This window comes from Pinus tabuliformis, chromosome 6 (genome assembly GCF_031772625.1).
Source record: "Pinus tabuliformis cultivar Carrire ecotype Pingquan chromosome 6, CPIR1, whole genome shotgun sequence".
In the NCBI taxonomy this organism is placed as follows: Eukaryota; Viridiplantae; Streptophyta; class Pinopsida; order Pinales; family Pinaceae; genus Pinus; species Pinus tabuliformis.
Genome location: NC_142292.1, coordinates 601,528,818 through 601,600,906, shown reverse-complemented (window position 1 = coordinate 601,600,906; position 72,089 = coordinate 601,528,818). Strand labels below are relative to the sequence as shown.

Genomic DNA, 72,089 nt, shown 5'->3' with positions numbered 1-72,089 from the left:
GTGCAACAAACTCAAGAAATAGTAGAGAGTAGTTGACTAATAAAGAGTGTATACATATAAGATATTTGTAACACCCCACCCCACATTTACCCACTTTCACAAACCTACCAAGGTAAATATGAGCTGAGAGTTACTATGCATGACCCAACTTCCAAGATTCAGTTATGGAAATGGGGTCTAACTTACCAAACTTGACTGAAAATATGTAGGGACACATGATCACACAATTACCAGCTTAATTCCACTTGTGACCCTTTTCCTTGAGTTGGAACCTCTCTATGACCTAATTCACTTCCAAACCACATGCATGTAGGCCTGCCAGTGCAACCAAAGGGCTCGAGTCGCATGCATAACCCATAGTCCATGCGGCTGTGGCCGATATTTCCTCAACTTATGCATGCGAATACAAACTTAGTTCCATAATTTTAGGGCTAGCCTATAGTCCAACTGCCCAGAATTATCCATAACTTTGTAAACAATGTCTATGTGTCTATATGCTCTCTTCTAGGATCTATTCTTGTTCAAAATTTTCCAACACATATGAATGATTTGTCCAAAAACTTTTTGACTATGGTACCTCTGAGGCATGAATGCATAATTGTTCATTGTTTCATTAATTTCATCAAATGTTCATCAAGAAGGCTCGCTTCCCTCTCATACTCAACTAAAATAACATAGGTTAGCACATGCAACGATATAATTCCTCCAAGAGCCTATCAACCATGAGTAAGATCATAACAAGAGCATCTCATATAATAAGAATTATACAACGCATGTAACATACACTTTGTTGGGTGTGGAGCCTAATTATCTTCGTGATTGTTCAGAGGTTTTTTGTTTCAGTCGCATTGGATCACTATTCCTAATGGGGTGGGAACATTGCCCATTTAATCATCATCAGGGGGGTCTAAGGAGGGACAATGATGACTTTTATAAGCCCCCCCCCCCCCCCCCCCCAAGCGGGGGTTTGGGGGAAATGTACCCAAAGCTAAAAATAGATGGAAAATTGTCTTGTCAAATATTCTAATTTCGTAGTCAATCCAGGCGATTAATTAGGTAGATGATCTCACAATAGAAGTTATGTTAATTTATGGTTTTTTCCCTAGAAATAAAACCTCAGTTTATATAAGAGAATTGTATTGCGAATGTGTATGATTATTTTGAGTGACAAAGAGAGAGGAGGTTTTGTGACAGAGAAAAGGAAATTACAATAGATTTGTTGTAGGTTACATCTCTTCATTTTCCTGGATAATATAAAAGGAAGGACTAACTATTTATCTGTGGACGTATCCCAAACTTGGTGAACCACATATATCTATGTCTCTCATGTTTTATGCATTTTTTTTAATTGTGTTTCCATAATATAGGGTTCATAGTTCGAGTGGGAGCAATGGCGAAAGATGGTAGGTGTAAGGTCGAGAAATTTAATGACCAAAACTACCAGCTGTGGAAGATGGAAATGGAAGATTTTATGTATTATAAAGTTTTTTTCCTACCTTTGAGCGGAAAAACAAAGAATCCGATGAGTATGACAAATGTAGAATGGGAGATTCTTGACATAAAGGAACTAGGAACAATATGATTATGTCTGGCAGCATTAGTGGTCGTCAACATTTCAAAGGAAATCACAACAGGAGGTTTAATGATGGCATTTTCAAAACTATATGAAAAACCTTCAGCCTCAAATAAGGTATTTAATATGAAGATGTTAGAAGCTGGATCTATTGCTGATCATTTAAATGAATTTAACAAGGTTACCAATCAGTTAATTGCTATAGTGGTAAATTTTGATGATGAAGTTAGGGTTCTGTTCTTTTTTTGTTCGTTGATAGAAAGTTGGAATGGCTTAGTTATGGCTATCAATAACTCTATCTCTGGATCTAGTACTTTAAATTTTGATGATGGTTTTGGTGCTATCCTTAGTGAGGAAATGTGATGGAAAATCTCAGGCGAGACATCAGGTAATCATAGTAAGTCAAGAAAAGGTAGATCCAAATTTAAATAAGGGATAGTGTGATGGAAATGTGGGAAGAAAAAACACTTGAAGAAAGATTACAAATCTCATAAAGGAAAAGAAGGATATGGGCAACAAGAGAACAATCATGAAGCGAATGTGACATGTGATATGTTGCAATATGATTTGATTCTTTCATTAGAGAATATTATTAATGCATGGGTAGTATATTCAGGGGCCTCATTCCATGCCACACCTGGTAGGAAACATTTTCATGACTACGTTCAAGGAGATTGTGGACACGTTCATTTGGGTGATGATAAACCATGTATAATCATTGTTATGGGTAAGGTTTTTATAAATAAACAAAATGGAAACCAATGGCCTTTGAAGGAGGTAAGGGATGTTCCATGTCTCAAGAAAATTCTAATTTCAACAGGGTGGTGAAGGTTGTGTAACTACATTCACTGACAAAACCTAGAAGGCCACTAAAGGAGCCATGGTAATAGAAAAAGGAGAAAAGGTTGGTATGTTGTCTTTATGAAATGGTATTTCTAATTTTGTTAATGCTTTAACCTCTACAAGAGTAGGTATCGCATTGTGGAATCATAGGCTTAGGGAAATGAGTTAGAAAGGGATGTAGATTCTTCACCAAAGGAATTTGTTGCCAGGTTTGAAGCATGTTGATTTGGATTTCTGTGAGAATTGTGTTTACAGAAAGAAAAAAGGGAGTCATATTTATTAGATTTGGGAAGGAAAATGAGAGATAAAAATTAGATCTTGTGCATATAGATGTATGGGGACCAACTCAGGTATCATCTCTTGGTGGATTTCACTATTATGTTACTTTTATTGATGATGCAACTAGAAAAACATGGATTTATTGTATTCAAAATAAAATTGATGTATTTGATACTTTCAAGAAATGAAAAACTTTGGTTGATAATGACATAGGAAAGAAGTTGAAGTGTCTCAGATTAGACAATGGAAGTGAATACTGCAAAAAAGAGTTTGATAACTACTATTCATAACATGGAATTCACAGAGAGAAGACAGTTCCAGGAATGCCACAAGAAAATGGTGTGTCAGAAAGGATGAACAAGACAATCATGGAGCATACAAGGTACATGAGATTGCATGTAGGATTTCCCTTACACTTTTGAGCATATGTTGTAGATATGGTTGTTTATCTCATAAACAGAGTGCCTTCAAGTTCCTTGGATGGCAGTATTCCAAACGAGGCATGGAAAGGTAAAAAGGTAAACTACTCATTTTTAAAGACTTCTAGTTATGAATCCTTTTTCCACATTAACAAAGAAAATAGAACAAAGCTTGAGGAAAAATCAAAGAAATGTACCTTAAATGGATATGGTGTTAATGATTTTGGTTATCACTTATTGATTATGAAAATCAAAATATCATTAGCAGCAGAGATGTCATATTCAATGACAAGGTCTTGTATAAGGATCAGATGGAGGAAAAGAAACGTGAAAAGGAAAAAAAAGAATATGCAGTGCTTGATGAGATCACAAAAAAAGTAAAGGTTCCTGAAAATCATAATGATAAGCAACCACCACCACCACAACAACAATCACCTTAAACAATGTAAACTTTAAAACGGGAACTAATGCAATTACCCATTTCGTTGAGGTAGCAAAAAAGTCAACCGATTTTGAAAACTGTTGATGCAGAATACACTCTTTTTTTTTCGGAGCATATTTTTGACACTTCAAATTTTCTTATGTATCAAATATAAATATTTGTTTTTAAATGTTAGTGATTTTCATGCTAATTTTGAAACGTGTTGATGCAACATTACCTGTTTTTTATAGGGCTTATTTTTTACACTTTAATTTTTTATGATGCATTAAGTATGGATTTTTTTTTAAATGTTACATTTTTTTTACATTTTAAAATTTTTTATGTCCAACTTTTTTTTTAAATCATGATTACTTAACAAATTTTCTAGTTGTCTTATTTTTTTTTACATGTTGATTACTTAAAAAAGAAAATATAAAAATATATATAAAGAAGACAAAAAAAACATAAAAAATGTTAAAAAAAATTATCTCATAAACCATAAAAAATATTGGGAAGAAAAACAAAAATACAAAATAAAAATTAAAAAAAATTGTAAAATTAAGTGAGTAAAAATAGATTTTTTTAAAAAGAATTATATATATATATATATATATATATATATATATATATATATATATATATATATATATATATATATATATATATATATATATATATATATATATATATATATATATATATATATATATATTTGCTAAAGGGTCGGTGCTTCTATTATCTTGTCACTCAAAATATGATACATAAAATACATCGCACCCAAAGAGGAAGAGGGCTAAAGACTTAGCAATCACTTCAATCTTTGGGGAAAGAGTCAACTACTCGTGAACAAAACAGTCTGCCACCACCACCCGAACCTTGGACCAAGGTCAAGCAGTCAAGGGCAAAACAGAACAAAAACAACTTAACCCAACAAACTTTGCGCGGATCCGAGGAGGTGAATAGTGACTATAAAATAAAGATTTCGGGTCTGTGAGGGAGTACCCAGACCCACTGACCAGCTTGACAAATCAGAGCCCTTAATCTACATCTGCAAGATCCAACGGCCGAGGGAAATATCGGGTGGAGAAGAAGCCAGAGGAATACCCACCCGATGAAGGCAGTATTCTCTCTCCTCTAGAAGCCATGTGTTGATCATTGAGTGGCATCGAAGACATTTCTAATAAACCACTTCAAGTTTTGAGGATGCTCGATAACCCGGAAACTGCTTGATGCCTGATAACCTGAAAACCACTTGACACCTAATAACCACTCGACGCCAGATAACCGCTTGACGCTAGATAACCACTTGACGCCTGAGAACTATTTGACACCTGATAACTGCTTGATGCCTGATAACTCTGCACTACTGCCATCCATTCGACTGAGCCACCCAATTGAACCTGTGCCTCACAGTTTAGAGCAGATCATCACCATTTTTCTGACTGCCTGCTCGCCTGTAGAACCCACGAGTAGGCAACCTGAGGTATCCCACTGCGAGGCCCGACTGTGCCAAAGCTCAGGTTGACTAACAATCAAACCCTTATCGTCCATTGTTTATAGGTCAACTGGCGGATTCCCCTGCATGTGCTGATAATGCTCCTTGTCTGTGAGGGCCAGAGTGTGGCAGCTCTCACGCAATTGTCCTGCGGGTACCGACTCCCATAAGCAGCACTTGTTGTCTTTTGTGCATCTCACCCCTTCATTAGCGAGCCAGTCTGCTACTTTATTGGCATCTCTACGCACATGCACAAAACTAAGAGTTCTGAGAATTCTTAGGTGCGATTGAATTCGGTAATAGACCTGCAAAAGTCTCCAGTGTCTCGAGACTTTGTCAGGTGCAGTACCCGTGCCTAGCCACTTAACTGACTTAATTATTAATTCTGAGTTAGCCTCGATGATTGTATTATGTAAATTGAACTCTATCAGAATCTCTAAGCATTGTTCAATGGCCATGAGTTCAGCCATATTATTAGTGGCCCTCCCCAGATGACTATGAAAGATGACTTTTATGTTGCCCTCTTCATCTCTTATGACTCCTCCATAGCCAGCATCCCCAGGGTTACCTTTTGAGGCTCCATCAATATTGAATTTTAAAAAGCCTTTGGGAGGGGGTTGCCAGAAAGCCTTTCCAGCTGATATTCTCTTTGTTGTCTTGCTTGTTCCCTGAGGGATGAGAGACTGGAGTCCCAACAGTTCCAGGATGTGAGCGTCCCGATGACCCGGGGGTTTCTCAGGAGGTTGCTTCCGATGGACATTGACAGTTTCTTTGAGCTGTTTTAGGATTTGAGCTATGATGCTTTGAGTTGAGCTAGATTTATCTTTGAAGATCCTATTGTTACATTCTTTCCAAACATCCCAGATCAAGAATCCTAGAATCAGAGCCCAGGCTGTGTTTACTGTCTCATTGTCTGAGAAGTCCTTCCTCCAATTCTTTAAAGTGTCAGTGATGTCACTTTCGTTCCTGTCTGTCTGCTTGAAGATACCGGCTACCCAATTCCATAAGGTGGAGGTGAAAGAGTAGAGGTTGAGAAGGTGATCTATAGTTTCTTCCTGCTATCCACATAATTGGCATCTTGATGGTTGAGAAAAACCTCTCTTTCTAAGATTTTCCCAAGTTAAAATCCTTTTGTGCTGGACCAGCCACTTGAACAGTTTGATCTTCATCCAGTGTGGGTTGTTCCATAGGTCTTTCCATGTCTTATCAGGGCTTGGGTAGTTAAGCCCCATGGCTATTCTTTTGGCTTCTTTGAGGTTGAAGATGCCCTCATTGTTTTTACCCCATCTTAGAAGATCATTCAAGGTAGAGGTCAAAATTTGTCTTTTCTCCAGAATAGTTTTCAGCACTTTAGCTTGGGTCTTCAAGGGGGTTTCTTCATTGTAGTCTAGTACCTTCCAAATCCTCCATTTACCAGTGTCCCTTGACTGATCCCAGTAGTCACTTACTTTTTCAGTCCTTTGTTAATGGTATCAATTTTGATAATATCCAGTCCTTCTCTACTGAGGTTATGTTCCTGCTACCAGTTGTCCTCCCAAAACCATGCAAGCTTCCCATTTCTGATCTCCCAGAAACTGTGTTTCTAAACTAAGGCTCTATTTTCCCACGCCTTGTTCCAAATGTGGGAACCTCTGATGTGGCCTGTCATTCTGATGTGGTCTATTTCTTGCCAATCCCTTGCATATTTTTGTTTCCAGAGTTTAGCCCAGGGGTTTCTTATTTCCTTTAGCCATCTCCACCAAAGTTTTGCCCCCAAAACTTTGTTTAAAATGTCCGGGTCATGGAGACCCAAACCACCATGGGTTTTGGGTTTACAGAGCTTGTCCCATGCTACCAGAGCCCATTTCTTTTTCTCTTCCCCTTTACCCCAAAGAAAATCTCTTTGAATGTTCCTGATTTGCTGTAATACTCCTGTTGGTGCCAAAAGGGCTGATAACATGAAGATTGGAATGGTTTGTAGCACAACTTTTGTGAGAACTAACCTCCCAGCTAAATTCAAGGATCTGTTTGTCCATTTGCTAACTTTATCCTTCAATTTATTGATTACAGACTCCCATATTTCCTTGCTCAATGGTTTGTCAGTGAGGGGTATTCCGAGATATTTCGAGGGAAGATGATCTCTTTGAAATCCTAGAATTCTGGAGAGATTTCTTTGTATTGAAATATCAGTATTGAAAAAGAAAACTTTAGATTTTGTGAGGCTTACCTCAGTACCCACGGCCATTGTGAACTCATGCAGGATTTGTTTGAAAGCTTTGGCTTCCTTGACTGTTGGTGTGCCCTGTAGCATAGTGTCATCCACAAATTGTTGATGGGTCAATGTGTCCCCATTCGGAGTGAGTCTAAGTCCCTGGATTCTTCCTTCCTCCTTGGCTGAAATGATCACTCTGCCCAATCCTTCCATCATGAGTATGAAGAGGAAGGGGGAGAGAGGATCTCCTTGTCTGAGGCCTCTTGATGGCTTGAAGGTTCTGGAAGGAGAGCCATTAAGAAGAATTGAACAACTGGCAGTGGTGACGAGAGCCATGACCCATCTTATCCAGTTGTGGTCGAAGCCATATGCTTTAAGAACTTCCCTTATATAAGACTAGCTTAGCTTATCATAAGCTTTCACTATGTCCAGTTGTATTATCATACCTACTTGCTTATTAGTCCTGAGGGAATGCATCGCTTTGTGAGCTTTAAATATGTTATTGAGAATTTGTCTACCTTCCACATAACCAGTCTACTCTTCTGACACAAGTGTTGGAAGAAGGGGTTTGAATCTGTTAGCAATTACTTTGGAAATGATTTTGTACACCACATTGCATAAAGCTATGGGTCTAAATCTATCTGGAGTCATGGCTTTTTCCTGTTTGGGGATTAAGGCTATGAAGGATTCATTAAGCGCTCTCAGAACTGATTTTGATTTTCTCGAGTCCTCCACCACCTCCAGGATGTCGTTTTTTACTATTTCCCAACAAGTTTTGAAGAAGTCTACATTGAAACCATTAGGGCTTGGAGCTTTCCCATTGTGCATCTCTTTGATTGCTTCATTGACCTCTTCCTCCATTACTGGCCTGTTAAGATTATAATTGTCTTCTCTGGTTACCAGTTTTGGAATGTGTTGAGTAAAAATTTTAGTAAATAGAGATCTGTCTTCCATGGTCTCCTCTGCTATACTTTGGAAATGTTGGACCAGAACCGCTTCCATTTCCTTGTGGGTGTTTTGCTTTGTACCCTGAGGATCTATAAGTTTTGTGATTCTATTATGAGCTCTGTGTTCCATGGTAGACTTGTGAAAGAATCTAGTGTTTCTCTCCCCTTCCTTAATCCATTGCACTCTGGATTTCTGTCTCCAAAAGATTTCCTCCTGCTGGCATCTTTTGTCCCATTCTTGTTGAAGTGAGTCCGCTTGCATTTTCTTTTCCTCTGTGAAGCCTTCTGTGATGAGAATTTGATTAATTTCCTGTAGTTTTCTTTCCACTTCTCCCTTGGCTTTGAATATATTTCCAAACTCATTGTTATTCCATTCTTTGAGCTTTCTCTTGATGTGTTTGAGTCTCTGATGTAGGAGGAACATTTTTGTGCCTTGGGTGGGTATTTCTTCAGCCCACCACTTTCCAATGTTAGTGATGAAATTAGGGTGAGTAAGCCAGACATTTTCGAACCTGAAAGGTCTATTCCCTAGGGTTCCAATAAAGGGCACTTCTAGCTGGATGGTCCAATGGTCCGAACCTCTGAAAGGGAGGATGAAAGCAGTCATGCTACAGCCGGTGAGAAGGAGATCCTCTGAGATTATGAATCTGTCTAATCTCGAGGCTACTTGGGAAGTTCCTCCTCTCTTGTTGTTCCATGTGAAGATGCCATTTATTGTGTCCATATCCACCAGTCTCATATTGTTAAGGAAGTTCTGGAAGGCTATTGAGTCTCTACCAAGTGATCTGGTTCCTCCTTTTTTCTCTGTGAGAGATCTGATCATATTGAAGTCCCCTCCTAGAATCCAGGGCACTACTGGATGTCTCTCTCTTAGCTCTTCCAGAGAGGTGAGGAGCCTGAGTTTGTCTTCCAGAAGTTGAGGACCATAGACATTTGTGATCAAGTAGCTATCCTTGTCCCCCAACGGTTGGATAACCATTGAAAGGTGGTTTCTTGATGCCTCAGCATCCAAGATTCCAAATTTCTGAGGATTCCATAGAGTAAGAATTCCTCCAGCTGAATTATTTGCTTTGACTTCTAGATAATCGTACTTAATAAGCCATTTGCTATGTAGTTCTCTTATTTTGTCTACTGAGCATTTTGTTTCCTGAATAAACACCATATCTGGTTTTTCTTCTTTTATTCTGTTACTGAGATTTCTTTGTTTCCTTTTACTCCCTAGTCCTCTAATGTTCTAGGTTGTAAGCTTCATAATGATGGGTTTGTAAAAGAGTAACTGGTGAGATCTTTCATCTTACCTGAATTAATCATGAGTTTTCCACACTTTGTCAGTAGTTCATTCTATCTCTTACATCCTCTTTTCTTGCCTGGGTTCTTGGTGGAGTGTCCTATTATTTTCTCCTTTGATTTAACCCCCTGATTTTCTTGGCTATCATGGTTCCTTTTAACTCCTGTTGCCTTTGTGTGAGTCCTCCGGAGGAATAGTTGTTGTACTCTATCAAACTCCTCTTGTGGTAGAGAGTCTATTCCTGTGTTGATTCCCTACTCCAGAAACTTTTCTAGTTCTAGGTTCTCCCTCTCTAAGATCTCTTGTAGGTCTTGGTCCTCTGTACCACCGTTGCTTGGGGTCATCTCAAGGTCCTTTCCAGGTTCCATGATGCTTGGTATGTCCTCCTTTTGTCCATTGTGCTCCTGTATGATTTCCATGTTATCCTCTGTTTCCTTTTCTATTTGATAGTCTTCAGTTTTCTTGTGCATTCCATTTTCTCCTCCTTCTTCTTCTAAGATCTCGAAACTGTTATAACTTGGTATCTTGCTTTCACTAGATTTATTTTGGGACTTTTTCCCCCTCCTTTTCCTTTGCCTCCCACTTTGGTGTAGCCTACAGGGTCTTTTCATTTATTGGTTTTTAAGAATTCCTCCCTTTTGTTGAGTGAAGAGATGCCCATGTTCATGACATTTACAACATCTGAATGGGATGTCTTCATAGTTGACTACCTGGATCCATTCCTCATCATAAACTTCTAGGATGACCTCATCTGGGAGTGCTTCTGATAAGTTCATCTCGACACATATGTAGGCAAAGGAGGTATATTTCCTCTGTAGAGTCGCCTCTGATATCTTTATGAAATGGCCTATTTTTTTACCTATAGCTTTTAAAGATTCTGACAGCCAGTAGTCTAAAGGTAAGGAGTATAATCTAATCCATACCAGGACTGATGTGAACATTTCTCGCTCCAGAACAAAGTTCATCACCCAAGGTCACATGTAAAGTCTTGCAGCAGCATAGAAGTAGGGTCCTCCTTCGAAAACTTTGTCTTTGTCTTCTAGGTTAGTGAAAACCACTATGAAGAAACCCTTGGATCCAAGATGTAGATTTATTTCTCCCTTCCATTTCCAGTTATTTCTTATCCAAGTATACAACACTTTTTCTGTCAGCCATATGCCATATGCCCATGAACTTGCAAATAACCGCATAAGTCGCCATATGTTCTTTGTGCACCTGTAGGGCCAGATCATTTAAGACCACCCGGGGTTTAATGTTAGCCTTGGGCTTACATGGTCCCGTTGCAGACATTTTCTCAGTTCTCTGACTGGTGTCACCAGGAATCTTTTCCCGCCTAGCTTCCTTGTGGGTCCCTTCCTTTTCTTGGGAAATGTTGCTTCCCGGCTTGTGAGTGTCAGTTGTCTTTGTTTCTGCCTCAGGTGGATTCCAGAAATTGTTCAGACTCGCCTCTTTGCTTCTGTTCGAAACCACATTACTGTAGGAGGGAGTGGAGCTCCCTCCTCCAAGCCCTTCCATCGTTACCTGCTCGCGCTTGTCACCCCCTGTTCAAAACCCTAGTTCCTCAGAGCTCTCCACCTATGTTCACAATCAATCCACATATATATATATATATATATATATATATATATATATATATATATATATATATATATATATATATATATATAAACAAATGAATTAAAAAAAATAGAAACTTAACAAAAATAAACCAAAAAATAAAAATAAAAAATTACTAAAATTAAGATTAAAAACATTTAAAAAAAATAAAAAATAAAAATCAGAAATTAAAAAAAATTATATATATTTTCAAATTAAAAAAAAAACACCAATATATATATATATATATATATATATATATATATCTATATATATATATATATATATATATATATATATATATATATATATATATATATATATATATTATTTAAGAAAAACACATTTAAAATTTTATCTAAATATATATTTTCAATTAAAAAAAAAACATTTAGAAAATTTTAAAAAAAGTATTTATTTTATATTTAAAAAAAAAAAAACATATTTCTGAAGTAAGGGTTTCTAAGGTAAGACACAATCAAGTAAGGGTGAAACATCCTCAAAGAAGCCCAATTATCTTGAAGAAGTGAAACATACTTCGAAATAAGTGGAATGACCTCAATTAAACATGTGTGTGGCCTCCTCAATGTCCCCCAGAGGACCAAGGCTTAATCTAAGTAATATCCATGCAAAGTACATCTTCTAAGGAAGGGCTCAATTGAACTAATGTAGCCATCGATCTAAAGACATGCATAAGTCTAGTGCAACATAAAAAGTGAGTCATGTCAAGGTTGATTACATTAAACACCATCTTCTAACTTCATAACAACTCATTGAATCTGTATAATTTTTTAATTCTAAGAATATGGTGTGGGTATCATCATCCCCTAATACATGTGGAAACTCCTAAGAAGAGAAGTATATCCTAAGAATGCTTTTCAAAGAGTAGGAATAGTAATAGATGTTATGGTTTGGGGGAGATAATTGTATGAATTTTATTGCATAGTTGTGTGAGGTTGTTTAAATTATCCATCCATGTGAGTACCTTTGTTGAGGGAGTACTTATCTACATTGACTTACTCTTTTCTTGAAAATATTTCTTACTACTCCTTGATTTTTATTTTTCTTTCTTTCCTTTCTTTTCATTTCATTGAGTCCCCTTTTTTTCATGTATATGCATTTCATCACATAGGACCTAAGATAATTTCATTTAAACCTTTTTATGTATGCGTTTTATTGCATAAGACTTGGGGTAATGGCTTCATAGTAAGAGGGCACTATTGGATCTTTACTTTGTCTTTTAACATTTCCTTAGTATCTCTCAATTTTTACTTTTTCATTTTAACCTATATGTCTTTCTATTTCCTCCTTTTTTTCATTGAATTGCATCAACCTTAAGATTTTAGATCCTTCTCCTCATTATATTATGAAACACAAATATTTCTATGACATGTGAAAACTAATCATGAGAGGGACAATGGAAATTAATATAGATAGAAAGTGTTATGTATGGACTAGGATATCAATATGATATATCTTTCAAATCCCCTTATTAGTGCAACTCAACCCAAGAGTGTCAACACTTGCATAGAAGATGATTATGACCACCAAGATGAAACAAGGAAAAAGACACAAATTTAGAGCATCATGATTATATGACTTAACCAATGATCACTACTTTTATAACAAGTATAAAAAGAATTATCACTCAGTATGAACCAAGGAAATAATGTAGGTCATGTATGTCAAGAAACATGGTTATCAAACGTGAGTGTGTCAAGAAAAATGTGGAAGGAATCATTGGTTAATGATTTGTGGGAAAACTTAGATGTTATCTTTGGAATTGATGCATATGATCAGAACAATTGAAGAAAAAGTTCAACTTTAATTACACCTAGCTTTCAATTGGGTAAAAATTCCAGCTATGCATATTAAAATATCAACTTAAAATATTCCATTACCTTTTTTCTTTCTATATATTTTCCATTGGACTCCAAATTCAAAATTCAATCACAAATAATACAGGATTTTATGGTCCCCATGTGGGGTGCCCATGAACCACCAGACATGCTTCCAGGGATGAAGGAAATGAAAATTAATGAGGGTAGTAGTCTACCCCCACCTAACAGTCTATATGGCCACCCCACTGCCATAAGGATCGATACAATTTTATATGTTTTTTTACACACATACTGCAAGTGTGTGTGTGATTGAGAAGGTATACTGATGTAGTTTCTTGCACATCCATAGGCCCAAAGCTTCAATTATGGCAGTTCATGGGTAGGAACAACATTATAATGTTGAGAAGTGGGGGAAGGGTGTAACACGACTAACAGAAGGGCCTTTGATCCGCTTCTATTACATCAACCATCACATAATTCCTTTAAGGGTTACAACTTTGGTTTATCATTCTAGTATTTTGGAAAACACGTAGATAGAGGCCATAATTTTTGCAATACATCTCAATAATTCAAGTCTCTTTGCATTGTTCCGCATCACTCCTCTCCTTGAATATTTTTATTTCGGTTTGGCCTCTTCATTCCTTTTCGCTGCAACTCTTTTCAATATTTTCATCATTTTGTGTTCTCCCTATTATCCTTTGCATGCTTTTTCACTTTCTAATCCTGTATCCCCTTCCTTGGCCCTGTGTTCTTGAGGGGTTATCTCTCACAAGCTTCTCTTGAGCTTTCCTCCCTTCCTAGTTGGTTGTTAGACTTATCACCTGCCCTCTCTTTTTTTCTTCCCTATACTTTCATATTTATTCACTCCTTGATGTTATCTTTGCACATCATTTAGCCCTCCTCCTTTTTCTTCTGCATGCTCCCACTCTCCTCATCTTACCCCTCACTCCGTGATATCCCCTATTGTTGCTCCCTTCTCCATAGTGGCTCCAAGTTGGCTCCTCACGTCTCAATCAGAGAGGCATACTTAGGGCTCCCTCTTCTCCCAAATTTAGCACCTTACCCTGAGAAGCGACCACACTCAATCCTTTGCCAAAGTCGTTATGGAGTGTTAAGCCTCATGATTGCTTCATTTTTACACTCTCCCTTACCTAATTTTCCTTTCCTTGACCATCATCATCAACTCAATAGGCATCAAACTACAAGTTTTTTGACATGATAAGGTAATTAATTGTCTTATCTTTCATATTCCATAATTTTAATTATTATTGAGTTAATATTTGTATTGGCTATCGAATTCTCACAATTTTGTAGCTAATCTCTATTTATGTAGCCAATTCCATGTTTTACCAAGATTGGAGGTGCTAGCTAAGAGGAGAAAGATATGGATAGTTGGAGATTGGTCCTTTTAATGATTTCCTCCTATTCATCTGAACCAAATCATCAAAAGGATTGATCGATTGCATGGTCAAAGGATATAGTCAACATTGTTGTTGAACAGGTGAGTGAGGGTTTGAAATTCCTACGCTTCACAATTTGCTTTGCCAAATAGAAAATCATGAGCAATGATATCTTGATGGTTGTTAGAATATTAATTTAGAATTTTGTTAGCTAAGGTAGGTGTAAAAGCCTCGAACAATTATTGACACAAGCTTTTATAAATATCGTGCAGCAAACATGAACAGATGGTTGATTTTTATGTATGTGATGGTGATGTTTTGAGACTTTATTTTTACTTTGCTAATGAAGAAAAAACTTTGAAGTTCCAATGCATAGCTGACTGTTCAATTGAAGTTCTATGACTGCCTATTTGTGGAGGGCCCCTGCAAACAGTGAAGGTTTTGCATTCACATATCTTTTCTTTATCATTTGTTACAGTTATTCATACGTTTTAGAATTGATTTGCAGTCTTGATTTCATTCAAATAACAATAACAATATTTCATTAATCATTCCTTTTTCAAGTTGATGTATAATGATGTTAATGGTAATGTAATTTATTTTCATAGATTTCCTTATGATTGCAGAGTGTTTCATTTTAGAGTTAATAGATTTCTTTAAAGTTTCATTTTACAGTATTTCATTTCAAAGTGTGTGTGATTTCTTTATGGTTTTCATTTCAAAGCATTCAATTCCAGAGTAAAAGTGATTTTGTTGTAGTTTCATTTCAAAACCTTTAATTTCAAATATGAGTGATTGATAATGATAGATGTGTGGTTTTTCATTTTGAATAAAAGTTAATTTCATTTTGGTTTTTATGCAAAGGATTGCTAGAATGATAGATGATTAATTCTTATTTTAGAGATTAAATTTGTGTTGCAGTAGGTCAGTTAAGTTTTCTTAATCATATAGTGTGAGTTTGCTTTAAGTTTCATTTAGCAAGTGTGAAGGCCATTTTTTATTAATTAGAAAAGAGCGGGAATATTCAATGTGTTAAAATCCATTTTCTTTGAAGAGAAAGATAGGAATAAATTGCATCCTTAGAAGCAAATCTCAATAACTCAATCATGCACATTAACAATCTAATTTAATAAAAGGACTTCTAGCATATATAGTGCACTTGCACTTCACAAGCTTACCAACTCTGGTTGATAATTCATGTAACAATTTGAGACAATTAAATTGACAAACATGGAGAAATGTAGAGATATTATACCTAATTTTGTATAGAGGGAAATCTCATATGTAGAAGAACAAGTCAGGAAAACTCATAAGCTTATTGGAGACACTCATGTGGGGTGATAGACCAAAGATTAGATCCCTGATGTTGACAATTCCACCAGACCCAAAGGATTTTCTTATATACATATTGTTAACTAGTACTACCATGTTAACAATCTCATGGGAAGAGTTCCTACTAATAGTGTAGGCATTTAGTAGGAAATTATCATTTTCATTACCAATTTCCTGGAGAAAAGAAATAGTGTAACAAAAAATTCACTTTGTTGACCAAGTAAGTCATTAGCATCAATCCCTCATCATTGGACACTAATGGTGATCCTCAACCACCTAATCAAGCACATAATCCATGTGGATGAGAAAATTTAGGGCTCTAGCTCATGTTAATATCTTATTTTTCAATGTATATATACTTATCAGTTTATGCAATATTGTCTACATATTTTTTCCTTTTTGTTTTATGCTAATAGATCATCAAATTAAGAATAATAAAAACAATCTAAAAAATTGGGGTTTATGCAACTAGTATGGTTTGTCTAGTAATAAACCAATAAAAATAATAGATATTATAAATAGATGTTTACCCCAAAAAAAAATCCTAACACAAATGTGCTTCTCTAGCCATTAATCTATAAAATATAAAACATAAAAGTATTAGTAATATAGTAATATTTAATGCTGAAAGTGTAATTTCCATAAAACATAAAAGTATCAGTCATCTTTAGTGCTCAATGTGTAACTTCCATGCCTCTAATCACTATTAAACCTCAAATATTAAAATAAAAAATAATTTAATTGTTTTATTCTTGAAATTTATTTTAATTATATAGTCATCTATTTTATAATAATTTATTTAAATCTAATCCTAAGTAATTTTAAAAATATAATAATTTTATACCTGGAAAAAAAAATGTGGACGAAAAATATTCTAACTATTTTATTCTTTCATCTATTTTAATCAAATTAATTTTAATTTAAATATTTCTAAAAATACAATAATTCCATAACTATTTTTAAAGAAAAAACACAACTTTCTATTAGTAAAAATAAAAATTTACATCAGTGTATTCATGCACAAGTGAATTAATCCGTGTATTCATCTATTATCCTTAAAGACCATTTATATGTGCATATTCATCTCCTATTCTTAAAGACCATTTATATGTGCCTAAAGAGCTCATCATAGCCTAACTACCAAAAATAACATTTACCTAGATAAACTAAGTTTCTACCTTTTTTCTTTGTACTTTATGCCAAACCCCAAATTTGGATTGACCATTATTTATTGCCAATTCTTCTCCTTTTTCCTTCTGTTTGTTTTCTCCCTCTTCCACTTGGGAGTGTTGTTAATTATGTTCTTATGGTTGTTGGTGACTCTCATCCAATTCTTCATCTTCATCATCTGAAGAAGGTAGATATGTAAATTTCCATCCCTTTGTCTTTTGTGATATTTTATTTGTCCTTTTTTTCGCTTCACGATATGAATTCTACAGTTGTCGGTCAGATTTGACACCTGGAAGAAGTATTTCAAAGTCTAACAATTGTGTCCATTTGAAATCTTGATGAACAAGATCTATATCATCTATTTTCTTATATATATATATATATATATATATATATATATATATATATATATATATATATATATATATATCCACACGGATGTAAGCAAAGGTAAAAATACCTTTATCCATCATCAGAAATCTCCCCATTGTATTTCCAATGCCTTATAAAACTTGGTGGTGCTAAAAAGGAAGAGGGGGATTATGTAACCTTACTATGGAACTCATGAGAGTTCGTTCTAATCTTGGCTATATTAATTTTCTTCTTTCAGCTAGTTAAAACAGAGATATAGTTTTGATCTTCTAGGGTGGGGTTGATGACCTCCTTATAATATCTTAATTTTATTTTAGTTGTTAAATCTTTCTCACACCACAGTTTTTCTTTGAACTTAGAAGTAACAATATTTTTAATGTTATTAATGTTTTGCAATGCAACATTCTCGTCGATTTCCTAATTTTTTAACCAAGTCCTTGTGTCTTTATACCAACCTCGTTTGAGTCTTACGTGGTTTTGGTTGGAATTTACAGCTAGCTTAGGAAGTCTATGGTCTCCTATGTTATTGAGTTTATTCTTGTACAATAGAAGCCTAGTCATAGCTAGGCTCTCGATAGGGGAAAGACCCACTTCTATAAGGAGAATAGGGTAGGGTGTATTGCTTTTAATTTTGAAGTTATACGTTATAAGATGCTTCTAGATTTTCTCAATATTTCTCCACGATTTTCTAGAGATGTTGCAACCCCAAACCTCACATCCATATAAGATAATAGGAGTGACTAAAGTTTCAAAGAGGAACTTCTTTCTATCCCACATTACGAGGTTTTTCATTTTACAACTATTTTCAAGACCAAAATGAGCTTTTCACTCCCCATTAATCCTTTTCTCAATGCTATAGTTCCAGTTGAGCTTGTGATGAATATCAATTCCCAGGTACTTGTAAGAAGACACCTCCTCCAAGTTACTATTGTCATACATAAAATTATGGTAAGTGTCCTTCTTGGATTTGATAATCATTACTTTTTTTTTGTCAATGTTAACAGTCATACCCATGGTAGAGAAGAAATCCTTAAGCAGTCTAAGTTGTTAATCAAGATCAGATGGGCACCTTGCGAGAAGAACAATATCATCAGCATAGAGAAGAAGGATGATGATTATCCCAACTAAGATCGTGTCAGCACAACCTGCTTCCTCTAAACAACCTTCTAGCTTGTCGATGTAAATGCCAAATAGGGTAGGGGAGAGGGGGAAACCTTGTTTAACTCCGATATTACACTTAATATCTTTTGACTACCCCTCATTTCTCTTTAACTTGGTAATTACATTCTCGTATAACCTTATAGCAACAACTCTCAACTCGAAAGGAACCTTTAGCTCTTCTAATCTATTCCATAGGTTCTTTCTAGGAACCATATCGAAAGCCTTTCTAAAGTCCACAAAGCAACAAAAGAGATTGGATTTATCATTGGGGCATTCCTCCCCAATGATCCTAAGCATAACGAGGTAGTTCATTGTTGAGTGTTGCCTTTTAAAACCTGCTTGGCCTTTAGCCTTCCTACCTTTACTTTCAAGCCATATACTCAACTTATTTTCCAAAATAATACCATATAACTTGGCTAAGAGAGGGCTTATCATAATTGTTTGATAATTAGAGGGGTTATTTGTATCCCCACTTTTAAAAATAGGGATAATGAGGCTCTGATTCCATGGTTTAGGGAACCCTTGCTTGACCGCTTGATTTAAAAGCTTGTGGATGTGGGGGATGAGGACAAGACCTCCAATTTTTAAAATTTCCACCTAGTAACCTTCAATGTCCTTAGCTTTCCCATTTTCCAGGCGTTTAACCCCAAAATCAATGTCTTCTAATTAGAAAACTTCTTTTGTTGTTAGTAGGGTTTCGAAGTTATCCATGACATTATTGTGAATGTTTGATTATTAAAACTCTCTAATGTTTAAATTTACTTAAAGTTTTATTCTAGCATCTCTCATTTATCTATCTCTTTGCTTTAGATGGGATTTCATATCTGAAGATGAGCCACACTTATGAAAACTTCAATGTGACTGTTCCCGAAATGCAAGATCAAAATATCTATACTAATTAATTTATTTCAAGATCAATTTCATATAAGTATATCGAAAAAGAAAATATTGAAAAAAAAATATTTTGATATTACCATAATAAAATATTTCAATGTACATAGAAAATAAAAGAAGTGAAGTGTGTGTGTGTGTATATATATATATATACCTCAAAAATATTTTTGGTCACTTAGACCAAAAAAAAATATACCTAAAAAGGAACTAAAATGTACAATAGTAAAGTTAATTAGAATGTTTTAACCATTATATTTATTCTTTTTCAATTAATTTATATAATTTATCAAAGTGCCATCTTTCTCTTTCTTGAAATTGAAATCTTTTATCTATGATCTACATTGAATTTTTTTATCATTAGTTATATTTTTTAAATGTTTTATTAATTTTAATTTATTATTGAAAATAAAATGAATTGCACTATTTTATGAAGAAATAATTGGATTTTTTTTACTTCAATAACAACTTTTTTTTTACATTGAAATATTTTAGTATGATTAACATTATATATATATATATATATATATATATATATATATGAAAATATGAAATAAATTAATTAGTATAAATATTTAAATAGTTAAAATATTTTAAAAATATAAAATTATATATCTGGCTCATACTAAAATAGAAAATATAAGGGTGTGTGACTTTTAGTTACTTTATTTTTAAAGTCCATATAAAATTATGTTAATACATCTAAATATTTTATTTAGGATTAAGAATGAGAGTGAAATATTTTTAGCACATGTACTTTATATCAATCACATATATTTATTTTTGTTTTTTATTAAAATGAAATTCCTTTTAATTTAGAAATTAATTTATTTTTATTTTAAAATGGTCACCTGTTAACTTCATTGAGGACTAACAGAGTGACATGTACTCCTCATCATGCAATTAAAAAATCCAATTTGGATCATAGATAAAATATTTCAATGTCAAATTCATATATATGTATATAAAAAGAGTGTGTATTAAATGATATATATTATATAAAGTAATGGGAAGAAAAAAATATCTTATGGTTAAAACATTTTAAATATTTTAACTATTCTATATTTTGGATCATTTTTAGGTATATTTTTCTGTTAATTTTATATAAAATCCTCAATAAAAGTTTAATCTATATAGTCTCTACAGTTGGCCAAAAATATCTTCAAAGTGTGAATCTATTTATGCATTCAAAAATGCAATTTAAACAATGATTATAGGGAGCAAGGGCAACCAAATCTCTAATACATACCAATTTTTTTCAAGTTTTGCACTGTAAAACAATGTGCACCACAAAGATAGATCTGGTTTTTCTTGGCACTTGCTAGAACTGTGATTAAAATGAATCTATATTAGTAATCATCCATAATAAAGATGAAAATACATATTTCTACTTTACAATAGAGATTCTTAATCTTTATTATAATAAAATGGGCCTATATCATAAATAAACCATACCCCATATCCAAAAAATTATAAACCACTCATGTAACATAATTTATATTCATATGATTCTTTTATTTAATCAATTTCAAGTACTTTAAATATAAATTTTAACATGTCATATGTGATTTGTGTTAAGTATTATAATGTAAATTTTAACATGTGATTCGTATTAAGTATTCTAATGTAGAAAAATATGTTTCCAAAATTAAAACAATGGAACTATACACAACCAAATATAAAATATATTACAAAGCATGCATCCTCCAACAGACACAGGGTTATGTAAGCCAGCTGCAGTGAGGATGTAGACATCTCAGCGATTTCATGTTCAAACACGCAACCATAATGCTAATATTTGCTAGAATGACATCAACAATAGACACAAACAGAAAACTCAAATTTTTTAACCCCGCTTTTTATGGAAACTTCGCAGATCATGACCTGGGCGGCTTATAAGCAGAAGTCAAGCATGAGTGGATGCAGTGAATATCTCAAATCCAGCTTCCTTGTCAGGATGACTCGGTTGGTATGTACGTACATAAGAGGGCTTAATTCATGTACGTTGTCTCGTTTCTATTTGTTATATTCACTGCATCCACTCATGCTTGACTTCTGCTTATAAGCCGCCCCCAAGTCATGATCTGCGAAGTTTCCATAAAAAGTGGGGTTAAAAAATTTGAGTTTTCTGTTTGTGTCTATTGTTGATGTCATTCTAGCAAATATTAACATTATGGTTGCGTGTTTGAACATGAAATCGCTGAGATGTCTACATCCTCACTGCAGCTGGCTTACATAACCCTGTGTCTGTTGGAGGATGCATGCTTTGTAATATATTTTATATTTGGTTGTGTATAGTTCCATTGTTTTAATTTTGGAAACATATTTTTCTCAAAAATGTCAGGATGATGAACCAAAACGCCACAAAAATTCCAGGGTAGATAGAAATTAGGCTTCGTCCTGTCATTGTCGATCACAATAAACAAGAGCATGTAGAAGATTTTCAACCAGAGAGATAGGGTTTCCACAAAGCCTGAGTGCAACGTCGATTTATGTTGCATAAGCGGATTGCAACTGCGATTTGGAAACGTCGTGAAGAGTTCCATAACTCCATTGTGTGAGACTATGACACCATGTTAATCTTATATCCAGCTGACGCAATATAAGGGAAGCAAATAACCTAACGTATCCACTATCCAGACAAATTTTTGCCCTACCTTGGACTGCGAAGTGAAATATAAGGCACGCGGAAACCATGGCAGAAGTTGAATTAAAAAATAGAAGATGCAGGTGGAAGTCATGACATTTTCCAGATTTGGCTACCTAACACATTAAAGTTAGGGAAGGGAAGTCTCTGTACGATGTAGACTCAGTTGAATTGTTAGGTCCCGAGTGACAAGGTTAGTGCTAAGTAAATCAAGTCGACAATCGTTGTGTCAAAACGAAACGAATTTGCTAAGCACATATATACTCTTATAAAATTAATCGAATTTGTTCAACCACATACATGATCTTTAGTAAATAAAAATATTGTAATGAATATATAATGCTGCTATTTAAATGGTTGGACTCTAATGAATATATATGGTTGTTAAGTTTTTTTCCAAGTGGTGAGAGATTATATTAGGCTTAATTTGTGTGGTTTGATAAAGTTTATTTTAGTTTTAATTAGTGGCCAGAGATTATATTAGGTTTGATCTGTGGCTTGACAAATCTTTACTTAGGGCATTTAAAGAGTATGTGGTGAGAGATTATATTAGGCTTGATTTGTGGTTTGACAAAGCTTTACTCAAAAACATCTATATTAGGTCTACGCTATACCAACTCTTAACATAACTAAATTTTTACTCACTAAATTTAGAACAAATAACCTTCACTAAATTTAGAACAAATAACCTTCACATAAAAAAGTGATTTAACATTACACCATCGCCATTTATTCAACATCCAATTGACAAATAAATATATATTATTGATATTTAAATCATTGTTATTTTTCTGTATTATACCACCTTTGATATAGATAGTGGAAAAAGGTCGTCCTTGCCGAAGGAAACAAGGGATCGTTTTTCAATCAGATGATACTATAATTTATCCTTTCAATATTATATCCAAAATCTACCATAACTTTAATATATAAAGTATCTTACTCAAATATCATTTTTTCAATTCGAAATCTAACATTATTTTATATATAAATAAAATATCATTTTTAATCTTAAATCTATTATAGTTTTCACTTAAATTGTGTACCTGAAGTATCATTTTACCGTTAGTAAAATACTTAAATATTTCAACTTTATGTGCTGCTTTTATGAAGTTCAGATAGATGAATCGTTTTTTAATTAGATGATATTACTTTAATGGGTTATTAAAAAATGTTTATTTATTTAAATATTTGTTATAAATTTATCATAATTATATATAAATATTTAATTAAAATATTATTTTTAATTTTAATTTAATATACTTTTTAGATAAAATATGTTGTTTATCTAATATAATTTATAATTTTAAAATAAAATATGTAATAATTATATCATAAAGAACAAACTTATAAAAGTTATTATTTTCTCATTAAGCAAAAAGATATATAGTGAAATAAATTATATAAATGAAGTGTTATAGAGGAGTAATTTATAAAAGTTTTATTTTTTTATTTCAACACTATAATAAAGTAAAAATATATGTAGTGAGATAAAAAGTAAAAAGATATGTGGTGAAATAAAATATGTAATTGAAGTATCATAGAACAATAGTTTATAAAAGTTTTTATTTTTTTTCTATTTAAGTATTATGATAAAGTAAAAAGATATGTAGTTTTCTACGGTAGTTCAAGTGGTGATGGTCTTGAAAATGAAGTATTTTAGGTGAGAATCTCTTACATAATTTTACACATATCTTTTAAATCTATCCAATAGGTCAAACAATTTTTCCTAGGGACACTCTTTGAGATTTTTTATTTTCAAATTATTCATACCATGTTTACACTTTTCCAAGGCTATTGAATGTTCCTCATCATCAATTACAACACCTTGAAATGCTCCGTCATTTGTTAAAATTTTGAATATTTGTTAATGATAATTTTACACATACCTTTTAAATCTATCCAATAGATCAAAAAAAATCTCAAGGGTGAGGACACTCTTTGGGATTTTATTCATTTTCAAATTATCCATACCATGTTCACACTTTTGCAAGACTATTGAATGTTTCTCATCAACAATTACAACACCTTGAAATGCTCCCTCATTTGTTAAAGACCTTCAAGTTGGCAACATCATCCAATATAGAAGATTAGAAGTTACAATGAATGGTGGTTTTGACTTACCTCAACAAAATTTTGAAGTCACCAAAACCTTTAATTTTTTTGTGTTTAGATCGATAGCTTTTATGAGGCCTTGCACCAAAGCTTCATACTCTTTAGTGTTATTCATATACTCAAACTCAAGTTTAGGAAAAATTAATGTGTTCCTTTCATTAAGATCTACCAATAATCAAGTTATCCCAATGCCTTCCCTATAGTTAAAACCATCAAAATAAAAGATTCAAATATTATTACATGTTAAAGAAAAATTTCACACTTCTCAAGATAAAGTCCCAAAGCTAAAATGCAAGACGCACTATAATTAATAAGGGGTCATTGTCACCTCACCAACCCTATTCCCACTTTTGGCTAGGTCTCCTCTAGTTTAAGGGGGATTCTCTTTAGAATATATCGGGATCTAATGGCCCAATCAAGCCAAGTCAAGAGCCTCCTAAGGCTTCAACTTATATTAAAATCAATCAAAGAATTAAATAGTTAAGGTTTAAGTTGGATAGGATTGTCAAGGATTTTTAAAGTAATTTCCATATTTGAGTTGAAAGGGATTTTACCTAAACATGTACGTTCAAGGTATTACATGTTGATTTTGAAGAGTAAACACTAGAAAAGTGTTACAAAGGATTTCGAAAGAAAATCAAATGATGGAAGGATAGAATATTAGTTCCTTATCTTGTGAATATATTTTTTTTTTTGGGGGGGGGGGGCGCATATGGGGTTAAGTAACAACATGATTGAGGAGAAATGCAGTGAATTTATGTAAGAATAAGAGAGACCATCCCATATAGGTTTGAGTACAATTTTAAAACCTAGGATAAAGGAGTGAGCACCAATCAATTCATCTCAAATGAGCTTAATTAAGGGTTTGATTAAGATGGAAAATGAGATAAAAATACCAACAACACTTTAGTGAATACTTATTAGACATCATCCATAAGCATAGCCAAGATGAAGAAAGAACAGTTACTTATATCATCGTGCATCCATTCAAATCTCCACCAATATCTATCCATGAAAATAAGACCATCCACATCAACAAAAACTCCTCTGTAATCCATTCTACTTATTTTTCCATAGCCAAAATTAAGAAAAAATAGAATTTTATGATTTGAAAAATGATTAAGGGATCTCTCCCATAATCCATCCATGAGAAAATGAGAGGAATTTAACATCTAATTATAAAGGGGACATTCAACTTCATTTTCAATTAAATTAATATCTTCATAAGTGAAATCACTTAATTTAACCTATGGATGGGTTAAAACCCCTTTGCATTCATTAAATAATCTAAAATAGTATAGTTCAGGGGTTTTTAAGCTAAATTTTTTTAAAAAAGGGGGGGAAATGAAGTAAAAGTATCCTATCTCCCTAAATTATTGGGAAAAGTATCTTCAACATGGGGCTTCCAGCCTCCAATGTCCTTCAACACATGCTAACCCTAAGCCTCCAAACACCCTTCAAAATGTAGAATCTTCTAAATGATTGTCAAAGTGGGTGAATGGTTTGTTAAATTATTAATAAACCTCAAAAATCCCTAATGATGAGTCTCCTTCTCTAATTCTGCCAATAATTATTGCAAATCCTCCTACAAAGATTATTGTAGGGGTTTTCAGTCTTCAATAGTGATTAAGTTCATGTCATGCAAGGTTTGGAACACCCCTACAATGTGGACAAACCAGCTCCAATGTAGCAAGAAATTAGTAACAAGAAAATTCCTCTCTTCCTTCAAAATGTTCAAAGGTTAGTATTTCTTCCAAATTATTCAAATTTCAAACTTATAGGTCAACCCTTCAAGTTAGAAAAATTTGATATATTTCACTAGCATAAGTTGGTTTGAAACATATGTACAGATCGACCTTCTAAGTTTTGGTTTGAAATATATGTACTGGTCGACCTTCTAGGTTTTATTTCGTTGTTATCATAGATACTATTTACACCAAAGTGTTTATCCAATCCAAATTTAAACATTATATCATGGGTTCTCTATTTCTTAACCATTTCTCGATTATCGTAACATCAACCTAAGTTATATTCTAGAAATACTATATTAGTGCATTGTATTACTATTAGGGAAAGTGGTCATGCATACCCTTGAGAACATTTAGACATGCTAGTAAAAGATGGAAACATAGTTATTTGAACCATTGTTACTATTAGAACCATTAAACTCAGCGTGAGAAATTTCTTTCCCAAAGGTTTTATACTTTCTAAATGCTAAAGGTGTCATATCTTCCATGCAAAGTAATAATTTCATGTATATTCCCTAAGATAATTTATATATAGCCTAATCGAAGTGTTTAAGTCCACCAACCCCTCCCTACACACTTTTATAGTTGCATTGTAGTCATCAAAAAGAAAACGCCATGCATCTATCCACAAGTGGGATGACTCTAACTAAGTTTCTAATTTTATTGATTACTTAGGAATCATCCTTTTCATTTTCAAAAGTGATCTATAAAGCATGCTTGCATATAGCTTCTTAGAAAATTGAAACATTTTCCTCCCTACACACTTTTATAGTTGCATTGCAATCATCAAAAAGAAAATGCCATGCATCTATCCGCAACTGGGATGACTCTAACTAAGTTTCTAATTTTATTGATCACTTAAGACTCATCCTTTTCATTTTCAAAAGTGATCTATAGAGCATGCTTGCATATAGCTTCTTAGAAAATGAAAACATTTACTTTCGCTGAATGATGAAAATAATAACTTGCAACCACCATAACGGCACACGAATTGTGTCTACCAAATTACCAATATTGTAAAAATGTTTGAATTGTGAAGCATGGATTTAAGTAAACTACATGAGACCACTCAATATTATATGTAAAAGCTTTATCAAATTGTTTTAAGGAGTTTTTATGCATAAATTTCCTATTTGAATCCATCTTACTTTTCGTCATCTTATTGAGCTCATCCTCAATGCATTCATTAAGAACGGCACGAGTGGTTTTGGATCCCATCCCCGTCAACTTTTTCTCAAACTCAAAGATTCCTCCATGAACTATTCTAAGGCTTTTTTAGTATATCATATTATCAAGATGGGAACAAAAAAATTATCTGCAACAATGCCTTTACAACGAGAAGCCCCATAAATGTATTTTAATGTTCCAGGAGGCCCGTGAATGATCATCAATCTCGTTATGAGTTCTCAACCAATGGTTGCTTCTTGAATTTCATCAATAGAATCACATTAATTCTTATAAACTTGGTGCAAATAAATGCTATAATAACCTCCATTGGATTCAATATATTCTAGTTGTTTGTTGAACTGAGGGTTCTCCATCTTTGGCTCTCGTAAAACCTTGAGGGAATAACCCTCGGCTGGCTTACTTTGGGGCATCACTCCAAAATGAACAGATGGCTGCCTTGAAGTCATTACTAGAATAAAAATGTTACTTATTACCACCCTCTAAACACCACCTAGTCTTTCTTCAAGGTATGATTTCAAAGATATCGCGTAGATTTTACACTATTTCACAAAGAAAAGAAAATACCATATCTTTTGATACATGTGGAAAATATTATTGTAATTAATAATTATTTATGTTAAAACCATGGATGATGCATAATAATAAATAAAATAAATCACAATATTAAAGTGAGAATATAATCATATGATAATTTCAATTTTACCATCTTAATTATAATACTCACTCATCGTATTGTAATTTATTATATATATTCATGGTATCTTAATTTATTATACTTTCCCATGGTATTTACTAATGAATTTTGTAAACCATAGTATTTACCCATGTTATTTGAAATGTAATGAAAGGCATGGCTCTTGGTGAAAGATCCTCATAAAAATTATAAATATGAGACTTCACCGTGGAGTAAAGCAAGCTTTTTGTCCTAATATAGTATAATCTATATTTCACATTCAATAAAAATAGTTTCATTCTTTTTATGTTTTATGAGAATATTTTTCGGCATAAATCACATTATAATACATTTATCAACACGTTTCGAACCAACGAGTGTGGTTCATCATCAAGACAAGTTGAAGAACCAAATCATGGTTGCATGTTAAATAGGGAGAGCATATCTTCCAATGGCTAAGTTTGACTCAGAAACGGCTATATCGGACTAAGCAACTAGACTGGATCAATGAATATATTTGACCATGAAATGACTAAATTTGACTAACCAACCGGACTGGACCAAGGGATAGGGACATGAACTAATATTATATTTGATAATATTATTTAATTATAATAACATTATTAGGTAAATAATTATTGAATGTATTAATAGTGTTTAATATACATCTTATGAACATTATTAACATAATAATTTTTTAATGTTCTGAATGCTATTAATGTCTAAAATAATAATCTTATGAATGTTATTTATGAATATTTATTTTAATACTTTTATGTTAGTCATGTTTATTATTTAATACTTTTTATGTTGTTCTCTTCTGAAATCTTTCTCTTAGGAAATGTGTCAAACTCCTGACTATTTTTACATTGTGATATATTCATTTTTTTATCTATTAAAGTTTCATTTTATAAACAACTTGGATTTCACAAACATTAATGCATCGGGACCATGAGGACTTTGCGTGCTTGGACTAAAATAGTATTGTGATGGGTGACCTGCTAGGAAATTTCTAGCTCTTATTATTTTGTCACCTTTTTTGGTCTCAATCCTCAGACTATCTGGATCAGTGGTATCAGAATGAGGTTGCTTTTGTTTATTTTTCTGCACATCTCCCAAACGAGGTTAGGGGACAACGAGATGGGACTTGAAATATTACAACCTTTGTAAGATTGTCCTCACCGACACTAACAACCTCACATGGCAGACAAAAAGAAAAATGATGGAGCAAGAGATCCTCTTAAATTGTTGCTCAAGGAAGCACTTACATGACAAAGGAGTGAGATGATTCATGTCATTACACCATCTCATTGTATGGTGAGAATTTAAAAAGATAAGCCACTAGATCTCTACCAGGTGGATCGATAAGTGAACTATCTTAGCATGGTTATGAGTCAACCACACAAACCCCTTGCCACCAAAGTCCATTTTCTAGGTCGCACAATGTCTGAATCATAGTTGGACCAGAAGCATTACAAGGTATTTCTATCATCGGATCTCTGTTCATCACGGTTATGGGTAAACCACACAAAACCCTTGCCACTAAAGTCCATTTTCTAGGTCGCACATTGTTAGAATAACAGTTGGCCCACAAGCATTACAAGGTATCTCTATCCTCGGATCTTCGTTCATCACAGTTAAGGGTCAATCACAAACTCACATTTATAGGTCAACCATACAAAACACTTGTCTTCAACAACGCTTGGTTTTGGGTCATGCACAAACCCACCTATTCAAGAAAGTCTTACCGAGACCATTGCTTCTTAAGGAGGGTGGATTGATGCATGTGGAAAATATTAGTTCACAATTAATAATTATTTCTATATCAATGTTTGTTAAAACTATGGATGATGCATGATAATAAATAAAATAAATAATAATATTAAGGTGAGAATATAATCGCACACTGATTTCAAAATTTACCATCTTAATTATAATACTTACCCATGGTAATGTAACTTATTGTATTTACCATGGTATCTTAATTTATTATATTTTCTCATGGTATTCACCCATGGATTTTTTAAACCATGGTATTTACCCATGATATTCAAAATGTAATGAAAGGCATGGCTCTCGGTGAAAGATCCCTGTAATGTATCATATTCCTAGCTATTTTTACATTGTAATATATTCATCTTTTTATCTGTTAAAGTTTTATTTTATAAGCAACTTGTATTCACCAACATTGATGCATAAAGGCCATGAAAACTTTAAATTTAAGTGTGCTTGGGCTAAAATAGTATTGTGATGGGTGATCTACTGAGAAATTTCTAGCTCTTATAATTTTGTCACATTCTTTGGTCTCATTCCTCATACTATCTGGATCATCTTCACTCATGGTAGCTACTACCAAGATTGATAACCTTAAGCTCACTAGACATCTCCACAAGAATGATCTCAAGTTTGAAAGTAACTTTAGGAGCCCCTTATGATTAGCCACCAAGTTTGTGAGTAAAAATACCTACATCTATGTTCAAGTTTCCAACACTTTTACACTAATTATGTTATAGTGAGACCTTACATATACTGCCTATAATTCTGTGACAATTAATTTCTTATACTCTTCTTAATATATCTTATTTTTACTATGATTTCCATTCCAAGGTAACCAAAGATGGCACTAGTCCAAAGTGAAGTAACTTTGGATTTTTTGAGACTAAATTTTTCTACGTAATAATACATTAGCCTCAAGATTGTCTACTACAATAATGGCTATGATCTAATGGACCTTGTGGTTTGAGGTAACTCTAATTAGTATATCCCTTAATTCATTTATCACTTTTACATATAACCTATCCATTTGAATAATTCAAGTTGTGCACCTAGAATGGGTTGCATCATGAGAACTTTTCATTTAAGTGCACTTGGGCTAGAATAATATTGTGATGGGTGACCTACTAGGAAATTTATAGATCTTATTATTTTGTCACTTTCTTTGGTCTCATTCCTCAGACTATCTAGATCATCTTTACCCATGGCAACTACTACCAATATTGATAACTTTAAGCTCACAAGTACTAGATATCAACACAAAGAATGATCTCAAGCTTGAAAGTAGCTTTAGGAGCCCCTTATGATTACCCACCAAGTTTGTGAGTAAAAACACCTACATCTATGTTCAAGTTTCTAACACCTTCTATACTAATTATGCTATAGTGAGACATTTTATTTACTGCCTATAATTTTGTGACAATTAATTTCATATACTCTTCTTAATAGATCCTAATTTTATTATGGTTTCCATTCCAAGGTAACCAAATATGGCACTATTCCAAAGTAAAGTAACTTTGGATTTTCTGAGACTAATTTTTGCTACATAATATTACATTAGCCTAAATATTGTCTACCACAATAATTTCTATGATCTAATGGACCTTGTGGTTTGAGGCCACTCTAATTAGTATATCCCTTAGTTCATTTATCATTTTTACATCTAACCTATCCTTTTGAATAACGCAATTTGTGCACCTAGAATTGGTTGCATGAGAACTTTCATTTAAGTGCTCTTGGGCTAGAATAGTATTGTGATGGGTGACCTGCTGGGAGATTTCTAGCTCTTATTATTTTCTCACTTTCTTTGGTCTCATTCCTCAAACTATCCAGATCATCTTTACCCATGGTAGCTACTACCAAGTTTGATAACCTTAAGCTCACAAGTACTAGATTTCTCCACAAGAATGATCTCAAGCTTGAAAGTAAATTTAGGAGCCCCTTATGATTACCCACCAAGTTTGTGAGTAAAAATGCCTACATCTATGTTCAAGTTTCTAACACCCTCTATACTAATTATGCCATCGTGAGACATTTTATTTACTGCGTATAATTTTGTGACAATTAATTTCTTATACTCTTCTTAATAGATCCTAATTTTATTATTATTTCCATTCCAAGGTAACCAAAGATGGCACTACTCCAAAGTGAACTAACTTTGGATTTTCTAAGACTAATTTCTACAACGTAGTAATACATTAGCCACAAAATTGTCTACCACAATTATGTGTATGACCTAATGGCCCTGGTGGTTTGGAGCCACTCTAATTAGTATATCCCTTAATTCATTTATCACTTTTACATGTAACCTATCCATTTGAATAATTCAAGTTGTGCACCTGAAATGGGTTGCATTAAGTTTCTTACAAACCAAATTAAGCATTACATTGGATAATACACTTGAATATCTAGGAAAATCATGCACATTTTTATTGAAAATAACAAAGTTCAATAAGAATGTTTGTGTATATGACTTATAAATCATTCTCATGCTAGCTTCATTAACAATTACAATATGTTTTGAATTTGATGGTGGTTTTACATTAATCTTTACTATCATTTTCTTTTATGATTCTTTTAGAGCATTCAACAACATTTTCCTGTTTTATGCAATATTAGATATATCAAACATGAAAAAATTATATCCTTTTCAACTCATCCACTATATTATATTCCTTTGAGACAATAGATTGATCACTTGATGAAAGTTTTGAAATAGGATAAGTCGGGTTTTTCTTATTAATTATGCTTTGAGGGTTGGGAGGAGTAGGGTATTTTAGTGATAAATTATTTACTTATCAAATTATAATTACTCTATATGTGTAATTATTCAAGTATCCCATTGTCAATGGAATAACCTAGAATTACATCTCATAATACCATAGATGCTTCATCAAGTTGTCATTTTCTTATTCAACCTCTTCCTTGTCAACTTCTAGGTCAAGCCCTTTAAGTCATAGAAATTTGTTAATAAAGTGATTTGTGACATTATTCATAGCAATAATCCTTTGTAAACTATTTTTTCTAGAATGGTTTTCTTGATGGTAGCTATAGAAGTCACATTCATGACCATTTCTTTAAATTCCATATGTAGGATTATGTTACGGGGCTCAAGTGGTTTCAAAGGTATAATAGCTTTTCTAAAGAATGGTCAAAAAGGCCTTTGAACTAAGATGATATTTTATAATTTCTTTTGATATTTATGATTTATTGACTAATTTTTTTACCATGCATTTAGTTTTTCTAATTTTGAAGAAACTTTTTCCTTAACATGTGATGAAGGTTTTGGTGTTGGTTTAGTTAGATGAAGAGGCTTTTCAAGAGAAACACCAATATTATTTTTTCTATCATTTTCTCATATGTTTCCCTTCAACGTTATCATTTCCAATTCAACATCTTTTGCTTCCTCAAAGGTACTAGTTAAATCCATCTCACTTAGAAATTGGCCAAAGTTAAGCACTGATTTAAAATTAAGATTTAAAATTAAAATTAAATTCCTTGATTGGTTCATAAGTGATTGGAATTTTTTTCAAAATAGTTATGGAATATTGATTAAAATCTTTAACTATTTCCTTGTCCATCAAAATTATAAACCATTCAACCATTAATAAGGCTTGTCTTTACCTCTTTCATAAACTTACACAAAAATTCATTTTGAACATCATTCCAATAGATAGGATGAAACATAATGTGGATGATTTATTCTCAAAGGGGTAGGAAAATAATCAATATACCACATGTTGAATATTCATTATTCAAATAGTCAAAACAAACCTTTTTATATGATATTGAGGAGGTACAATTATCTCGAGGTTAAATTTAGGAAAAAAGCATTTATGATGTTGGGGTCAATGGAGTTCTCCTCTAATAGCTAAAGAATCTTGAGCCAACCAATGATTATTTTAATTTTTAACCAAGTTTTCTACTTCAAAATCGATGCCCAAATTTCAGGAACCACATGAGTTGGAAGACGTTGTAGGGATTAGAACTTGGGGGTAAATAGTCAAGAGGTTCAATATCATCACCAAGGAAAAGGTCGATCGATCCTACCATTTATAATCTACATGTGAGTCCCTTCGTCCAATTGAATAATATTTCTACATTCTCAATTTTTTCTAGGTAATTAAAGAGCAACAGGTAATGAGCCAATTTGGCAAGTGTAAACCTAAGTAATTTGATGAAAATAATACAGTAATTGATTTGGAGTAGTGTAGGAATATTATATTAGGATTTTAGGTTTAGCATAAAGATTTGTTTCAATATTTAGTAAAGGTGTTTCCTAATTAGGTATTTCAGGTTGGTTTATGAATGTTTGAGTGATAATTCATAGTTATGAATTAAATTACAACATTATGATGAAAATGTTAACTATTATCAAAGTACTCTCAGTGTCAGTATTATTAATGTGGAATGCTCAATAATAATTCAATTCTCCACTTACGCCTGCATCCTTAATTTACCCTTCGTACAGACGACTTTACATGACAATTTCTGTTAAGATTCGCGAATTTCTCTCTATGTTGAAAAAAATATATCAAACAAATAAGTCTGCATCCGCCATTTTCCACTCATTGTACTGAATCATTCAATTGTCAAGACTGGGACCAAAATATACAACTAATAATTAGATAAAAATTATGATCCATACGACCTATAACGGTGAAATTTTCTTAGTGGGCGCATCCCTTCAAAGACGCACTAAGTGGCCAAAATGCTTGTCTTCCAAGGAAGAAACCAAAAAAATGGTTCAAATTTATCTTTTTGACTTTCACTTAAATCATGTTCAAGTTCAAAATCACGGACCATAACCGATTCTTTCGAAAGACGCAACAACTGATCAAAACAGGATTCGCTGTTACAGAGGGGCTTGATAGATATATACGTTTCAAATTTAATAATGCATCAGATCGATAGAATATTTTTTAAAGAAATTGATGGTTATTTATCACGTTGCAACGCTAGTATTTGTGGCCGGCAACTCTCTTTCTTCACGTATGGGATTGAGAACTGGAATTTTAATTTTACAGAAGGTGGAATATAGGCAGCTTGGAAGCTGGAATGGGAGCATCATGGTTTTGTGAACAAGAATGAGAACATATATTCAATAATTTGTCGCTTGTAGAATGTATTGGAATGGTCGTCATGGGATGATTTAATATTCACCAATGGCTGCCCCGTCAATAATCTGTCGTTGCCAACAGATTTGCAGACAATCAAAGAGTATTTAATGGATGAAGAGATGCAACATGACAATAATGATATGGAGCAATACCTAATATCCAGTCCTGCAAAAGATGCCATTTTCTTCCAATGCCCAATAGATAGTACAAACCCAGTCTCTCTTGACGATCCTGCTGGAAATCAACTGGTTTATGACTATGCTCTCACAAACAGCAGCAACAGCGAGTCAAAATCAATGGTGACAGACAATGCAAGCTCGTCCTCTGTGGATGTCGATGATGGCAGCGTTGAATACAAAGGATTGAGGCTCTTACATCTCTTGAAAGCATGCGCAGAGGGAATGTGCGAGGGAGCACAAGATTTGGTGGAGGTCAACCTCTGCAGGTTGCGAAGCCTTGTTTCTTCCACGGGATCCACCATGGAGACTACGATGCTTTGCTTCACTCTCATGTTAATTCTCTCGCCCATCTAGAGCCCAATGATGAGAACAGTAAGGAGCATTTTCTAGAGCTACGATGCTTTGCTTCACTCTCATGTTAATTCTCTCGCCCATCTAGAGCCCAATGATGAGAACAGTAAGGAGCATTTTCTAGGAGCTCTGGAGCTGTTATATATTGTTGGAACTACTACACCCCTACACGCGGACTCTTAGTTAGAGCATAGGACTACATGCAAGATTCCTTCTACATGATTTACTCCTGGATTTGCTCCTTCTTTAACTCCGCAACTGGTTAGTTCTTCTGCATGATCTGATTTGTTCTTTCTTTAACTCCACAACTTGTTAGTTCTTCTGCATGATTTACTCCGTCATTTGCTCCTCCTTTCACTCCGCAACTGGCTAGTTCTCTCCGGAACTTGTTGTAGGTGTTGATTCTTCTCATTGATCACCACTATGGTGCATTACCTTGGATCTTCACTCAGTTATTCTATATCATGAGCATTGTAACCTATTTTCTAATGAATCATTATTTTGTTCTTTCGATTTTCTTTTAGTGTTTTTGTTCTGCAAAGTTGTGTGTTCAACCTTTACTAGCTAGATTCATCTGTGCAGATTTTCTAACACATTTACATGGTATTAGAGCCCATAGATTGCTAGATAAAAGGCGCACCAGTACTTTATTTTGCAGGTATTACAACTTGGAGATCGAAGATCGACACAAAAATGGAGTTTCCCAAAGTATCGATCCTAACACCGTACAACTATCACAAATGACCAAATGCTTGATACCTTTGTCAAAAATGGTTGTACGGGATTACCATAGCTGCAGAAATGGAACCCACTTCAGCCATAGAGAAATCCAAGTACCTCAACCGTATGGATGAGGCCCACGGATCCATATGCATGTGCATCTCTACAGAGTTGCAGTTTCATCTACTGCCTGCAATACTCCCAATGAGATTTGGAAAAATGTTCAAGAACTCTATAGGAAACAGGATGAGATGAAAGGACATCTGCTCGAAGTGGAGCCGCTGTCATTGGATCCACGGAACTATGACAGAATTCAAGACTTCTCCACCAAATATAATGATCTATTGCTACAACTCAAGGATTGTGGAATTGACAAATCCAAGGAGGAGAGTCGCCAAATTCTCTCTATTATGTCAAAGCTCGGACCGGAATACTCCATCTTTGTGTATACATTTCATTCAGTAAGGCTCGCAACAGGTAAATCCTACACTATGCCTTCTCTCAAAGAGTTCATGGAGTCTCTTTCTTTTGAGCAAGATAAACTCATTGGCATGGGGAAAATCAAACCTCCAAAAGCGCATGCACTTGCTGTGCATGATGGCAGCCACAATAAAAATCACAAATCTGATTCAAATCAAAAAAGTCAGCAGCAAAAAGACAAGGGAAAAACGCATTCCTATCCAAAGAAGGAAGGGTATCCCAAGCCTTTCAATGATTCCTCCGGCTCTAGAAATGAGAAAGGGAAGAAAGGAAACAGATGCACCTACTGTCAAAGAGGATTCCATTCAGAATCCTCTTGCATGAAGAAACAAATTGACCAAATGGCAGAAATCCTTCATAAGCACAACCTTGGGGACCACATCCCTCAGGGCGCCAAAAGGAAAACTGAGAATCCGCCACACGGGAAAGGTAACAATTTTCATGCATTAGTTGCAATTAATTCTTCTCCTGATGCATGGATTATAGATTCTGGTGTATCACATCATATGGCTACTGAAAAGGAAGTCTATTCATCTTTGGATGCATGCAAAAGACCTCCCATCCTCATGGGAGATGACTCACCTATTGAGGTCACCGGAAAAAATAGAGTGGAACTTTTACACTGAAGCTTTGAAGATGTGCTTCATGTTCCAAAACTTTCGGTAAACCTGCTTTCAGTTTATCAGATCACTCATTCTGGCACCAGAAAGAGAGTGGAATTCACTCTAGATGCAGTGAAAATATATGACCTACATAGCAGCTCCAAAATTGCAACTGGTGAGGTAAACAATGGAGCCAGACTGTATACATTTTCTGAATTTATTGAATCTGAATCCTCCTTATTGCTTACACATGTTGATGATAGGAGTAGGCTTTGGCATGAGAGGTTTGGTCACTTAAATTACAGGTATATGCAGCAGCTAAGCAAGAATGAGATGGTGGAAGGCTTGCCAAATATCAGTTTCTCCAAAGGAGTTTGTGAAGGGTGTGTCCTTGGCAAACAAACTAGAAAAAAGTTTGACACCAGCAAGACTCACAGAGCATCCTCTCCTCTAGATCTGATCCATTGTGATCTCATGGGGCCTTTTCCTCATCATTCCATCAACAAAGCAATGTATGTGCTTACATTTACTGATGATTTCTCATGGTACACTTGGGTGTATCTTCTCAGGGCCAAATCTGAAGTTTTTGCGCACTTTGAAGATTTCAAAGCACTAGTTGAGATACAGTTAGAGAGAAATATCAAAGCCCTCCGTACAAAAAATGAGGGGGAATATGTTAACATAGCACTTCGGAACATTTGCCTTGAGTCCGGCATACAGTTGCAGTACACAGTTCCATACACTCCGCAGCAGAACGGAGTTGCTGAGAGAGAACCGATCTCACAAAGAGATGCCTTCCTGCATGTTGCATGCTAAGTCACTATCTCATAAGCTATGGGCTGAAGCACTTAATTGTGCTAACTACATCGAGAACAAATTTCCTCATAGGTCTGTCAAGGATCAAACCCCCTTTGAGGCTTGGAGCGGCACTAAACCAGAAGTCACCCACTTCTGTGTTTTCGGCTCCCGAGCATGGGCCAGGATCCCTTCTCAAAGGAGGAAAACTCTTGATCCACAGAGCATTGAGTGCATCTTTGTTGGATACCCTGATGGTGTGAATGGATACCAACTCCTGATTCCCTCTACGGACAAACTCATCATTGAGCGAAGTGTTAAATTTGAGGAAAGTCTCCTGCATGCACCTCAATCGCCCCATGCAGACACCTTTTATCTACCTCATGTGCGAGATGATGGCTCAGTACACTCAAATGCAGATACAGAGCATGCAGATGCCGTGGTAGAGCATGCAGATGAAGAGACAAAGTCTTCAAATACAAATCCAGTGCATGCATATGATGATCCAAATCCAAGCCCAGATCGAGCTTCCAGCAATGAATCATATTCCCCTGTCATAAATCAGAGAACAAGGAGCTTACGTGAGATATATGCACAAGACCACCCAGCTGCTATAAATGGTCTTGTGGGGGATACTTCTGATTTGCAAAGGACTAGCTCAGGGTTTATTGAGCCTCCTCTTGCCCTCACTGCCACTAAACCATCGCCATCCTGGCATTGTCATTTGGTTCATTCTTCTGATCCACAGTCTTATGCTAAGGTTGTTGGGCATCCATCTTGGGAGTCCACCATGGAGGAGGAGTATAACTCCCTCCTCAAGAACCAGACTTGGGATCTAGTCCCCCTTCCTTCAGGAAGGAAAATTGTCCGATGCAAATGGGTCTACAAGACCAAGAGTGCTACAGATGGGCAAATCACCAAACGGAAAGCAAGGCTAGTTGCTAGAGGATTCCAACAAGTGCATGGCATTGATTATTACGAGACCTTTGCTCCGGTAGCAAAGATGGATTCCATACGCCTTACACTTGCCATTGTGGCTACCCAGGGATGGGAAGTACATCAGATGGATGTGAAGAATGCCTTTTTTCACGGAGACCTATCAGAGGAGATTTACATGGAGCAACCACATGGTTTCATTCGAGATTCATCTTTGGTCTGCAGACTGAAGAAATCTCTTTACGGACTTAAGCAGGCCCCAAGAGCTTGGTATGCGAAGATGGATTCTTTTCTCTTATCACAAAACTTTGAAAGATGTAAGTCTGATCCGAATGTTTACATGCTCAGGACACATGATTCTCTTCTTATCTTAGTTTTGTATGTGGATGATCTCCTGATCACCGGCAACTCGGCTTCAGCCATTGCTGCAGTCAAGAGGGCCTTGCATGATAGGTTCTTGATGATGGACATGGGTCCATTACACTTCTTCCTTGGTATTGAGATCAGCCAGAATGCCATAGGCATCAAACTCTCTCAGGCTAAGTATGCACGTGGTCTTCTCGAGAGATTTCACATGACTGACTGCAAGCCAGCACCGACTCCTTTTTTGTCTGGAGTCCGCCTTGAGGATGGAGGTGACACTCCATTAGTTGACAGCACTCTCTACCGACAACTAATGGATAGCTTATTGTACCTCACCCACTCCAGACCAGATCTCTCATATGCAGTAGGGGCAGTTTCCAGATACATGCAGGAGCCACATGAACTACACTAAAATGCTGCCAAGCGCATCCTCCGATATGTGCAGGGCACCATCACCTTCGAGATTCACTATGCAGCAAGCATTGCATTGAATCTCCTTGGCTTCACTGATTCTGATTGGGCAGGCGACAGTATTGATCGCAAGTCCACCTCCAGATATTCACTCAGTCTAGGGTCTGGCCCTATCTGTTGATCGAGCAAGAAGCAGGCTGCTATTGCTCTCTCTTCAGTTGAGGCCAAATACAGAGGAGTAGTCAACATCACCATTCAGGCTCTGTGGCTACAACACTTCCTCACTGAGTTGGACTTCCAGTTCCACCAGCCCATTGTCATCTGGTGTGACAACCAGAGCACTCTCAAATTTTGCAGGGATCCAATACAGCGGTAGCCAACGAAGCACATAGAGATCCATATGCACTACATCAGAGACTTAGTACATGATTGGGTCATTGATTTGCAGTAATATCCTTCAGCAGAACAGACTGCAGACGTCTTCACCAAGACCTTCACTAAACAGAAGTTTTGCTCTCTGCGTAATTGTCTTGGAGTGAAAGACATAGTTGCTTAACAAATGTCTTTTCTTCCTCTTTTCTTTTGACTACATTGTATTTTGAGGGGGGGGGATTTCCCATGAGGTTTTCCCTCTTTCCTCAATTTTAATACAAGTTGCACTATATTTTGGGTGAGCTTTGGCCTTAGTTGCCAGGGCCCATTTTCTATTTTTCCCCATAGTGGTGTTCAGGGAGGGTGTTGGAACTACTACATACCTACATGCGGACTCTTAGTTAGAACATGGGACTACATGCAAGATTCCTTCTGCATGATTTACTCCTTGATTTGCTCCTTATTTAACTCTGCAACTAGTTAGTTCTTCTGCATGATTTACTCCCTGATATGCTCCTTCTTTAACTCCGCAACTGGTTAGTTCTTCTGCATGATTTACTCCTTGATTTGCTCCTTCTTTCACTCCGCAACTGGCTAGTTCTCTCCGGAACTTGTTGTAGGTGTTGAGTCTTCTCATTGATCACCACTATGGTGCATTACCTTGGGATCTTCACCGAATAATGCTATATCATGAGCATTGTAACCTATTTTCTAATTAATCATTCTTTTGTTCTTCCGATTTTCTTTTAGTGTTTTTGCTCTGCGAGCTGTGTGTTCAGCCTTTACTAACTAGATTCATCTATGCAGGTTTTCTAACACATTTACATATATAGCTTATTCTTACATATGAATACCCCACTTCATTGCTAACCAATGCATTTTTGAAGCAATAGCAGCCGGTAGCGGTACTAATAATGTGAGAATCTAATGTTATTAATAAACGAAGAATTTGGCATGCCTCCTCTATTGTACTTGTGCGGGGAGCTTGTGTGGAGGCTGGCATGGACTTGCAAGTGCGATGGTGGAGGCCATATTCTCTGGGCACGCGAGTTATCAGTGGTGTGCGATGAGATCATAGCCCGACAGACTAACCTATTTTAGTAATGAATGTTTAGTCATAGATCGATCATCCTACCGATGGGCTGCAAGCGTTTCGTTCTCCTCATTGTATCAAGATTTGATACAAAAAAATTTTACGTTTTTGGTTTTTTTTCACATATCGAAAAAATATAGTTGTATGCGTGTTCACATGGGTTATTAATTTGCAATATGCTGCATGGTATTAAGATTTTGATTTTTGTGAACAATTTGACAGGATTTTTATTTACTAAATTATATAGTACAAAATTATATTTACCAATTTATTTACTTCCCAAGCAAACCCTGCTCATGAACAACAATGAGATGGCACGACTACTCATATGAAAATTTGACGGTGTTTAAATATTGATGAACGTCAACATTGAAGTGTAAATTTCATATGGACAGGTGAAATACGGTTTTGGGAAAACATTACATTAATTTTTGACATTTATATTCATTGTTCGGAGGTGTGAGGAGGACTTTTGCACAGGCATCCTCTATTCATTGTACTAAGGTTTTTGTGCTAAGTTTATTGTGTTGAGGATTTCCATACAATGAATTTTGAAACTGAAATTAAACTCAGTAAAACATCCAAAATGGATGCGGTAAATTTACTGATGAAAGTTTTAAGCTTGGATTATATTATAAAACATGTGTAAATACATTGGCATGACAAATTGGAGGCTGTTGTTTCAAGTAAAATTAGTGAAAACACAAAAGAAATTTACTGTGATTTAGACTTCACTAGGGTTGTGAAGTAACTTTCTGTAAAACTCCGTAAAAATTGTTTTCACTAACCTACCAATATTTCATCCACTATTTTCTCCTCTCATACTTACACACTCATCCTCTCTACTTGCTCAACCATACAAATGAACTTTATATTCATATTTAAGACACTGGAGAGGCGATTATACAAAATGGTGAATTTAACTAATTACCCAGTAAATGTTTCACCCATACATATTTACCAACCCTCATTAAGTATTTTAACTCTGTGATGTGTTGGAGAATGGTCAACCCTGTACTTCTGCTCAGACTTTAGTCCTTCCCCTGTAAACAAACTCACAACCCTGCAGTGGTTCGGAGTTGAGTAGGCAAGCATGGTGTTTTTCAATTTGTTTAAAATGATGATTGGAATTAATATGGGGATAATTAGAATTAATATTTCCAATATTTCTAAGATTTACTAAATTTTTATATTTAATAAGACTAATTTTCAATTCAAATAAATTGTGTTCAATTAGATTGCAGATTTCTTGAAATATTCTAAAATCCAATTATTTCACCTTGTCATATCACCCCGATCCCATAATAATCCAGGAATCCACAATCAACTTAAGCTCAGAGTTTATCTTTATATATTCCCATCAGTGATCAATGCGTGCAATGAGTGCTATATGCTATAAATTCTCACCTGACCTTTGCAATCCCCACACAAAATACTCACATCAACATTCCCTGAAGACAGGTCGACCGACAAACCAAATCAATTCGGGTAGAAATTATCAAAAAGGCTCTGAATTCTTCTGTACTGAGACAGACAAATAACATGGGTGCCAAGTGCAGTTGTAGTGGCTCTGATTTTGCTATGGGAGTAAGTCGGAATCTTTGCAGCCGAGGTTCAAAAGGTGTAGGAAACAGAGAGGAAAAAACCAGTCTTCGAAGTCGGCGCCTTTCTTAAATTACGCTGTTGAGATTTCTCCTACTTACCTCATCAGCGGGAAATCAAAGGCTTTTGTGAGTATTGTTTTGATTTCTCAAGATGGAGAATTTATTCTTGTAATTCTCTCCTTTGTAGGGAAATCAATACCAAGTGAACAATAACCAACCAGAAGAAGAAGTGAATGTGATTCGATGCAGCAAAGATTAAAGTCAAGTCCCGCAATGCCAAAATTTATGTGAAGTCACGTGAGTTAGAAGTTTGTATTCAAGAAGAAGTTAAGGCTACAGTAAAAAGTTCGGATCATCGGTAGTGGGTTCGAGTCGAAAATGATTTTCAATTCTTAAAGGTATTGCAAACTTTGATTTTGGACATGCTTAAATAGGAGGAATCTGTGACTGGTGTTGTCCCTCTGGTATTTTTGTTTTCCAGGCGCCTACTTTTGACCGAAATGAACCGACGGTTTCAAAAAACCCTATGGGAAGAAATCATGCAAACGATACCGAAACGCTAGTGATCGAGCAACGACAAACACAAGAGATGCAACAGAAAAGGGAAATGAGAGACTCTATTGAGAAACCAAGCAAGCATCTATCTAAGTCTAGTGAGTGGATTGTAAGAGCAAAAGTTTGTGGAAATTTATTAATTTTCATGGGAAAGTGAGTTCTCATGCTAGCAAATGTTAGGGGATCAAATCTGCTACCCTCTCATAGTTGATGCACCCAGGGATTGTAAATGTGTTAGAAAACATGCACAGATGAATTTAGCTAGTAAAGGTTGGACACAGCGTTGTAGAGAAAAAACACTAAAAGAAAATCGAAAGAACAGAAAGAATGCCTGATTTAGAAAATAGGTTACAATGCTCATGATATAGCGTCACTGGGTGAAGATCCCAAGGTAATGCGCCATAGTGGTGATCAATGAGAGGACTTGACACCTACAGCAAGTTCCGGAGAGAACTAGCTAGTTCCGGAGTGAAAGGAGGAGAAAATCAAGGAGTAAATCATGCAGAAAGGATCTTTCATGTAGTGATCAATGAGAAGAATCGACACCTACAGCAAGTTCCGGAGAGAACAACACAGTTGCGGAGTGAAAGGAGGAGCAAATTAGGAAGTAAATCATGCAGAAAGGATCTTGCATGTAGTCCCATACATGCATGGACAGCCAAAGGCACCAATTTGATGAAGATTTCAATGTTGAAGCCTTGCATGTCAGTGAATGCTCTAACTAAGTGTCTGCATGTGCCAGTAATGAAGGTCCTAGGTGTGTAGTACCTTCAACAACCCCCCCCCCCCCCCCCCCGCCTGAACACCACTATGGGGAAAAATAGAAAATGGGCCCTCGCAACTAAGGCCAAAGGTCACCCAAAATATAGTGCAACTTGTACTAAAATTGAAGAAAGAGGGAAAACCTCGTGGGAATCCCCCCCCCCCCCTCAAAATACAATGTAATCAAAAGAAAAGAGGAAGAAAATACAATTGCTAAGCAACTGTGTCTTTCACTCCAAGACGATCACGCAGAGAGTGAAACTTCTGCTCAATGAATGTCTTGGTGAAGATGTCTGCAATCTGTTCTACTGAAGGACAGAACTGCAAATCAATGACCCGATCATGTACTAATTCTCTTATGTAGTGCATATGGATCTCTATGTGCTTCATCCACTGCTGCTATACTAGATCCCTACAAAATTTGAGAGTGCTCTGGTTGTCACACTAGATGACAGTGTGCTGGTGGAACTGGACGCCCAACTCAATGAGGAAGTGTTGTAGCCATAGAGCCTGAATGGTGATGTTGACTACTCCTCTGTACTCGGCCTCAGCTAAAGAGAGAACAATAGCAACCTACTTCTTGCTCGACCAACAGATAGGGCTAGACCCTAGACTGAGTGAATATCTAGAGGTGGACTTGCGATCAAATTTGTCACCCGCCCAATCAGAATCTATGAAGCGAAGGAGATTCAATGCAGTGCCTACTACATAGTGAATCCAAAAGGTGATGGTGCCCTGCACATATCGTAGGATGTGCTTGACAGCTTTCCAGTGTAGCTCATGCGGCTCCTGCATGTATCTAGAAACTGCCACTACTGCATATGAGAGATTTGGTCTGGAGTGGGTGAGGTACAGTAAGCTCCCCACTAACTGTCGGTAGAGAGTACTGTCAACTAATGGAGTGTCACCTCCATCCTCAAGGCGGACCCCAGACAGAAAAGGAGTCGGTGCTGGCTTGTAGTGAGTCATGTGAAATCTCTTGAGGAGATCTTGTGCATACTTAGCCTGAGAGAGTTTGATGCATGTGGCATCCTGGCTAATCTCAAGACCAAGAAAGAAGTGTAATGTACCCATGTCTGTCATCAAGAACCTATCATGCAAGGTTCTCTTGACTGCAGCAATGGCTGAAGCTGAACTGCCAGTGATCAGGAGATCATCCACATACAAAACTAAGATAAGAAGAGAGTCATATGTCCTAAGCATGTAAACATTTGGATCAGACATACATCTTTCGAAGTAAATTTGTGATAAGAGAAAAAATCCATCTTCGCATACCAAGCTCTCGGGGCCTGTTTAAGGCCATAGAGAGACTTCTTTAGTCTGCAGACCAAAGAAGTATCCTGAATGAAACCATGTGGCTGCTCCATGTAGATCTCCTCAGATAGGTCTCCGTGAAGAAATGCATTCTTTACATCCATCTGATGTACTTCCCACCCTTGGGCAGCAGCAATGGCAAGTGCAAGGCGTATGGAATCCATCTTTGCTACTGGAGCAAAGGTCTCATCATAATCAATGCCATGCACTTGTTGGAAGCCTTTGGCTACTAGCTTGGCTTTATGTCTGGTGATTTGCCCATCTGTAGAACTCTTGGTCTTGTAGACCCATTTGCATCAGACAAGTTTCCTTCCTGAAGGAAGGGGGACCAGATCCCAAGTATGGTTCTCGAGGAGGGAGTTGTACTCCTCCTCCATGGCGGACTCCAAAGAGGGATGCCCAGCAGCCTCAACATAAGACTGTGGATCAGAAAACTGAACCAAATGACAATGCTGACATGGTGTTGGTTCAGTGGCAATGAGGGCAAGAGGAGGCTCAATAAACTCTGAGCTAGTCCTCCGCGGATCAGAATTATCCCCTACAAGACCATTTTTAGCAGCTGGGTGGTCTTGTGCATATATCTCACTTAAGCTCCTTGTTCTCTGATTTATGACAGGGAAAGTTGATTCACTGTTGGAATCCCGATCTGGGCTTGGATGTGGATCATCATATGCATGCACTAGATTTGTATCTGAAGACTCTGTCTTTGCATCTGCATGCTCTACCTCGACATTTGCATGCTTTGTATTTGCGTCTGAGCATACTGAGTCATCATCTCGTTCATGAGGTAGATAAAAGGTGTCTGCATGCGACAATTGAGGTGCATGCGAGAGACTTCCCTCAAATTGGACACTTCGCTCAATGATGAGATTGTCTGTAGAGGAAATCAGGAGTCGGTATCCCTTCACACCATCAGGGTATCCAACAAATATGCACTCAATGCTCTGTGGATCAAGAGATTTCCTCTTTTGATAGGGGATCCTTGCCCATGCTCGGGAGCCGAAAACACGGAAGTGGGTGACTTCCGGTTTAGTGCCACTCTAAGCCTCAAAGGGGGTCTGATCCTTGACAGATCGATGACGAGCTCTGTTATGGATGTAGTTAGCACAATTAAGTGCTTCAGCCCATAGCTTATGAGGTAGTGACTTAGCATGCAGCATGCAGGAAGCCATCTCTTTGAGAGATCGGTTCTTTCTCTCAGCGACTCCGTTCTGCTGCAGAGTGTATGGAATTGTGTGTTGCAACTATATGCCGGACTCAAGGAAAAGGTTCTGAAGTGTTGTTTTAACATATTCCCCCCCATTTTCTGTACGGAGGGCTTTGATCTTTCTCTCTAACTGTGTCTCAACTAGTGCTTTGAAATCTTCAAAGTGCGCAAAAACTTCAGATTTGGCCCTGAGAAGATACACCCAAGTGTACCGTGAGAAATCATAAATAAATGTAAGCACATACATTGCTTTGTTGATGTAAGGATGAGGAAAAGGCCCCATGAGATCACTATGGATCAGATTTAGAGGAGAGGATGCTTTGTGAATCTTGTCGGTGTCAAACTTTTCTCTAGGATGTTTGCCAAAGACACACCCTTCACAAACTCCTTCAGAGAAACTGATATTTGGCAAGCCTTCCACCATCTCATGCTTGCTTAGCTGCTACATAGGCCTGTAATTTAAGTGACCAAACCTCTCATGCCAAATCCTACTACTATCATCAGTATGTGTAAGCAATAAGGAGGATTTAGATCCAATAAATTCAAAAAATGTATATAGTCTAGCTCCATTGTTTACCTCACCGGTTGCAATTTTGGAGCTACTATGTAGGTCATATATGTTCACTACATCTGGAGTGAATTCCACTCTCTTTCTGGTGTCGGATGAGTGATCTGATACACTGAAAGCAGGTTTACCGAAATTTTTGGAACATGAAGCACATCTTCAAAGACTCCATGTAAAAATTCCACTCTACCTTTTCTGGTGACCTCAATAGGTGAGTCATCTCCCATGAAGATGGGAGGTCCTTTGCATGCATCCAAAGAGGAATAGACTTCCTTTGCAGCAACCATATGATGTGATGCACCAGAATCTATAATCCATGCATCAGAGGAAGAGTTGATTGCAACTAAAGCATTAAAATTGTTACCTTTCCCGTGTGGTGAATCCTCAGTTTTCTTCTTGGCGCCCTGAGGGATGTTGTCCCCAAGGTTGTGCTTCTGAAGGATTTCTACCATTTGGTCAATTTGTTTCTTCATACAAGACGATTCCAAATGGAATCCAGGTGATAGTAGGTGCATTTGTCTCCTTTCCTCCCTTTCTCATTTCTGGAGCCGGCGGAGTCATTGAAGGGCTTGGTGTACCCTTCCTTCTTTGGATGGGAATGCACTTTTCCCTTGTCCTTTTGCTGCTGATTTTTTTGATTTGAATCAGATCTATGATTTTTATTGTGGCTACCATCATGCACAGCAAGTGCATGCGCTTTTGGAGGTTTGATTTTCCCCATGCCAATGAGTTTATCTTGCTCAAAAGTAAGGGACTCCATGAACTCTTTGAGAGAAGGCATAGTGTAGGATTTACCTATTGCGAGCCTTACTAAATGAAATGTAGACATAAAAGACGGAGTATTCAAGTCCGAGCTTTGACATAATAGAGAGAACTTGGCGACTCTCCTCCTTGGATTTGTCAATTCCACAACCCTTGAGTTGCAGCAATAGATCATTATATTTGGTGAAGAAGTCTTGAATTCTGTCATAGTTCCATGGATCCAATGAGAGCAGCTCCACTTCGAGCAGATGTCCTTTCATCTCATCCTGTTTCTCGTAGAGTTCTTCAACCTTTTTCCAAATCTCATTAGGAGTACTGCAGGCAGATAGATGAAACTACAACTCTGGGGAGATGCACATGCATATGGATCCGTGGGCGTCATCCATGCCGTTAAGGTACTTGGATTTCTCTATGGCTAAAGTGGGTTCCATTGCTGTAGCCATGGTAATCCTGTACAACCCTTTCTAACGAAGGTATTGAGCCATTTGGTCCTTCCATTCGTGATAGTTGTATGGTGTTAGAATTGATGCTTTGGGAAACTCCATTTTTCTATCGATCTTCGATCTCCAAATTGTAATACCTACAAAATAAAGTACTGGTGCGCCTTTTATCTAGCAACTTGTGGGCTCTGATACCCTGTAAATGTGTTAGAAAACCTACACAAATGAATCTAGCTAGTAAAGGTTGAACACACAGCGTTGCAGAGCAAAAACACTAAAAGAAAATCGAAAGAACAAAAAGAATGATTGATTCAGAAAATAAGTTACAATCCTCATGATATAGCATCACTGGGTAAAGATCCCAAGGTAATGTGCCATAGTGGTGATCAATGAGAGGACTTGACACCTACAGCAAGTTCCAGAGAGAACTAGCCAGTTGCGGAGTGAAAGGAGGAGCAAATCAAGGAGTAAATCATGCAGAAAGGATCTTGCATGTAGTGATCAATGAGAATACTCGACACCTATAGCAAGTTCTAGAGAGAACTAGCCAGTTGCAGAGTGAAAGGAGGAGCAAATCAGGGAGTAAATCATGCAAAAAGGATCTTGCATGTAGTCCCATGCATGCATGGATAGTCAAAGGCACCAATCTAGTGAAGATTCCAATGTTGAAGTCTTGCATGTCAGTGAATGCTCTAACTAAGTGTCTTCATGTGCCAGTAATGAAGGTCCTAGGTGTGTAGTACCTCCAAAAGGCATAAATAGCACTACACCTAATTTTCAGCGTAAGAAGATTTATATATTGGTAGTAAAAAAAGGAACCATATAACAGAGTTACCAGTGGTGTGCATGGAGATCATACCCCGTCACACTAACCTATTTTATTAATTAATGTTTAGTGATACCGTGCATGGAGATCATAGCCCGTCACACTAACCTATTTTATTAATTAATGTTTAGTGATACCTTTTGAGCTTTGTTTTCAAGCCCCTTTATAATTTTTGAGTTTTTTTAAGTCTCTCATGATCCTGTGTCTCAGATTTATATATCCAACTACTATCTAAACAATCAACATTTTTTTTAAAACAATATATTAAACTAAATCTAAATAAAACTTTGAATAAAATATAAAAATAAAAATAAAAACTAATATAAAATTTAAATTAAATTAATTAACTAAAATTAATTTTAAATAAACATCAATTTAAAATAACTCAAACTAGAACACTTAATTTAAAATAAATCAAACTATAATATAAATAGATAAAATTCAAATTTATATGCTAATATTATCATTCAAACAAAAATTAAAACTATTAAATAATAAAATCAGAAATCAACGTTACTAAATCAAAGCTAAATACTTAAGTTTAAACCAAAATTAAAATAAATTTAAGCTAAACTAAATTAGTTTTTAACTATAACTAAAGAAAACCATTAATATAACTAAAATAAAGTAATTAAGATAAAATAAACTAACAAAAACTAAAATGACTATCATAGACCAAAAACTAAAATAGTTATTAAAAGAGCTATGACTAATTTCATATTATCATCATAGATATGTTGAATTCCAAGCTTTTCCAGTAACCCTTATACATCGTCTGTAGTAACCATGTCATCGTCATCGCTATCCAAGGTATTGAAAATTTGAGATAGGTCCCATCTTTTAACAAAGGTTGTGTATATTTTATTTACAAAATCACTGCTGATTTGATCAATCCCTACCTCCGGACAAGTGGTATTTTCAAATATCACTTATAATATGTGGTTCTTTTGGATTGCAAAGTTCAGGAAACTTAGTTTCCCATTATCTCGGAAACCCAAACATGAATATAAAAGTTTTAGAAACTACAAAATTTCTGAACACTACTCAGGGACATGGATACAACAATGCTCCAATACATAGACATGGCAAACACATTTGAAATTCCTGTTGTTGCAGTGCTCAAGTATGGTCGTTATTGATATATGGAAAAAACAAGAAGGAAAAATAGTTGAAAATCACGAGTCGTCTTTGTCCACCTCTGCAAGACATCTTTTTCCACCAAGGTAGCTGCAAATGTCAGAGTTTGAGAAGATCATTGGAGCGGCAAAGTGTTTGGCATCAGACGGAGCCAAAGAACCCATATTTTCTCCCAAATTTTTCTATTGTGGAAGTTGGAGGAGAACTTATTTTAGAAACCATAGAAATGAAGGTCAGCAACTATGAAAGTAGTAAAGGTCTCCCATACTGGACAAATGTCAATTACAAAAAGTCCCTTAAATTATCAATACCAAAACATTCAATCAACTTTATTCTCATAAAATTCCATGCCTTGCAAGATAAATACACGAACCATGACTGTCAAAACATACAAATAGAGTATATCAATTAATCTTTGATAGATTTCTTTGAAGGCTTGGTTGGAGAAAGCAAAGAGATCACAAGAAATGCTCTGCATATAGGTAGTTCACTTTTTTTTGAAACTATCATATTAAACAAATATAAACAATACATGGAAAGCAATTTGACTCAAGGGAAAGTAAACAATGGAAAAAAAAAAACAAAGATATATGATTACACATAAAGTTAAACAAATTAAAGAAATGAACTCGTTGGATAACTCCATAGCATACTTAAAAATCACCTATGTTTAACTAATGAAATTATTAACATAGATTCATAACAACCTTGGATCTATTAAGTGTCCAAGCCGATCAAAATAAATAATTGAGTACAAATCTCTCCATGGATGAAATATCTAGTGTTTGTGTGTGTGTATATATATATAGTATCAATTTTATTTTTCCTATCTTCCACTATTAAGTAGCCTGAGGAATAAAAAAATTTCAATACATACCCCTTTGCACTAATCAGTGTTTATCTGTTGTGAAATCCTTATCTTCCTGACCATTCATTAGGCCCTCAAATATACTTTTTTGTTATATTTTCATTTTCCAGCTCCACATAAAAAGATACTCTACTTAGATTACTTTGCATATATTTTATTTGTCCTTTGATCCTTAGAACAATATTTGTATCCCCATGTAACATCAAACTCAAACACTATACTAGTTCCACAAATCCAGTGCAACATATCTTTCCACACAATTTTGATAATAACACTCCACTAATAAGAATATCTTTCTTCCATTCAACCTACTTAAAAATAAATAAATAAAAACTTAAGTAAAGTCTTCTATATCGAACAGTTGAACCTTTGTAAATCTAGAAAACGATCAACAGACAAGGTCAGATTTAATGTTCAATAGTTGTGAAAGTCAAAGACGAAGCTTGAGAAGGTGGAGCAATTTGAACTAAGGACAGTGGCGCCACTTGCCTTAATATGCTCAGTCGGTAGTCCATGCCCTCCAAATCGCATGCCCTCACTAACCTGGAGATTAGTAATCCACAGCTGATTGGTATTTATGGCTAAATCATTTAAATCCATGGCAACACCCATGTTATCCTAGTGGTCAAGAAGCCAATCAACTTCTGCACCATAAAAATGTTGCATGGGAGAATCAACTCGCAGGTTCGTTGAGTTGTTTAAGCTCTCGTTGCTTATTATAATTTCTTCTTCAAAGTCAAGCCTCATGGCCCAGGAGTAATAGCTGACAATTTATGCCTTGTCGACATGGCTAATTGAAGCCACCCCTATAGGGTTTTCAAAATTATTTTGATCATTATCGATAACTATTTGTAGATCTATTGATAAAAGACTCACATTCAAACTCATCCATGGTATTAATCAATACACAACTATGATCACTTCCTAGTTCTAAAGAGTCAATACAGTCATAATGGAGCACATCTAAAGTTGAATCAGTGTTGTTACTCTGATAATCTATAGTACTCGTACACATGTTGTAGGAATATGAGATTACGTCTTCTGAGTTTTCTGGCAAAACATAAACCGAATCACAAATCTCGCATGCTGATGGCACCCTTGTGTCTGAATTACAAAGTGTTTGCGAGCTTACAGGACTTGAACTGTGGTATGTCATTTTTTATCTTGATGAATCCAAGGAAGAGGAAGGCACTAGTTGTGCGTCAACTACAACCTACTCTGCCCAAGGCAAGTGCGAGTCCAAGAAGGTTGTACTCAACAGCAGGCATTAACTCTCTACCTCAAAATGTGGTCGTACTTGGTGCAACAGGATAAATCGGGCTTGATAAAAGGTTTACACATGTTGAACTATGATGGGAGAGAACAATGAAAATGGAGTGAGGGGATTGGCTGCGCTAAACAATGTTTGCCCAACCAACTTCATAGAGAAAATTCCTTTCGGCATAATTAGCGTGCTATGAAATTATTGTAATAAAAAATATATATATTATAAACTTCATCTCTTCTTCATTTTAGCTTGTTTATGATATTTCAAAGTGCCTTGACTGTAATTTTCCTTTATATTTATGTATAATTTGCACATGAGTTGTCCTTTCGTTGTGTAGAGAAGTTGATTGTGTGTGAGTGCAGAGAAAACATATCTCTCCCCACAATCAACTTCTCTGCACTCCCGCATGTGAGAAACTCACTAGCAAAAAAGTCATTCGATATTGAATATTAGAAAATTATTCATAATGTTTTTTATTGCAATTATGCTCTATTATAATTAGTGTGTTGCGAAATCATTGTTAATACACTGAATTAATAATTTTTAAAAATTAATAAAATGCAATAATATTAATAAAAATGCAATTATTAGCTTAATAGTAAAATTAGCAATTAATGCATCGTTAATATTAGTTGCAGGTTATTATGCATTACAGTGATTAATTCAGTATATTGTAATATTAATAGCATTATATTAATGTTATAGTCTCATTACTATAATAGCATTATGGTCCTATTATTGAATGGTCAACATTAGTCCTTAATTGCTATTATAATGCTAGTAAGCAAGGTGATTAAGTAATGCCGATTCACGAATTAATAGTTTACGCTGACTATAATATACATTAGCACGCTGCAAAATCATTGTAATAATAATAAAAAACCATATATTATAAAGTGCATCTCTTCTTCATTTTGGTGTGTTTATAACCTTTCAAAGGGCGTGGACTGTAATTTTCATTCAATGCATAATTTTCACGTGAGTTGTCCTTTCCCTCATGCAAAGAAGTTAATTGTGTGGGAGTGCAGAGAAAACACATTTTTCTGCACTCACCGAAAACACGTTTCTTTGCACAATCAACTTCTCCGCGTTCACTATCCATACTCTGACACGTGAACAACACATTAGCAGAGAAATCATTCGAGATTGAATATTAGAAAATTATTCATAATGTTTTTTATTGCAATTGTAATTATGTTGTATTATAATTAGCGTGCTACGAAATCATTGTTAATACATTGAACTAAAAATTGCTTAATAGTTTAATATTAATAGAATAATAGTAAAATTAGAAATTAATGCATCATTGATATTAGTTGCAGGTTATTATGTATTACACTAATTAATTCAGTATATTATAGCATTAATAGGATTATATTAATGTTATATAGTCTCATTATTATAATTCTCTTATAGTCTTATTATTAAATGGTTGGCATTAGTTCTTAATTGTTATTATAATGCTTGTAAGCTAGGCGATTAATGTGGACTCACAAATTAATAGTTTATGATGACTATAAGATATGTTGGTCTCCATTAGTTCTTAATTGTTATTATAATGTTGGTAAGTTAGGCGATTACTAACTATTAAGTAATGTGGATTCACAAATTAATAGTTTATGATGACTTTAATATACTTAGCATGTTGTAAATTCATTGTAATAGTAATAAAAAATTATATATTATAAACTCCAATACTTTTTCATTTTGGCTTGTTTATGATGTTTCAAAGGGCCTTGATAGTAAGTTTCATTTAATGTATAATTTTCTTCTTTAGCTTTATGCATAATTTTCACGTGAGCTATCCTGTCCCTTCTGTGGAGAAGTTGATTGTGCACGAGTGGAGAGAAAACACATTTCTCCGCACTCCCACACAATCAACTTCTCTACACTCTCACACGTGAGCAATGCACTAGAAAAAGAAATATTCAAGATTGAATATTAGAAAATTATTCATAATGTTTTCAATTGCAATTATGCTCTATTATATTTAGTGTGCTATGAAATCATTGTTAATACACTAAATTAATAATTGCTTAATATTAATAGTGTATAAATATTTAATAACGATGCAAATATTTTTATTTTTATTTTGTAAGGTTCAGCGAGACTTTATATTAATAGAATACAATAGAATACATGATGCAGAGTGGGAGTCGATGGGACCTCCCTGTGTCTGCCTTTGAACAGCTGAGCTGGTCTAGTCTCTGCTCTCATTCTCTCCTCCTTTTTTTTTTTTTTTTTTTCCTTCGAGTGGATCGCTTGCAGCTTATATAGTTGTCAGTAAATGGATAATTGGAAGAATCAACAGAGCCTGGTATTTGCTAAGTTTGTTGGTCTACCTTGTTTATGGTGTGGCATTTCTTTCTGAGTTCCCCCTCTTCCAGGTCTTGCCAGAGGATGTGATAGTCTTCACTATTGGACTGAACGCCCACATTAGCTATGGTGTCGGCCAACTTATTTGTAGTTCTTCTGACTGCTTGAAAGGTGATGCCTTGTATGTTGCTGAGATGGACTTGCAGATCCTTCAGAATTGCCGAGAGCCTCTAGCTGGGTGTGATCTTGTCCCCTTGCGTGCCGTTTTGAAGTTTCCTCATCATCTTGATGACTATCTCTGAGTCTCCTTCCTCTATCAGGGGTAGGAATTTGTAGTGGTCAGCCAGGGTGATGCCTTTGATGAGAGCAATCAGTTCTCCAAAGTTATTGGTGTTGTTTCCTAGATTGCCATGGTAAATGAGCTGTATGTTCCCCATATGGTCTCTGATTGCTCCGTCGTATCCGGCTTTCCCCGGGTTTTGCTTTGACGTGCCATCGAAGTTTAGTTTGAACGCTGGAAATGGCGGTGTTCCCCATTTGTCCCACTTCATCGCTTGCGTGGTCTGGTTCCTGCCTGTGGGATTGGTTCGGGCTTTGAGTTTGAGGATTTGGACAATCCTTTGATCCTTTGGAGACAGGTTCCCCTCTTGCTGCGTTATGTCCATGGCGTGGATCGTTTCTGTTATTAACTGCCTCGATTTTTCCATTAGCCTATCCACTGTCATCGCAGAATTCTTAAATATTCGAGCATTGCGCTCTTTCCAGAGGATCCAAACCACGGCTCCTGGAATGAGGTTCCATGCCCTGTTGATCAGATTATTGGTGGACATGGTTGATCGCCAATTTCCCAAGGTAAGACAGATCGAGTCTCTGTTTCTGTCGGTTTGCCTGAAGACAAAAGCCATATCATCCCATATCGCGCAGGCTATGGGGCATGTATTGAGAATGTGGTTGATCGTTTCATTATCATTCTTGCAAAGGGCGCATCTGGAGGGTCCGATGAAGCCCTATCGCTGTAGATTGTTCCATGTGAGCGCTCTGTTGTGCATGACCAGCCAGGAGAATAGAGTTATTTTGGGCCAATTGCCTCTGGTCCATAGGGTGTGCCATCTGGGGTCCGGTTGCCAATCTGGTGAAGCAGCGCTGATTCTGTAGGCTTCCTTTAGGTTGAAAGTTCCTTTAGAATTGTTTCCCCATCGCAGGATGTCTTCTCTAGTTGAGGTGAGGATTCTGCGCTGTTCTAGCTGTTGTAGGAGTTGTTCTATGTTTCCATTGTGGTCTTGTGTTGGCCATTGATCTTTGGATAGCCATTTTTGCCAGGCGGTGGTCACTCTTTGTGGTTGCCAGTAATCTGCTACCTTTATTAGCCCTGCCTCTTGCATGTAATTTTTGAGTGTAGTCCAATCTGGTTGGTCCAGAGGAGGGAGTTGCTGCCAAGCATCCTCCCAAAATGAGGCAGTGTTGCCTTGGTGCACTTCCCAGAAGTAGTGCTGCTGAACAAGGTGTCGATTTTCCCATACTTTGTTCCAGATGGGAGAGACTTGAGTGCTGCCTGTGAGCCTGATGAGGTCTTTGTCCTATATTTGATTTGTGTACTTTGCCTTCCACAAGGTGCCCCAAAGGGAATTAGGATTCTCCACCCATCTCCACCATATTTTTGCTACAATAGCCTTGCTTAGGATTTCAGGATCTCTTAGGCCCAGACCTCCTGCGAGCTTTGGTTTGCATATGTCTGTCCACTTGAGGAGGGCCCATTTGTGCTTCTTTGAATCTCCGTTCCAGAGGAAGGACCGCTGGATGTTCCGATTGGATTTGTAGATTGATTTGGGCACAGCAAGGGCTGAGAGCATATAGGCTGGAATTGTTTGAAGCACTGATTTGATCAGTACCAGTCTGATGGCCATGTTTAGCGCTCGATGAGTCCAGCTGCTTAATCTGGATTTCATTTTGTTGAGGAGATCTTCCCAATTTGCAACTTTGGGGGCGTATTCTGAAAGTGGTATGCCGAGGTATTTGGTTGGAAGGGAGTTCCTCTAGATCTTGAGAATTTTGCTAAGATTTCTCTGCACAGGAATAGAAGTGTTGAAGAAAAATAATTTGGATTTAGCTAGCTTGATCTCCATACCTGAGGCTTCTGTGAAGGTACTCAGCACCTTGTTGAAGGTTCGGGCTTCCTTCACTGTGGGGGCTCCCATAAGCATTGTATTGTCGACAAATTGCTGATGCATTACTGTAGGTCCCTAATGCGAGGCTTTGATTCCTTTGAGCTGATTCGTTTGGACCACTTGGGATAGGGATCTTCCGAGGCCCTCTGCCATGATGACAAAGAGAAAAGGTGACAAAGGATCCCCTTGCCGTATGCCTCTGGATGGGCGGAATGGTTGTAAGGGGCCTCCGTTCAACATGATTGAGAAGAATGCTCCTGAGACCATTTCCATTATCCATTTTATCCAAATCTGACTAAAGCCGAAAGCCTTAAGGATTTCTCTGATATATGTCCAACTGATTTTGTCAAAGGCCTTGGAGAGGTCAAGTTGAATGAGCGTGCTCGGGATTTTTTGAGTTTTTATAGAGTGCAGCACCTCCTGGTTGAGAATGATGCTGTCAGTTATCTGTCTTCCTTCAACATATCCAGATTGTTCATGAGAAATGATTGAGGGAAGGATGGGTTTAAGTTTGTTGGCCATCAATTTTGAGAGGATTCTATAGATGACATTGCAAAGTGCTATAGGTCTGAATTTTTCGGGGGAATCAGCATGATCAGATTTGGGGATGAGGGTGAGGAAGGTAGCATTGATGGCTGGCAGCACTCTCTTGGTTCTGTGGAAGTTCTTTATCATATTGAAAAGGTCTGCTTTGATGATGTGCCAGCAGGCTTTGAAGAATTCGATTGTGAAGTCGTCTGGTCCATGGGCATTGTCAGAGGCCATGGTGAAGATGACATCTTCGATCTCCTACTCAGTGAATTCTCTTAAGAGAAGGGAGTTTTGCTCCTCCGTTACTAAGGGGGGAATAGCACTAGTGATTTTGTTGATAGCTTGGGTTCTATCTTGATTAGGATCAGAGAGCAATGACTGAAAGTATAGATTTAGTTCTGATCCTATTTGCTCTCTGGTTGAGACCTTGGCACCATCATCTTTTTTGAGAGATTGAATACGATTGTTGGATCTGTGCTGAATGGTTGATTTATGGAAGAAGCTTGTGTTTCGTTCCCCATGCTTTAGCCACTGCACCCGCAATTTTTGTTTCCATAGCATCTCTTCTTGTCTTAACCTGTCTTCCCATTGATTTTGGAGGTTTGATTCCTGAGCTAGCCTGTCCTCGTTAGGCCCGTCCTTGATCATTGATTGTTGGAGGCTTGCCATTATTTCCTCGAGCTCTTTTTTGGCTTGAAAAATGTTACCAAATATGTTCTTGTTCCAGCATTTGAGATTTGTTTTAATGCTCTTGAGCTTTTGCTGAAATATGTACATAATTTTGTCGCTCTTTACAGAGGTTTGGGTCCACCAACTTTGTATATTCTGCATGAAGGTTGGGTGGTCAATCCAGAATATTTCGAACCTGAAAGGCCAGTTTTGGGGCTTGATCATATTGGTGAAGTGTAGCTGTACTAGCCAGTGATCTGATCCCCCAATGGGCAGGATGTTGGCTTCCATGTCTAGATTCTGGAGAATGATGGATTCCGATATGAGGAACCTATCAAGCCTTGATGCAACCTGTCTATTTCCCCCTTGCTTATTGTTCCATGTGTGTAGACCATTGACTGTGGGAACATCAATGAGTTTAGATTCTGCTATGAAGGTGTTGAAAGCTTCCGCATCTTTATCTAATCTTCTTAGGCCCCCTTTCTTCTCCGCTAGGTTGGTGATCATGTTGAAATCTCCACCTAGGATCCAGTGGTTGGCACCATGGTGATGTCTGATTTTGTTCAAGTCTTCCAGCATCTTGAACTTCTCCTGAATTCGCTGCGGTCCATACACATTGGTGATGCATATCGTTTGTTGTGAGTCTGGCATGTTGAAGATCACTGATAGAGAATGCTTAGTGGATAGAGCATTCTGCAAAAAGAACTTTTTTTTGTTCCAGAATATTAGGAGCCCTCCTGCTTGCCCAATGGCTTCTATGCTTGTGCATTGAAAGCCTTTTGCAAATAGTTTCTTGAGCGTTTCTATGCCATTGGCTGAGAATTTGGATTCTTGTAGTAAGACCAGGTCTGGTGATTGCGTGAAAAGACGGTTTTTAAGGATTCGCCATTTGGAGGTGCCATTTAGCCCTCTAATGTTCCATGTAGTTATCTTCATTAAGAAATCTTCGATGTGGCTAGGACCAAAGCCCTCATCTTTCCTTCATTTATTAGGTGCCTCTCGAGTTCTTGTATTTGTTGCTTTGTCAATTTTCTACCCTGTTTTCTTCCTGGACCTTTCAGCTTGTATTGGTCCAGGTCTAGGTTTGCTTGGATGCCTGTTTGGCTGCTTTCTCCCCATTCCTTTTTCGCTGCATTCTGATTCAGATATTCTAACTGCAAGTATGCCATTTCGATTTTCTCCAAGTGTTCCTAGGGAATGGCATTCACACCCTGTTTGGACCATTGTTCGTTGACCTCCTAGAGATCCAGGTCCCCCAGAATTTCTTCCAGAGGATTGGTAGGAGCGGTTGAGGGCAACCGATTTAGTTGATGTTCTATGCAAGGAGGGGTATGCAGAGGAGCGAAGCTTGTATCGCTGTGGTCTGAGTTGGGTTGCGAGACTTGAAGCTACTGCTTGGTTTGGGGTTAGTCCGAGCTAGGGATGGAGGTGGTTGAAGGGTTGGATAGTTGAGGCTGCCCAGGTGGATCTTGAGCCGGGGGGGGCTTGGGATTTTGGAGAGTTTTCGAATGGATCCTGGTTTCTTAGCACTTCAAAGCTATTTTGATGGGTGAGGATTGGGTTGGGGGGGTTTTTCAAAGGATTTTTCCCTTTCTGCTTTTTTCTCTTCTTGGTAACAGGGATGAAATCTGGTGATGGGTTGTCCGCTTTGTCTGTTTGGGGTTGAGATGGGGGTTGATTTAGGGGGAACCCATGACTAAGATGTCCATGTTGTCAGCATTTCTTGCATCTAAAAGGAATATTTTAATAGTCGATGGCATGCTTCCACTGAATACCTTTGTGGATCAAAGCAATATAACCTAGGAGAGGTCCCGAGACATCCATATAAACACGGATTCTAGCGTAGGCAGTGTATTTACCTTGAGATGTGAGGTCTGAAGTTTTGATGAATATACCCAGCTTGTTCCCGATGGCTTCCAGGATCCGCTCATTCCAATAATCCACCGGCAGGGAGTATAGCCTAAGCCAGACTGGAACTTTTGTGAAGTCTTCTTGCTCTGGAACAAAGTTTGGCTTCCAGTACGTTATGTAGAGTCCTGCCGAGTTGTAGAAGTATGGGCCTCCTTCGAAGGTGCGATCTCTGTCTTCCCTGTGGGTGAAGATGACCGTGAAAAAATTCCTTGCTCCTAACTGTAGTTCATAGTTCCCTTTGGGCTTCCATTTCTGGTTTATCCACCAGCAGAGAGCTTTTTCATTGAGTCTTACTCCCATGAAGTGACAGATTAGGGCATGTTTGCTCATGTGATCTCTGTATTCTTCAATCCATGGGTCTTCGATGATTAATGAGGGAGTTTCCTTCGATATCGGTTTGTAGGGGGATGATCCAGTTGCTCCGTTTTGGTTTGGGAATCTTTTCTAAGCCACAGGTCCATTGGCTGTCGATGCATAGGTTGCCGCTGGCGCTTTGCCTCTGTCCCTGGATCGGGAGGCGGTTGAGGTAAAGGTGGGCTCTGGAGGGAGGCTACCGAAAATGAAGGGGCCGAACGCTGGGGGGGTCGATCCCCCCCCCCCCCCAAGGGTGTTCATTGAGCGCTGCTTCTAGGGTTTGGTTGCAGAGCGTTCATCTCACGATGCAAATATTAGCTTAATGGTAAGACTAACAATTAATGCATCATTAATATTAGTTTAAAGTTGTTATGCATTACAATAATTAATTCAATAAACTATAGCATTAATAGCATTATATTAATGTTATAATCGCATAACTATAATGTTTTTTTTTTCCTGAGGAAAAATCGTAATTTTTCATTAATATAGAAAAATTACATGTAGTAGATGCATGTATGGCATATGCAGTATGTTTCGTCGTAGCCATAAAAAATATATAAGTCTGTACATAATTTACCACGCAAGGTATACTGAAAAGTTCATAAAAAGGATATATACAATGTATAAAAACTAGTACTGATATAAATCACTGCTATATACTGCAAAAAATAGGGCCTAGCGGCCTACTGATAGATCCAATCTATATAGTGACGATGATAGTACTGATAATGTTCATCTCCTTGCTGCTCCTAAATTATCCGCGTCCTCTAGGATGTGCCAAGGACTCCTTGGAAAGTTGGCTAGCAACCGTATTATGTTCCCTATAAATATGTTGACAAGAGATATAATTAAATTGAGCTTTTAAGATCATGATTTCATCCAATATGTTCCTGAGAGAGTGCATATGACATGAAGATATGTTGTTGAACCAATTGATGATGATTTTAGAATCTCCAAATATCTGAATGTGATTGCATGCATGTGTGAGAGAAAAATGGAGGAGATGTCTAAGAGAGATCAATTCTACAAAATTGTTTGTCCCCATCCCTAAACCCATATGAATTTTGTAGAGATGATTTTCAATTTTATGCAATATTATACTCCCCCAACCCCCCCCCCCTCCCCACCCAACAACCCTGTGCTTGTGCTACACCATCAAAAAAAGCTCAAGGTATATTGCGATCAATGATTTCAGGTGATATGACACATCAACAGGGGTGTGATTCTCTTATGTTATTTCATGATATGCAGAAACAATTTTGGCAATGGAAGATGTCCATCAAGAAATTTTATCTCTGAAAATGATCTTATTTCTAGTGAACCAAATAGTCCAACAGATAAGTAGCGGAAGATAGTGGAATTTTTAGTTCAAGGTCTCATCTCTCCAAAGATCCCAAGCTTCTAATACAATGAATTTGTGCCATCTGTAAGTAATGGATAGAGTAGAAAGGACATGTTCCCAAATGTGAAGCATCGTCGGGCATAAAGAAAAAGGTGATCATTTGTTTCCTCTGCTTAATGACAAGGCACGCACCAAGAGGGGTCAAAGAAGGATCATTTCATTAAATTGCCCCCTGTTGGTGTCTTGTTCTGTAAGACATTCCACATGAATAGTTTAGTACGTGGAGGCACTTTTAATTTCCATAGCCTACCCCACCAATCCAATAGCTTAGGTGACCTATGGGAAACATGAATGATGGGATAATTGACCTTGGCGGAATAAGTGCCATGTTCAGCAGGGGCCCAGATGAGTTCATCAACGTCTTGCTTGATATGGACATGTGATTCTGTCAGCGCAGTAATATATCCCTCCCAATCTTGCTGCCATTGAATAGGAATACCCAGGTACTCTGCTGTAGCCCATGCCTATGTAAAAACTGTGTTATTCCTAGGGTCAACAATATGGGCAATCATAATAATATCTTTGTGTTTGAGAAATTGTATGAGACTATGAGGAAGTCGAAACGTGTTTCCACAACGCGTCCAGGGATCGATGCTAATTCGCATTGATAAACCATTGTTAATTCTCCAGTTGATTCCATTCCTGATGGTGGGTATGGTATCTAGAATCACTCGCCAAACCATGGATGACTTATTTTCTTGCCAGGTAGGCAATCGAATCCAATCCATAATTTGATGTGGCTATATGTATTTGTAGTAGATCACTTATGTCCAAAGGCTATGGGAGGTGAGGATAAGTGTTAATTTTAGGTATGTTCTATGCTAGAGCAATTTATTTCAATTTTTTTGCCACATTAGCAATCACATCAACATAAAGTAAACTGCAGATAGAACATAAATATAAATCGCAGAAGACAAACCAAGACAAGAGGACACAAGATGTGGTGGTAGCCAGGGACAAACCCCACAATGTGGGGAAAACTTTGATCAATTATTCTTTTATGTTCTTCAAAGTTCAACAAAGAAAGTGAGAGAGATAGTACATTTACAATAGAAGTCAACACTTTGACTTTTGATATCTGCAGATATCAGTTGAAGACATATTTCTCCAACTGATTCTCTAAGGTGACTCCTTCACCTATCATAGTACTGCATCTCATCCATTTGCCACACCTTACCGTGTAGCACCATGTTGCCCCATCATAGTGCTGGAACTAGATGACTGAGCTACTCTCATCTTCATGCTGCTCATCATGCTACATCTTCCATGGTCTTATTCATCATCAAGCTACCCATGCTCATGATCTCATTCATCATTATGCTGCCCGTGCTCATATCATCATGCATCGTTATGCTGCCCATGCTCATATCATCATGTTGCTTATTATGCTGCCCATGATCTCATACATCATGTTGCCTTCCTTCGGAGACAGATGCTCCGGCTATTTCAACAGTTCCCGGTAGTTCTACCTTTTCTAGCAGTTTTGGCTTTTCTGGAAATTTCGATAATTCCAGCATTTCTAGCACTTCCAGCTTTTCCGGATTTTCCAGCTTTTCCGGTATTTCTGACTTTTCTGGCGTTTCCGGATTTTCCGGTAGTTCCGGCTTTTCCAGCTTTTTCGACAGTTCCGGATTTTCCGGCAATTCCGCCTTTTCCAGCTTTTTCAACTTTTACGGCATTTCCAGCAGTTCCATATTTTCCAACATTTCTAGTTATTCTGGCATTTCCGGCAGTTCCGGCTTTTCCGGCTATTTCTGGCTTTTCCGGCTTTTCTGGCTTTTCCTTAGGATCTCTCCTCCTACTAAAACCCAAAGACAAGTAGAGAGAGGAAGAGATCCAAGTGTGTGTAGAAATGACTTGAAGTCCTCTTCTATTTATACTAAAACATAGAGGTTGAATAGACATGACTGTTGGGCTTCTGAGCGTACATAAGTTTCTGGCCAACTTAACAATTTGTCCATAACATAAATAAATTCATAACTTCATAAATACTTATCGGAATTGGATGATCTTTAGATCAATCCTACACCTCTCAATGAGAGGGATCCAATAAAAATATCAGCTGCCATAAATCATATTACCCACATGGAGTTTGGCCCTAGTTTCCAATTTTAACAATCTCTCTCAACTAGGGAGAACTCCATCTGCTGATCCATATGTCCAACTGTACTATCTCTGCCATCAGTGCCCTGTACTGCACTGCTCTAGTCAGCTCTGCTCAACTCTACTCAGCTCTGCTGGCTCTGCTCTGCTCTGCTCTACTCATCTCTACTGGCTCTGCTCTGCTCAGCTCAGCTCTATTGGCTCTATTAGCTCTACTCTACTCTACTCAGCTCTACTGGCTCTGCTCTGCTTTGCTCAGCTATGCTCAGCTCTGTTGGCTCTGCTCTGCTCTGCTCAACTTTGTTGGCTCTGCTCTGGTCAACTTAACTCTACTGAACCATGAAGAAGAAGAATTGATCTCATACCTTCTCCATTGACCTGAAGTCAGTCTCAGAGTGTGTACCACTAGTCCCAGACCATTCTTAATCGACCCAAAGTCAGCATAATAGTGGGTACCACTCCTACCACTGGTCCCAGACCAGTATCATTGATCCCAGATCAATGAAGGTCACGAGATTGTATCATACCATCCTCCACTGACTCAAAGTCAGTCTCAGTGTGTGTACCACTGGTCCCAAACCAGTCTCAACCGACCCAAAGTCAGCATCATAGTGGGTACCACTCCTACCACTGATCCTAGACCAATATCATTGATCCCAGATCAATGAAGGTCACGAGGATGTATCATACCATCCTCCACTGACTCAAAGTCAGTCTCAGAGTGTGTACCACTAGTCCCAGACCAATCTCAACCGACTCGAAGTCAACGTCATAGTAGGTAAAACTCCTACCACTGGTCCCAGACCAGTCCTCCACTAACCTGAAGTCAGTCTCAGAGTATGTACCACTGGTCCCAGACCAGTCTCAACCGATCGGAAGTCAGCGTCATAGTAGGTACAACTCCTACCACTGGTTCTAGACCAGTATCATTGATCTTGAATCAATGAAGGTCATCCTAGCATAGGGAGTACGGTAGATACAACGATGCGTCCATCAGTATTACTATGGTCCCTATCCTCATTTCCCTACTCATTGATTAGATGAGAGGTACTTCCCATGAGTCCTAGAATGCATGGGTAGGATGCCTCAATAGGAGAACTTAATCAATCCTACACTCACAGGAGAACCAATCATCCTACTACACAATTGCCATGGAGAACACATCATCCAGGCCTCCCAGGAGAACTAATCATCCTGCTACACAGGAGAGCAAATCATCCTGTCCCACAAGAGAGTGAATCATCTTGTCCCAGTGCGCACCACCAGGGGAGGGTGAGTCATCCTGTGGTCATATGTTGCTCCAATAAGAACCGCAAGCCCCCAGAGCTCCCAGAGCTCAATGTATGCAACATGCAAGACCCTTGTACAAGGGTCTCTCAACGACTCCAAGTCGTTCAGGAAATCACAAATTTGATCTTTCCCTCGAGCTCTTACAAAGTGTATCGACCTGTACATCATTTTAATGCGATGGAGCCTTCTTGATCATCAACTTACCATATCCCAAATAAGGCAGTATCTGATGTCTATCTTCTAGAGAAATCGTCAAATATGAGATTCCTCAATAATCGAATCCCACCTCTAGTTGTCACAGAGAATCACAGTGGTATTCATCATGTGTACTCACTGAAGAGTTTCCACAACTAGGCAACTTCATATGAGGTCATACTCATAGTTATGTATTCAGTCTCGATGGTACTTATAACAACCGACTTCTGCTTCCTGCTCATCCATGATATCGAAGAAGAATCCAAAGTGAACGGACACTGAAAAGTGCTCTAGTGATCCTCCACAATGTCTGCCCAGTCAGCATTCGAATAATCATGCAGTTTTCATATTTATGGCAATGTATCTCAATCCATGAGAGATTGTGCCCGGAAGATATCTCGGAAGATTCTTGGCACCAATCTAGTGAGGCTCAACCAAATATGAGTTCACCATGCTAACTGCAAAACATATGTCTGAATCCAACTCCCTCTTACTTCTACAAATGATATGGTTTGCACCTGTCAGAAATAGTTTGTTTGCATAAGGTTCCGGTATGAGAGTTCTATCATCCATAATATTCGGATAATGGTTTGGATTGGTTTCACTCCTAGTGAATCTCAGCTTCATCAAATAGCTATCAATCCTCTCATACTACACCTAGGGTGTTTCGCTTCAAGCCATAGAGGGCTTTCTTCCACCTGTATACATGAGATTCCCATTCATGAATCTCAAACTCCATGGGTTGTTCCAAACCTATGGTCCTGCTACATGACGGGAATGGTCCCCTTGTAAGATTTTCCTTCGGTACATCTCAAACATGTACCTTCATGCTCTTTTTGAATTCAGGCATCTCTATCACCATCTGACTCACAGACCTTTGGTGTTGTGTCAATGGACATGGTCCCCAGTGGACTTCCTGCAACTTGATAAACCCTGAACTCAAAAACATCTTTGAAAAGTCTATTTTCAAACACGTACCTTTCCATCGATGAGTGCCACCCTGAAACCTTTTACTTCCATTTTCGAGATGGACACCAGGTTCTTCTTGTGATCAGGTACGTAAAAGAGATTTTGTAAATGAATCAAGTTACCCTCATTCAATTAAGGGGTAACATTCCCTACACCATTTCTAGGATAGGCGACATTGGCTCCAAGTATAATCCCACGATTATTTCCATCTCTATCAAATTAGAGAGTGCACCCTTCTATCCGATGAAGTGTCGGGGTTCCTTGCTTTCTTTGAAGAGTCGACCATTTCCTTGATGACTTGCATTACCAGTCATTCCTTTGAACATGTCCCTGGAATGATTGTTATCTTCATCAAGCGATGTGTCTCTACCATTCAGAAACTCCTTCGCGTAATGGCCAAACTTATTACAACCAAGGCATCCGCCTTTCCTTCCACCCTTGGATCCGAACATCCCAATGAAGTGATCTTTAGGTAGGCCATCAGAAACTTCCGCTTCGCCATTCTGATAATATTCTCTGCTTCAACTTCACCCTTAGTGAATGAGAAGAGGAATGATGATCCCATTGATCCTTTTGTCCTGTCCCAACTGTCTTTGGTGATTGCTCTTTCACTCTTGCTTAGGCATTATCTTCACCTTAGCTCTCATACCATGTTAATTTTAGGTATGTTCTACGCTAGAGCAAGTTATTTCAATTTCTTTTCCACATTAGCAATCACATTAGCATAAAGTAAACTACATATAGAACATAAATCGTAGAAGACAAGCCAAGAAAAGAGGACACAAGATGTGGTGCTATCCAGGGACAAACCCCACAATGTGGGGAAACCCTTGACCAATTCTTCTTTTATGTTCTTCAAAGTTCAGCAGAGAAAGTGAGAGAGATAGTACATTTACAATAGAAGTCAACAATTTGACTTTTGATATCTACAGAGATCAATTAAAGACATATTTCTTCAACTGATTCTCTAAGGTGACTCCTTCACCTATCATAGTATTGCATCTCGTCCATTTGCCGCACCTTACCGTGTAGCACCATGTTGCTCCATCACAGTGTTGGACCTAGATGACTGAGCTGCTCTCATCTTCATGATGCATCTTCCATGGTCTTATTCATCATCAAGACGCCCATGCTCATGATCGCATTCACCATTATGCTGCCCATGCTCATATCATCATGCATCATTATGCTGACCATGCTCATATCATCATGCTGCTTATTATGTTGCCCATGATCTCATACATCATGTTGCCTTCCTTTGGAGACAGATGCTCCGGTTGTTTTGACAATTCCCGGTAGTTCCAGCTTTTCTGGCAGTTTCATCTTTTCCGACAGTTCTGACAGTTCCGGCATTTCCGGATTTTCTAGATTTTAGGGCTTTTCTGGTGTTTCTGGCTTTTCCAGCAGTTCCGGCAGTTCCGGCTTTTCTGGCAGTTCCAGCTTTTCTGCCTTTTCCAGTAGTTCTGGCTTTTCCATCTTTTCTGGCTTTTCCAAATTTTCTTGCAGTTCCAGCTTTTTTGGATTTTCCAGCTATTCCGGATTTTCTAGCAGTTTTGGCTTTTCTGGCAGTTCCAGCTTTTCTATCTTTCCCAGCTTTTCCAACTATTTCCGACTTTTCCGACTATTTTCGACTTTTCTGGCTTTTCCAGCTTTTCCTTAGGATCTCTCCTCTTACTAAAACCCAAAGACAAGTAGAGAGAGGAAGAGATCTAATTGTGTGTAGAAATGACTTGAAGTCCTCTTCTATTTATACTAAAACGTAGAGGTTGAATAGACATGACTGTTGGGCTTCTGAGCCTACATAAGTTGTTGGCTGACTTAACAATTTTTCCATAACATTCATAACTTCATAAATACTTATTGGAATCAGATGATCTTTAGATCAATCCTACACCTCTCAATGAGAGGGATCCAATAAAAATATCAGTTGCCATAAATAATATGACCCACATGGAGTTTGGCCCTAGTTGCCAATTTTAACAATAAGCCATCCCATCTTTGTAGCTAGTGCATGAGCAAAGGACGATAGGTCTTTCAATCCCCAACCACCCCATTTCTTTGGAATTGCAATGAGTTTCCAGCCCAACCAGGCAAAATGTTTTCCCTACCTATAACCATTCAAAAGGAACCTGCAACATAGTTTTTGAATCTGGGATAGAATTCCTTTAGGAATCCATGCTAGAGACATCCAATATACAAGCATAGCCTCCAATACTATTTTAATAAGCACCAATCGACCTTGCCCTGGAGAGGAATCTGTGATTCCAATTTAGCAAACGTTTTTCGATCTTGACCACAAGCCATATCTAGTCAACAATCTTCTAGCAGTGTGGCTTGATCTAGAACCCAAGATATTTGAGTCCATCATCTAGTTGATGGCTCTGGAAAGGAAATTTCTGATGTGCAACTTGAGCTTCCTGTGGGGTGCAGGCTGATAGGGTGATAGTGGATTTTAGTTGATTAGGTTCCATACCTATGGCCGAAGAGAAGAGCAGTAATATGTCATAGAATGTAGTGGTGTCCTGAATGCCTCCATTGAGAAAGATGAGCACATCATCGACGAAGAGGAGGTGAGTGAGAATACATTGGTCTATTATATTTAGTCCATGTAATCGAACCTCTCATTTGGACGAGGCTATTAGTCTGCTAATTCTCTCCATGACTAGTAGAAAGAGGAGCAAGGAGAGGGGGCAACCTTGTTTGAGTCCACGTTTTGCATGAAAAAAGTTGGAAGCAGATCCATTTATCAGGACACTGAAAGAGACAGTAGTGATGCAACACATAACCCAATTAATGAAGGGAGGAGGAAAGCCCAGATGGGTGAGAAGCATTTTGAGATAGAGCCAGCTTACTCGATCAAAAGCTTTGGATAGGTCAATTTTGAGAATGGCACCTTTAAGCTTTTTTGTTTTAATGGAGTGGAGGGCTTCCTGTGTAGTGTCGATAGCCTCATGAATTTGTATATTATGGAGGAAAGAAAATTATTTCGAAGAAATATGACATGATAGAATAGGCTTAAGTCTATTGGAAATAATTTTGGCAATGATCTTGTAAAGACAGTTGCAGAGAGAAATAGGTCTGAAATCATTGAAAGATGTAGGGGAGTCAGTTTTGGGGATGAGGGTGATAAAGGTGGAGTTGATGGCCTCATACATTCTCCCTGAAATCCTGTAGTCCTCCACCACCTTTAGAAGATCCTGTCCAATAGTATCATAAAAGGCTAGATAAAACTCAATAGTCCATCCATCTGGCCCTGGACTTTTATCTTTTTTGAACCATTTTAGTGTGCTTTCCAATTCTCCCATCGTGACAGGATTTGTAAGCTCCTCTGCCTCTTCTGGATCAACAAACCGAGGGAAGAGACCAGCAATCCAAACTATTTCAGCAAGGGTGGCACTAGGGGGAGCCTTGAAAAGCTTCTGGAAATGTGAGTTGCCCAAGTGTGCCAGCTGATTAAATGATGTTGCGAGATGACCATCCTCAGATGGCATGTGCCAGATGGTGTTGCTAACTTTCCTTCCCTTTGCATAATTATGGAAAAACTTTGTATTCTCATCTCCAACCTGAAGCCAAATAGCCCGACTTCGAAGGTGCCATGTTTCTTCTCGATCTTTAAGGATTTTGGATATCTGAGTCTCCAGGTCAATAATATTTGATTTAGCCTCCACAGATGTAAATCCTTGCCCCTTCTCATCCAGGAGATAAGCTAGATTGGACTCAATGGTAATGATAGTCTATTCATCCCAGTATCTTTTGTCTTTTTCCCATTTAATAAATAATCTCTTAATTTCTTGTAGGTTATGACAGAAACCATCAGCAATGGATCTCCCCAATGAAGGTGGATTAGAGCGCAAGAAATCCGTGACCAGATTGATGTAAATAGGGTCCTTTAGCCAAGTGGAATTGAATATGAAAGGGGGCCTATGCTTCTGGAAAGGACCCGATAACTCCATGAAGATGGGAGAGTGATTAGATATGCCACCAGATCCAACCCACTGTCTATAATTTGAAAGATTTCTCACCAGAGGTTCCTTGATAAGGAACCTATCCAAGCGCCTGGCTAGAGCAGCATCCCCAGTTCTTCTATTGCACCATGTAGGTTGTGATTTGATCATAAGAATATCAATCAAGTGGTGATGTTCAAGAAGTTGCTCCATAGAGTCAGATAAGGGATCCACTTGTGCATTTCTTCCCTAGGATTCCCCATATCCAATGGAGAAATTCATATCCCCTCCCAAAATGATATTGTCAGAACTAACAAATGATAGATTGAGGAGGTGATTCCAAAATTCAACTCTGTTTTGACAAGGGGCATATACATTGATAATCTTGAGATCCATGCCCAGTTCCGAGGAAAAGATGTCCATACCTATGAAACCAGATCCTCCCTAAGAGGCCTTGAGATGGATAGTGTAAGGGTTTATGCCTAGGGCAAGACCTCTGGATCGTCCAATGACATTAATTACATGGAAGGTCCAACCCGGCTTCAAGGATTGTAGTACAAGGATGATTAGGTCAACCAAACCAAGTGTTTCTTGTAGGAATATAATATCAACAAGCTCAGATTCAAATAATCTTTTGAGGGCTAGTCTTTTGGGAGGGCTAGCCAGTCCTTTGCAGTTAAAGGAGAGCCACTTCATGAGGGTGGCCGAGGGAGGGTAGTCAGTGCTCTAAGTACCCAATCAAGTGTGGATTGTTTTCCATGTGCCACTTCCACCCCAGCCTGCATGATAACTTTTGAAATTTGTGTTTTCTGTCCCCTAGTGGACTTGGAAGATCATGGAGGGGAGTTCAAGCCAATCCCAAAATGATGAGGAGGTTGAGATGCTTGAGAACATAGACTGTATGAATGAGAGTGACCTGAGATGTTCGAGGGTTTCAAGGGAAGCGGTGAGTGAACCAAACCAGGGATAATAGGGGGAGTATTTGAGATAGCCAAATGGTGAAAGTCCAGGGAGAAGTTAATAGCAGCAGAAGTAATGTCTAGAATAGATGCAAAAGCTAAATGCAAATGCTGAACAGAGAAATTGAAAGAACAATCAGAAATAGAACAAGTGGATGGAGGAATACCCGATGAGTGAGCGGCCGCATCTGCAGCCTTGGATCTCATCATAAGTGGGGAGGGAGGATGGAGGCAGGTTGAAGTTGGCAGTTGAGTCGATCTTCCCACTATCGCCAGAGGTACATTGGACCAAGGAGTCTTTCCAGTAGTTGAAGTGGTTTTAGCAAGAGCAGCACCCTTTTCTCCCTTGGTAGGAGTGGTGGCTGAACAAACCAGAGGACATTCCTTGTAAAGATGCCCAACCTTATGACACCTTCAACACTCCTTCATAATCCAAGATTTGTATAAGGTAGAATTTCTTCCACTATAGAGTAATTTTCTCTTCCAACCCTTCTCTGGTATCCAGATAAACCATAATACATTCCATAGACTGATTACCAAATCTGATATATGTCTTGTCATAATCCAATTATGAGCCAAGTGCATTGTCGATGTGGATGAAAATGTCTTCAGACCAAAAATGGAGGGGTAATCCTAGCAACCTGACCCATAGTGGTCTAGTACCAATTTGTTCTCATTCTAGATCGAATAATAGGCTCCAACACTTAAGAAATACTGGGGCCATCTCTATATGCTAGTACCTAGAGAGTGCCCAAGTGGTGTATTCCTCCCTTTGGAAGTAGAGCACAAACCATCCCTGTGCCATCGTATGAACATCTGGGAGTTCCTTGAAAATGTTTCCCCATATTTCCTTGACCCAGAGGTGAAGGCACTCGGTAGAATATGCATGACCTCTAACTCTACCCACTAAAACTCTGCTCGTTGTGTCAACAACTTCCCCCATTTGAACCCCTTCACCAAATTTTAGAGTTAGGTCCTTGCTTATAGCCTTAACACACTTTACATTTTTTTTACCAGTACACGGCACAGTTGGGTGATCCTGCAAGGGGTCCTGTGAGCCTTGATGATCCTATTGAGGCTGTGAGGAATTATTTTGGGCTTTAATCATAGGTGTATTGAAGCAACCCGAAGGGGAGGTGGTGGAAACCGGCTCAAATGTAGGGGAGCATGCGAGATGGATGACGAA

The 72,089-nt window shown here is 37.2% G+C and overlaps 2 protein-coding genes and 2 pseudogenes across 2 annotated transcripts; 1 reads left to right on the top strand and 3 right to left on the bottom strand.

Annotated features, from left to right (window-relative positions):
- Positions 1 to 41,371: 41,371 nt before the first annotated feature.
- On the top strand, positions 41,372 to 48,820 carry LOC149259986 (uncharacterized; annotated as a pseudogene).
- Positions 48,821 to 51,239: 2,419 nt separating this feature from the next.
- Positions 51,240 to 53,194, bottom strand: LOC149259985 (uncharacterized; annotated as a pseudogene).
- Positions 53,195 to 57,362: 4,168 nt separating this feature from the next.
- Positions 57,363 to 58,942, bottom strand: LOC149259984 (uncharacterized). Its single transcript, XM_089456044.1, has 2 exons — positions 58,828 to 58,942; positions 57,363 to 58,681 (listed from the first exon to the last, which is right to left on the bottom strand). Exons 1-2 carry the CDS (start codon positions 58,940 to 58,942, stop codon positions 57,363 to 57,365), a joined length of 1,434 nt encoding a protein of 477 aa, XP_089312170.1.
- A 574-nt stretch (positions 58,943 to 59,516) lies between these two features.
- LOC149259983 (uncharacterized) lies at positions 59,517 to 59,984 on the bottom strand. Its single transcript, XM_089456036.1, has one exon. It carries the CDS (start codon positions 59,982 to 59,984, stop codon positions 59,517 to 59,519), a length of 468 nt encoding a protein of 155 aa, XP_089312162.1.
- Between the last annotated feature and the right edge of the window lie 12,105 nt (positions 59,985 to 72,089).

Coding starts and splice junctions, on each gene's coding strand:
- LOC149259984 (XM_089456044.1), bottom strand. CDS start 58,942: ATGGCATACTTGCAGTTAGAATATCTGAATCAGAATGCAGCGAAAAAG. Junction 58,682..58,827: donor GGACCAATACAAGCTGAAAG/GTCCAGGAAGAA, acceptor GGAACATTAGAG/GGCTAAATGGCACCTCCAAA.
- LOC149259983 (XM_089456036.1), bottom strand. CDS start 59,984: ATGGGAGTAAGACTCAATGAAAAAGCTCTCTGCTGGTGGATAAACCAG.